The sequence below is a fragment of the Hordeum vulgare genome, chromosome 2H (genome assembly GCF_904849725.1).
Source record: "Hordeum vulgare subsp. vulgare chromosome 2H, MorexV3_pseudomolecules_assembly, whole genome shotgun sequence".
Lineage (NCBI taxonomy): Eukaryota > Viridiplantae > Streptophyta > Magnoliopsida > Poales > Poaceae > Hordeum > Hordeum vulgare.
In genome coordinates, this window is record NC_058519.1 from 510,947,382 (window position 1) to 511,019,470 (window position 72,089).

General features: G+C 45.4%; 2 protein-coding genes across 2 annotated transcripts; both read left to right on the forward strand.

The window, feature by feature from the left end:
• The first annotated feature begins 22,711 nt into the window (after window positions 1-22,711).
• Window positions 22,712-30,058, forward strand: LOC123426909 (protease Do-like 8, chloroplastic). The gene is made up of 13 exons (XM_045110817.1): window positions 22,712-22,900; window positions 23,132-23,253; window positions 23,396-23,478; window positions 23,574-23,672; window positions 23,929-23,995; window positions 24,186-24,261; window positions 24,382-24,448; window positions 25,179-25,396; window positions 26,237-26,304; window positions 28,792-28,871; window positions 29,433-29,519; window positions 29,610-29,717; window positions 29,833-30,058. Exons 1-13 carry the CDS (start codon window positions 22,767-22,769, stop codon window positions 29,959-29,961), a joined length of 1,338 nt encoding a protein of 445 aa, XP_044966752.1. The 5' UTR covers window positions 22,712-22,766; the 3' UTR covers window positions 29,962-30,058.
• Window positions 30,059-31,045: 987 nt separating this feature from the next.
• LOC123426910 lies at window positions 31,046-31,785 on the forward strand. Its single transcript, XM_045110818.1, has one exon. It carries the CDS (start codon window positions 31,227-31,229, stop codon window positions 31,539-31,541), a length of 315 nt encoding a protein of 104 aa, XP_044966753.1. The 5' UTR covers window positions 31,046-31,226; the 3' UTR covers window positions 31,542-31,785.
• Window positions 31,786-72,089: the final 40,304 nt, after the last annotated feature.

Genomic DNA, 72,089 nt, shown 5'->3' on the forward strand with positions numbered 1-72,089 from the left:
CATCAGTTGCTGGGCACTGAGTCTTACTCAATCTCGTACCTTATAAAACTGGCAAGAACCCTTTCTTGGACTGTTCCATTTTGAACCTCTTCAAAACTTTATCAAGGTATGTGCTTTGTGAAAGTCCTATCAGGCGTTTTGATCTATCCCTGTAGATCTTCATGCCTAGAATGTAAGCAGCTTCTCCTAGGTCCTTCATAGAGAAACTTTTATTCAAGTAATCCTTTATGCTCTCCAAAAATTCTACGTTGTTTCCAATCAGCAATATGTCATCCACATATAATATTAGAAACGCCACAGAGCTCCCACTCACTTTCTTGTAAATACAAGATTCTCCAACCACTTGTATAAACCCAAATGCTTTGATCACCTCATCAAAGCGTTTGTTCCAACTCCGAGATGCTTGCACCAGTCCATAAATGGATCGCTGGAGCTTGCACACCTTGTTAGCATTCTTAGGATCGACAAAACCTTCGGGTTGCATCATATACAACTCTTCCTTAAGGAAACCGTTAAGGAACGCCGTTTTGAGATCCATCTGCCAGATTTCATAATCGAAAAATGCAGCTATTGCTAACATGATTCTGATGGACTTAAGCATCGCTTCGGGTGAGAATGTCTCATTGTAGTCAACTCCTTGAACTTGTGAAAAACCCTTTGCCACAAGTCGAGCTTTATAAACGGTCACATTGCCGTCAGCGTCCGTCTTCCTCTTAAAGATCCATTTGTTCTGAATAGCCTTGCGGCCCTCAGGCAGTACTTCCAAAGTCCACACTTTGTTCTCATACATGGATCATATCTCGGACTTCATGGCTTCTAGCCATTTGTTGGAATCTGGGCCCACCATTGCTTCTTCATAATTTGCAGGTTCATTGTTGTCTAACAACATGATTGATAAGACGGGATTACCGTACCACTCTAGAGCAGCACGTGGTCTCGTCGACCTACGTGGTTCGACAGAAACTTGAACCGGAGTTTCATGATCATCATCATTAACTTCCTCCTCAACCGGCGTCGCAACGACAGAGGTTTCCCCTTGCCGTGCGCCACCATCCAGAGGGATGAGAGGTTCGACAACCTCGTCAAGTTCTATCTTCCTCCCACTCAATTCTCTCGAGAGAAACTCCTTCTCGAGAAAAGCTCCATTTTTAGCAACAAACACTTTGCCCTCGGATTTGAGATAGAAGGTGTACCCAACTGTCTCTTTTGGGTAACCTATGAAGATGCACTTCTTCGCTTTGGGTTCCAGCTTTTCAGGCTGAAGCTTTTTGACATAAGCATCACATCCCCAAACTTTAAAAAACGACAACTTTGGCCTTTTGCCAAACCACAGTTCGTATGGTGTCGTCTCAACGGATTTTGATGGTGCCCTATTTAAAGTGAATGCAGCCGTTTCTAATGCACAACCCCAAAATGATAATGGAAAATCAGTAAGAGACATCATAGATCACACCATCTCTAATAAAGTACGATTACGACATTCGGACACACCATTACGCTGTGGTGTTCCACGCGGTGTCAACTGTGAAACAATTCCACATTGTCTTAAGTGAGCACCAAACACGAAACTCAGATATTCACCCCCACGATCAGACCGTAGGAACTTGATTTTCTTGTTACGATGATTTTCAACTTCACTCTGAAATTGCTTGAACTTTTCAAATGTTTCAGACTTGTGCTTCATTAAGTAGACATAACCATATCTACTCAAATCGTCAGTTAAGGTGAGAAAATAACGATATCCGCTGCGTGCCTCTACGCTCATTGGACCACACACATCGGTATGTATAATTTCCAACAAGTCACTTGCACGCTCCATTGTTCCGGAGAACGGAGTTTTAGTCATCTTGCCCATGAGGCATGGTTCGCATGTGTCAAGTGAATCAAAGTCAAGTGACTCCAAAAGTCCATCGGCATGGAGTTTCTTCATGTGCTTTACACCAATATTACCTAAGCGGCAGTGCCACAAAAATATGGCACTATCATTGTTAACTCTAACTCTTTTGGTCTCAATGTTATGTATGTGTGTATCACTATCAAGATTCAATATGTACAATCCTCTCACATTGGGTGCATGACCATAAAAGATGTTACTCATAGAAATAGAAGAACCATTATTCTCTGACTTAAAAGAGTAACCGTCTCGCAATAAACAAGATCCAGATATAATGTTCATGCTCAACGCAGGCACTAAATAACAATGATTCAAGTTCATAACTAATCCTGATGGTAACTGAAGTGAAATTGTGCCGACGGCGATTGCATCAACCTTGGAACCATTTCCTACGTGCATCGTCACTTCATCTTTCGCCAGCCTTCGTCTATTCCGCAGTTCCTGTTTCAAGTTGCAAATATGAGCAACAGAACCGGTATCGAATACCTAGGCACTACTACGGAGAGCCGGTTAAGTACACATCAATACCATGTATATCAAATATACCTGATTTTTCTTTGGCCGCCTTCTTATCAGCCAGATACTTGGGGCAGTTGCGCTTCCAGTGACCCATACCCTTGCAATAGTAACACTCTGTTTCTGGCTTAGGTCCAGCTTTGGGTTTCTTCGTCGGATTGGCAACAGGCTTGCCGCTCTTCTTTGAATTACCCTTCTTGCCTTTGCCGTTTCTCTTGAAACTAGTGGTCTTATTCACCATCAACACTTGATGCTCTTTACGGAGTTCAGACTCTGCGAATTTCAGCATCGCAAACAACTCGCCGGGAGACTTGTTCATCCCTTGCATGTTGTAGTTCAACACAAAGCTTTTATAGCTTGGCGGCAGTGATTGAAGGATTCTGTCAGTGATAGCTTCTTGCGGGAGATCAATCCTCAGGTCAGCCAGACAGTTTGAGTACCCAGACATTTTGAGCACATGTTCACTGACAGACGAGTTCTCCTCCATCTTGCAAGCATAGAATTTATCGGAGGTCTCATACCTCTCGATCCGGGCGTTCTTCTGAAAGATAAACTTCAACTCCTGGAACATCTCAAATGCTCCATGACGCTCAAAGCGACGTTGAAGTCCCGGTTCTAAGCCATACAAGACTGCACATTGAACTACTGAGTAGTCCTCCTTACATGCTAACCAAGCGTTCTTAACATCCTGATAAGCCGTAGCGGGTGGTTCATCTCCTAGCGCAGCATTAAGGACATAATCCTTCTTCCCAGCTTGTAAGATTAGCTTAAGATTACGAGCCCAGTCTACAAAGTTGCTTCCATCATCTTTCAACTTAGCTTTCTCCAGGAACGTATTAAAATTCAGGGTGACTGTCGCGTGAGCCATGATCTACAACACAAATATATTCAAAATGGACTTAGACTATTTTCAAGATAATTAGAGTTTAACTTAATCAAATTACTCGCTAAACTCCCACTCAAAAAGTACATCTCTCTAGTCATTTGAGTGGTTCATGATCCACTTACACTAGCTCAAGTCCGATCATCACGTGAGTTGAGCATAGTTTCAGTGGTAAGCATCCCCATGCTAATCATATCATCTATATGATTCATGATCGACCTTTCGGTCTCATGTGTTCCGAGGCCATGTCTGCACATGCTAGGCTCGTCAAGCTTAACCCGAGTGTTCCGCGTGCGCAACTGTTTTGCACCCGTTGTATGTGAACGTTGAGTCTATCACACCCGATCATCACGTGGTGTCTCGAAACGACGAACTGTAGCAACAGTGCACAGTCGGTGAGAACACAATTTCGTCTTGAAATTTTAGTGAGAGATCACCTCATAATGCTACCGTCGTTCTAAGCAAAATAAGGTGCATAAAAGGATTAACATCACATGCAATTCATAAGTGACATGATATGGCCATCATCACGTGCTCCTTGATCTCCATCACCAAAGCACCGGCACGATCTTCTTGTCACCAGCGCCGCACCATGATCTCCATCAACGTGTCGCCATCGGGGTTGTCGTGCTACTCATGCTATTACTACTAAAGCTACATCCCAGCAAAATAGTAAACGCATCTGCAAGCACAAACGTTAGTTATAAAGACAACCCTATGGCTCCTGCCGGTTGCCGTACCATCGACGTGCAAGTCGATATTATCTATTACAACATGATCATCTCATACATCCAATATATCACATCACATCGTTGGCCATATCACATCACAAGCATACCCTACAAAAACAAGTTAGACGTCCTCTAATTTTGTTGTTGCATGTTTTACGTGGTGAGCATGGGTATCTAGTAGGATCGCATCTTACTTACGCAAACACCACAACGGATATATATGAGTTGCTATTTAACCTCATCCAAGGACCTCCTCGGTCAAATCCGATTCAACTAAAGTTGGAGAAACTGACACCCGCCAGTCATCTTTGAGCAACGGAGTTACTCGTAGCGATGAAACCAGTCTCTCGTAAGCGTACGAGTAATGTCGGTCCGAGCCGCTTCGATCCAACAATATCGCGGAATCAAGAAAAGACTAAGGAGGCAGCAAAACGCACATCACCGCCCACAAAAACTTTTGTGTTGTACTCAAGAAGACATCTACGCATGAACCTAGCTCATGATGCCACTGTTGGGGAACGTCGCATGGGAAACAAAAAATTTCCTACGCGCACGAAGACATATCATGGTGATGTCCATCTACGAGAGGGGATGTGTGATCTATGTACCCTTGTAGACCGTACAGCAGAAGCGTTAGTGAACGCGGTTGATGTAGTGGAACGTCCTCACGTCCCTCGATCCGCCCCGCGAACCGTCCCGCCATCAGTCCCACGATCTAGTGTCGAACGGACGGCACCTCCGCGTTCAGCACACGTACAGCTCGACGATTATCTTGGCCTTCTTGATCCAGCAAGAGAGACGGAGAGGTAGAAGAGTTCTCCGGCAGCGTGACGGCGCTCCGGAGGTTGGTGATGATCTTGTCTCAGGAAGGCTCCGCCCGAGCTCCGCAGAAACGCGATCTAGAGGTAAAACCGTGGAGATATGTGGTCGGGCTGCCGTGGCAAAGTTGTGTCAAATCAGCCCAAAAACCTCCGTATATATAGGGGGAAGAGGGGGAGCCTTGCCTTGGGGTCCAAGGACCCCTAAGGACTTCGGCTGAGCCAAGGGGGGAGATCTCCCCTTCCAAACCGAGTCCATCTAGGTTTGGAAGGAGGAGTCCTTCCCCCTTTTCCCACCTCCTCTTTTTTTTCTCTTTGATTTTTCTTCCTATGGCGCATAGGGATCTTTTGGGCTGTCCCACCAGCCCACTAAGGGCTGGTGCGCCACCCCCAATGCCTATGGGCTTCCCCGGGGTGGGTTGCCCCCCCCCCCGGTGAACTCCCGGAACCCATTCGTCATTCCCGGTACATTCCCGGTAACTACGAAAACCTTCCGGTAATCAAATGAGGTCATCATATATATCAATCTTCGTTTCCGGACCATTCCGGAAACCCTCGTGATGTCCGTGATCTCATGCGAGACTCCGAACAACATTCGGTAACCAACCATATAACTCAAATACGCATAAAACAACGTCGAACCTTAAGTGTGCAGACCCTGCGGGTTCGAGAACTATGTAGACATGACCCGAGAGACTCCTCGGTCAATATCCAATAGCGGGACCTGGATGCCCATATTGGATCCTACATATTCTACGAAGATCTTATAGTTTGAACCTCAGTGCCAAGGATTCATATAATCCCGTATGTCATTCCCTTTGTCCTTCGGTATGTTACTTGCCCTAGATTCGATCGTCAGTATCCGTATACCTATTTCAATCTCGTTTACCGGCAAGTCTCTTTACTCATTCCGTAATACAAGATCCTGCAACTTACACTAAGTCACATTGCTTGCAAGGCTTGTGTGTGATGTTGTATTACCGAGTGGGCCACGAGATACCTCTCCGTCACACGGAGTGACAAATCCTAGTCTCGATCCATACTAACTTAACGAACACCTTCGGAGATACCTGTAGAGCATCTTTATAGTCACCCAGTTACGTTGCGACGTTTGATACACACAAAGTATTCCTTCGGTGTTAGTAAGTCATATGATCTCATGGTCATAGGAACAAATACTTGACACGCAGAAAACAGTAGCAATAATATGACATGATCAACATGCTACGTCTATTAGTTTGGGTCTAGTCCATCACGTGATTCTCCTAATGACGTGATCCAGTTATCAAGCAACAACACCTTGTTCATAATCAGAAGACACTGACTATCTTTGATCAACTGTCTAGCCAACTAGAGGCTTGCTAGGGACAGTGTTTTGTCTATGTATCCACACATGTATATAAGTCTTTATACAATACAATTATAGCATGGATAATAAACGATTATCTTGATACAGGAATTATAATAATAACTATATTTATTATTGCCTCTAGGGCATAATTCCAACAGTTAATAGGTCAGGCAGGGTCCCACCTAGCTAATAGGAAATTAACATGATGGATTGGGCACGCCGATGATGGACTAAGCACGCGCATCGACGGAGCTCCGACGTGGTTACGGCCGGTAGCGAGATGGGGGGCTCACACGCGCATCCATGGTGGACGATGGTGTGAGCATGCATCCATGGCAGCTGGCGGCACGGGGAATGCATCCATGGTGGCCGGCAACACAGTCTCGAGCTCCTCGTGGCGGGAGGCACGCGCGACGAGTGTGGGGCTGCCAAATTGGGGCGGGAGTAGCTGAAATCCATCGGATCTGGTTATTCTTGGGGAACGTAGCATGGGGAACAAAAAATTTCCTACGCACATGCAATACCTATCCATGGTGATGATTATCTACGAGAGGGGAGAGTGAATCTACATACCCTTGTAGATCGCTAAGCGGAAGCGTATATAACATGGTTGATGTAGTGGAACATCTTCGCGATTCAAATCGTAGCCCGTCTCGTGATCACATCATGATCCATCCCGCGATCCCATCACGATCCATCCCGATCTAGCGTCGAACGGATGGCACCTCCGCGTTCAGCACATGTACAGCTCGATGACGACCCCCGCCTTCTTGATCCAGCAAGAAAGATGGGGAAGTAGATAAGTTCTCCGGTAGCGTGACAGCACGATGGTGATGGTGGTGATCTATTCCTGCACGGCTTCGCCTAAGCACCGTAGGAATCCGATCTAGAGGAAGAACTACAAACTAGAGGAGAGGGTAGCACGTGGCTGAAATTGTGTGTCTCAAAAACCCTCAATACCTCTAGCATATATAGGAGGTAGGGAGGGGAGGAGGCAGCCTCAAACCCTCAAGTTTTGTCCGAAATTGGAGGTGGAGGAGTCCTACTCCAATCCTAGTAGGAGTAGGATTCCTCCTTTCCACTTGGAAACCCTTTCCACCTTTTCCAGCTTTGGATTTTTGCCTCTCAAACCTCATGGGCCTTAGTGGGAGCTTATGTCAGCTCACTAGGGGATGGTTTGTATCCTCCCAGAGCCCATAAGGCCCCTCGGGGCGTGACCCCCCTCCCGATGGTCCCCAGTACCCTCCCGGCACTCCCGGTACACTACCGATGAGCCCGAAACTCTTCCGGTGACCAAAACAGGACTTCCCATATATAAATCTTTACCATCGGACCATTCCGGAGCTCCTCGTGACGTCTGAGATCTCATCCGGGACTCTGAACAACTTTCGGTTACCAACACATATAAGTCAACTATACCGAAACATCACCGAACCTTAAGTGTGCAGACCCTGCGGGTTCGAGAACTATGTAGACATGACCTGAGACATTCTCCGGTCAAAAACCAATAGCGGGACCTAGATGTCCATATTGGATCCTACATATTCTACGAAGATCTCTATCGATTGAACCTCTATGTCAAGGATTCAGTTAATCCCGTATGTTGTTCCCTTTGTCCTTCGGTATGTTACTTGCCCGAGATTCGATCGTCGGTATCTCCATACCTAGTTCAATCTTGTTACCGGCAATTCTCTTTACTCGTTCCGTAATACAAGATCCCGTAACTAATTCCTTAGTCACATTGCTTGCAAGGCTTGTTGTGATGTTGTATTACCGAGTAGGCCCCGAAATACCTCTCCATCGCACAGAGTGACAAATCCCAGTCTTGATCCATGTCAACCCAACAGACACCTTTGGAGATACGTGTAGAGCACCTTTATAGTTACCCAGTAACATTGCGGCATTTGATACACACAAGGTATTCCTCCGGTGTCCGGGAGTTGCATGATCTCATGGTCATAGGAACAGATACATTGAGAAGCAGAAAATAGTACCAATGAACTGGCACGATCATATGCTACATTTATAGTTTGGGTCTTGTCCATCACATCATTCTTCTAATGATGTGATCATGTTATCAAGTGACAACACTTGCCTATGGCCAGGAAACATTGACCATCTTTGATCAGCGAGCTAGTCAACTAGAGGCTCACTAGGGACAGTGTGTTGTCTATGTATACACACATGTATTTGAGTTTCCAATCAATACAACTCTAGCATGGATAATGAACGATTATCATGAACAAGGAAATATAATAATAACCAATTTATTATTGCCTCTAGGGCATATTTCCAACAGTCTCCCACATGCACTAGAGTCAATAATCCAGTTCACATCATTGTGTGATTGTAATGAATCTAACACCCATACAGTTCGGGGGTTCGATCATGTCTTGCTTGTGAGAGAGGTTTTTAGTCAGCGGATCTGAACCTTTCAGATCCGTGTGTGCTTTACAAATCTCTATGTCATCTTCGGGATTTATGGAATGGCTGCCTCCCCTGTGTCGCTGATGAGAACGAGGGTTGTGAACTGACCGATGCGTATTCGCATTTACAGAACTATTGTGGATCCTGTTATGCGACTGGGAGACCACCGAATTTTGCTGCTGCGCCGTGTGCAGCAGGGCGCGGATTTGCTCGATCCCCCTGCCAGCCTCTGAATCAGTCGGCTGAAGGGAATCGGCTATCTTGGCAGCCGCAGCCAAGTTGAGGATGGGTGTGCGGAACAACTCCACGTTGCTCCGCCGAGTGTGCCGACTGGCAGAACGGCGAGGCGGACGACGCGCGCCGGACGTTTCGCCGATCTCGTGCTCGTTCCGGCCAGCTTGACGGGGATCTTCATGGGAGTTGGCCATGTGTACTTCTGCTGCAGGCCCGCGACCCGCGTACTCGGAAGGAAACTCGGTCGGAACCGAGTCCGAGTGCTGGGACGGTGGGGCCACCACAACTGATTCTAGGACCGCCACTTGTGAAGACGCGTTCTGGCGCGCCTGGGCGTGTTGCACCCAACGCTGGAGCCGCAGACGGCGGGACCGCTTGTTGCGGCGCGTGATGGTGGTGTAGGTCGACACCGGAGCCGGCTGCTGGAGAAGAAGAATGCTGCGGGCGCCGGCACGGAAGTGCGTAGCCCCGCGGCGGGGAAGCGCCTCGATGTCGGGAGGAGCGTCCCGAAGCCATGCCGAATCGTCGATGATGAAGGAGAGAGCGCCGAAGAGGATCTCGTGACCCATGCTCGAACTCCACCAGACGACATGACGAAATGATGTAGTCGCAAACTCGCCCGAAGTCGCTTAGACGCCTGCCCCACGGTGGGCGCCAACTGTCGTGGGTATAAGTCTGACAATAGATGTGTAGGGTACGAAAGGATGGGCAAAGCCTTAGCTACGGTGAGGTTGTATGAGTTCAGGCCCCTCTGCGGTGGAGGTAATAGCCCTACGTCTCAGTGCTCAGGGAGCTTGTTGTCGAGTGGAATATAGAATACAGTGAATTGCTAACCCCTGCACCAGTGGGGGAGGGTGGCTTATATAGAGTGCGCTGCCCTCCAAAACAGTTCGGTGCACAGGGGTGGAGTAGTGGTGAATAAATGCCTACGTTACAGGTAACGTACGTCTTAAATGCCAATAAAGGCACATGGAAACGTATGACCGTTTCCCTCGAGGGGGGTTATGATGCACAGAGTGGAATCCAGTCGGTTAGTTTGATATACTCCGAATGCTAGTCTCCGACTGGATGGTCGAGGATCTGTTACCGACTAGATGAAGGGAATTCCTTAGTTCAGTCGAAACTGACTAAGGGCCTTGTCCCTTATGGGGGGTAGTCCTTGGGTAGGACCCACAGGGCAGGCCTATGACCCTACCCTAGGACTATAACCCCATCAAGCATTGTTTGTTAAAAACACTTACTTTACCCATGTTAACCGGGGGCTCTCAAATTTATATGAGCCATTTTATATTTCTTCTTGGTCGTTGCAAAGTCTTTTTCTACTATTACTTTTTCTGACACGAGTGTTTGGTCAATAGCCGGGTAGCCTAGTTTCTCTCTAAATCCGCTTGAGTTTAATTCGCTAAACAAGCCTCGGAGAAACACTCCGCCCTCGGGATATGGAGGTTGAAGCCAAAGGCTGACCCGCTTGAAGTCTGAGAGATCAGATGTATCATGTTAAAGCATGACGGAAGCACATATTAATTTTAAGACCAATTTTCAGATTGGCACCAAGAAACTTGATTTAGTTCGGAACATAATGTTTTTGCTAAAGTTTTTTGGGTTTCCGTGCTTTAGACACCATTAACCTATTTTTATGTTTTTCTTTCACGAGGCGGGACATCCTCTTGTTCGAGGTGTTCTGCGTGGTGATTCTTTTTGGATTTTTCCTGGCCTATAGTTCAGCATCTTCCCTTCCGAGCTCCACCTCGGTATTGTCAAAACACATTTAATGGATGCATTAGTTCCCGAGGAGATACGGTCCTAGGGTCGGCCATGTTGCCCAACCCAAGTCTTGGGGGCTACTGGTTTAATAGCTCGTTAGAGAATAAATTACACCAACCGAAAAATCTTTTCCGACCTGCACCTTGGCGTTGTTAAAACGTACATGACAAGTGCAATATGGTCTTCGAGGTGATTTGATCCTCAGGTTGGTCGGCCGCATCCAACCTGAGTCTCGAGGGCTACCGCACATCGCACTTTAAATCCTAAAGTTTGCTGCCGAGCAAGGAATTGATCCTTGGGCCGATTTCGCGAATCGACTTGAGTCTCGGGGGCTACTAGGATCGGCGGTTTTTTTATCCTTCGGGTGCATCTCGGGTTATAGACCGACACACACCTTGAGGGCTACTGGCTATACATCTTGATAGTAAATAAATTATGCCAATCGGAAATAAATTCCGCAAAGATCAGCCCATGGCTCAGGTGATGCACCACCTCAGAAGCAGTTCGGCATAAAGCTCGGGCGCAAGTTGCTGGCTCCACAGAGAGCATTTTCGGCATTGAGTTCAGCTGAATTCCTTCAAAATTTTCACAAACCGGGGTAATCTAAGACACCTCGTATGCCGACTAGCGTTGGAGCTCGGCTGCAAAAAAGACACCTCGAATGCAGTCCGACATTGGAGATCGGACGCAAGAGGACACCTCGGATGTAGTTCAACGTTGGAGCTCGGATGCAAGAGGATATCGCCACATGGGAAACACTTCAAACCCGAGTTGTGGTGTAAAAATAATGAGGCATTAATAAAGGACGATAACTAATAGGGGCTCCTCGGATGCCCGACGTGTGAACTCTTTGGATTTAGCTCGGCGATCCTCACGCTCCAAGATGGAAAAATTTGTTGAACCGGTTTTCAAGACCGACGACCAAAGACAATCTCGTGGTAGATACCTGTACTATGTACTATCCTCATACGAATACGCTTGTATATTCCAATGATGGGCTTCCTCAAAATTACCCTAGGTCTTCGTGAGCCAGCAAGTTGGATGCACACCCACTAGTTCTCCTTTTGAGCTTTCACACACTTATAGCTCTAAGTGCATCCATTGCATGGTAATCCCTCCTCTTTCACATTGTTATCTATTGATGGGCATCTCCATAGCCCTTTGATACGCCGAGTCAATGTGACCATCTCCTCTATTTGCCTCACAACCTCCACACACTCTATTCCACCTATAGTGCTATATCCATGGCTCACGCTCATGTATTGGGTGAGAGTTGAAAAAGGTTTAGAAAGTAAGAGTGCGAAAACAATTACTTGGCCAATACCGGGGTTGTGCATGATTTAAATTCATTGTGTGGGGATGATGGAGCATAGCCAGACTATATGATTTTGTAGGGATAACTTTCTTTAGCCTTGTTATTTCGAAAGTTCATGATTACCTTGCTAGTTTGCTTGAAGTATTATTGTTTTCATGTCAATAGCAAACTATTGTTTTGAATCATACGGATATGAACATTCATGTCACATGAAAGAAGTTACAAAGGAAAAATATGCTAGGTAGCATTCCACATCAAAAATTCAGTCTTTATCACTTCCCTACTCGAGGACGAGCAGGAGTTAAGCTTGGGGATGCTTGATACGTCTCCAACGTATCTATAATTTTTGATGGTTCCATGCTATTATCTTGTCGAACTTTGGATGTTTTGTATGCATTTTATATATTTTTTGGGACTAACTTATTAACTCAGTGCCAAGTGACAGTTCCTGTTTTTTCCGTGTTTTTGACATTTTTCAGAGGAGAATATCAAACGGAGTCCAAATGGAATGAAACCTCCGAAAAGATTTTTTCTGGAACAGAAGATACGTAGGAAGCTTGAGAACCAAGGCAAAGGGTCCCGGGGGAGGCCACAAGCGCCCTAGACGCAGCCTGGGGGGTCGCGCCTATCACGTTTGTGGGCCTCCCGTGGCTCCTTTGCCCTACTTCTTCCGCCTATAAATCCCCGAAAAATCTGAAACTACGGGAGAGAGCCACGAAAATACTTTTCCGCTGCCGCAAGCTTCTGTCTCCGCAAGATCCCATCTGGGGCATGTTCTGGTGCCCTGCCGGAGGGGGGATTCTGACACGGAGGGCTTCTTCATCAACACCATTGCCTCTCTGATGATGCGCGAGTAGTTCACCATAGACCTTCGGGTCCATAGCTAGTAGCTAGATGGCTTCTTCTCTCTCTTGGATCTTCAATACAAAGTTCTCCATGATCTTCATGGAGGTCTATCTGATGTAATCTTCCTTTGCGGTGTGTTTGTCGAGATCCGATGAATTGTGGATTTATGATCAGATTATCTATGAATCTTATTTGAGTTTCTTCTGATCTCTTATATGCATGATTTCATATCCTTGTAATTCTCTTCGAGTTGTGGGTTTTGTTTGGCCAACTTGATCTATGATTCTTGCATTGGGAGAAGTGCTTGGTTTTGGGTTCACACCGTGCGGTGACCTCACCCAGTGACAGAAGGGGTAGCGAGGCACGCATCGTGTTGTTGCCATCAAGGGTAAAAATATGGGGTTTATATCTATTGCATGAATTTATCCCTCTACATCATGTCATCTTGCTTAAGGCGTTACTCTGTTTGTTACGAAATCAATACACTAGATGCATGCTGGACAGCGGTCGATGTGTGGAGTAATAGTAGTAGATGCAGAAAGTATCGTTCTACTTGTATCGGACGTGATGCCTATATGTTTGATCATTGCCTTAGATATCGTCATGATTTTGCGCAGTTCAATCAATTGCTCGACAGTAATTCGTTCACCCACCATAATATTTGCTATCATGACAGAAGCCTCTAGAGAACACTATGTCCCCCGGGTCTACTTCACATCATATTTTCAGCCCTACACTTTTACTTTGTTGCACTTTCCGCCTTCAGATCTCACCTTGCAATCAACCGTGAAGGGATTGACAACCCCTTTGTAGCGTTGGGTGCAAGTTTGCTGTTTTTGCGCAGGTACTTTGGAGACTTGGCTTGATACTCCTACTGGATTGATACCTTGGTTCTCAAACTGAGGGAAATACTTACTGCTACTGTGCTGCATCACCCTTTCCTCTTCAAGGGAAAAACCAACGCAAGCTCAAGAGGTAGCAAGAAGAATTTCTGGCACCGTTGCCGGGGAGCATCAAGTCAAGAATAGTCTTCCTCCAACATGTCAATCTCTGGCACCGGGGATTATTCTAAGTGAAGCTTATCCAAGTAACCGTCACAAAATCATTCTTGCATTTACTGTTTTGCCTCTCGTTTTCCTCTCCCCTACTTGTGAAAAACAAAAATTTACAAAAAAATATTTGCATTTTTCGTTCGCCCTTTTCTTTCGCTTGCTTTCTGTTCGCTTGTGTGCTTGTCTGCTTGCTGAAGTCACCATGACTGAAAACACCAAACTTTGTGACTTCTCGAATACTAATAATAATGATTTTATTAGTACTCCTATTGCTCCCATCACTAGTGCGGAATCATATGAAATCAATGTTGCTTTGTTGAATCTTGTTATGAAAGAGCAATTCTTCGGCCTTCCTAGTGAAGATGCCGCATCACATCTTAATACCTTCATTGAGTTATGCGATATGCAAAAGAAGAAAGATGTGGATAATGATGTGATTAAATTGAAGCTATTTCCGTTCTCATTGCGAGATCGAGCAAAAACTTGGTTTTCATATTTGCCCAAAAATAGTATTGATTCTTGGAACAAGTGCAAAGATGCTTATATATCCAAGTATTTTCCACCAGCTAAGATTATCTCTCTCTGTAATGATATCATGAATTTTAAGCAACTAGATCATGAACATGTTGCACAATCTTGGGAGAGAATGAAATTGATGATTAGAAATTGTCCCGCTCATGGCTTGAGTCTTTGGATGATTATACAAGTCTTCTATGTTGGTTTGAATTTTGCTTCTAGAAATATCTTGGACTCTGCCTCTGGTGGAACTTTCATGGAAATCACATTAGGAGAAGCCACGAAACTCCTAGACAATATCATGACAAACTATTCTCAGTGGCACACTGAAAGGTCACCTACTAGTAAAAAAGTGCATGCTATAGAAGAAATTAACTCTTTGAGTGCTAAGATGGATGAGTTAATGAAATTATTTGCTAGTAAAGGTGCTCCTTTAGATCCAAATGATATGCCCTTGTCTTCCTTGATAGAGAGTAGCAATGAGAGCTTGGACGTTAATTTTGGTTGTAGGAATAATTTTGGCCACAACAATGCTTTTAGAGGTAACTATATTCCTAGGCCTTTTCCTAGTAATCCCTCTAATAACTTTGGCAATTCCTACAACAATGCTCATGGAAATTACAATAAATTACCCTCTGATCTAGAGAGTAATATTAAAGAGTTTATCAACTCGCAAAAGATTTTCAATGCGTCCATAGAAGAAAAACTACTCAAAATTGATGATTTGGCTAGGAGCGTTGGTAGAATGTCTCTTGATATTGATGCTTTGAAATTGAGATGTGCTCCTCCCAAGATCAATGTGGATGAAACTTTTAAAGCTATGCGTGTTTCCATGAATGAGAGTAAAGAAAGAACCGCCCAAATTCGTGCTAGACATGAATGGCTTAAAAAGGCGTGTTCTCGTGATGAGAATCACGAAGATCTTAAAGTGTTTGGTGTGACTCCCATTGAATCCTTGTTTTCTAGTGTCAAACCTAATGATGATAGGGCTGGATATGAATCCACTTTGGTTGAAAAACGCCCCAATGATTCGGAGTCTATCTATCTTGATGCTAAAAGCATTGAAAGTGGAGTAGATGATATCAAAACTTTGAGTAGTAATGAAACTACTACTTTGGATTTCAAGGAATTCAATTATGATAGTTGCTCTTTGATTGAATGTATTTCCTTGATGCAATCCATGCTAAACTCTCCACACGCTTATAGCCAAAACAAAGCCTTTACCGATCATATCGTCGATGCTATGATGAAATATCTTGAGGAAAAACTTGAATTGGAAGTTTCTATTCCTAGAAAAATTCATGATGAGTGGGAACCTACTATCAAAATCAAGATAAAAAACTATGAATGCAATGCTTTGTGTGATTTGGTTGCTAGTGTTTCCGCGGTTCCAAAGTCTTTATGTGATGTTCTAGGCTTCAATGAGATTGATGAGTGCTCTCTTAATTTGCATCTTGCAGATTCTACTGTTAAGAAACCCATGGGAAGTATCAATGATGTTCTTATTATTGCAAATAGGAACTATGTACCTGTGGATTTCATTGTGTTTGATACTGATTGCAATCCAACATGTCATATCATTCTTGGTAGACCTTTCCTAAGGACTATTGGTGTTGTCATCGATATGAAGGATGGGAATATTAGATTTCAATTTCCATTAAAAAAGTGCATGAAACATTTTCCTAGAAAGAAAATAAGATTGCCTTATGAATCCATGATGAGGGCTACTTATGGTTTGAGCACCAAAGACGACGATACGTGATTCTATCGCCTTATGCCTAGTTAAGGGCGTTAAACAATATCGCTTGTTGGGAGGCAACCCAATGAATTTATCTTTGCTTTTTTGCTTTCTGTTTTGTTGCGTCCACACCATCATAATTCTGTTATGATTGTTTTTTTGTGTTTCTTTTTGTTTTTGAGCCAAGTAAAACCTTTATGACTAGTTTTGGTGGTGGTTGTTTGATCATGCTGGAAAAAGACAGGAACATTTTGCTCACGAAATTATTTTCCATTTTTATCCAGAAAGAGCTTTTGAGTTTATTCTTTTTGCTGCTGGTTTATATGCCAATTTCCCAATTTGTCGTAATTTTTCAGAATTTTTTAGATACCAGAAGTATAGGAAGTATACAGACTGGTCTGTTTTTGACATATTCTGTTTTTGTTGTGTTGATTGCTTATTTTGATGAAACTATGGATAGTATCGGGGGGGGGGGGTACTAGCCATGGAAAAGTGAGAATACAGTAATCTAACACCAATATAAATAGAAATCAAGTTTGCTACAGTACCTACAGAGGTGGTAGTTTGTTTTCTTGTGCTAATGATATCACGAGTTTCTGTTTAACTTTTGTGTTGTGAAGTTTTCAAGTTTTGGGTGATGTTCTCATGTACAATGGGATAAAGAGTGGAAAGAGCTCAAGCTTGGGTATGCCCAATGCATCCCAAGCCAAATTCAAGGACACCAAAAAGCCTAAGCTTGGGGATGCCCCGGGAAGGCATCCCCTCTTTCGTCTTCAGTCCATCGGTAACATTACTTGGAGCTATATTTTTATTCACCACATGATATGTGTTTTGCTTGGAGAGTCGTGTATTATAGGAGTCTTTTCTTTTTGTTGTGTCAAAGTCATCCTTGCTTTACACCTTTTGAGAGAGACATGCACTCATCGTGAATTTGCTAGAATACTCATTGAGCTTCGCTTATATCTTTTGAGTTAGGCAATTTAGCTCGCATGTGCTTCACTTATATCTTTTGAGCTAGATAACTTTGCTCTAGTGGTTCACTTAGATCTTTATAGAGCACGACGGTGTCATATTTTGGAGAAATAAGAACTCTCGATCTTCACTTATATCTTTTTGAGAGTGCTCTCTTTGAGTAGCTGGGTAGTTGGCATGTGCTATGAAAGTAGTCCTAAAGATGATAGGCATCCAAAGAGGATACAATAAAACTTTCATATTCATGTGCATTGATTAGTAAAAGAGAAGTTTGATTCCTCTCAATTAGTTTTGAGACATGGATTTGGTAATATTAAGAGTCATGTTAGTAAGGTGTTGTGAATCAAGAAATACTTGTGTTGAAGTTAGTGATTCCCGTAACATGCACGTATGGTGAACCGCTATGTTAGGAAGTCAGAGCATAATTGATTTATTGATTATCATCCTTTGTGTTGCGGTCGGGATCACGCGATGGTTAATGCTGCTGGCTACGCCTATAGGGATTTCCTTGGCAAATATGCAAAGGATTCCCCCGCGGCCTTGGAGCCTTGCGTTGGTGTTCCCTTGAAGAGGAAAGGGTGATGTAGCACAACGGCGGTAAGTATTTCCCTTAGTTTGAGAACCAAGGTATCAATCCAGTAGGAGGACCGCGTCAAGTCACAAGTACCTGCACAAACACAAAGAGCTTGCACCCAACACTATGAAGGGGTTGTCAATCCCTTATAGATTGTTTGCAAAGTGAGAACTGAAAGCAAAAAAGTAAACAAAGCAAAGTAAAAGTAAAAGCGGAGATGATAATTGTGAATAGACCCGGGGGCCGTAGTGTTCACTAGTGGCTTCTCTCATGAAAGCAAGTAGACGGTGGGTGAACGAATTACTGTCGAGCAATTGATAGAACCGCGCAAAGTCATGACGTTATCTATGGCAATGATCATATATATAGGCATCACGTCCAAAACAAGTAGACCGATACTTTCTGCATCTACTACTATTACTCCACATGTCGACCGCTATCCAGCATGCATCTAGTGTATTGAGTTCATAAGAACAGAGTAACGCCTTAAGCAAGATGACATGATGTAGATGGACAATCTCAAATCTATGATGAAAGCCCATCTTATTACCCTTGATGGCAACAACACGATGCGTGCCTTGCTGCTCCTTCTGTCATTGGGAAAGGTCACTGCACGGTATGAACCCAAAACCAAGCACTTCTCCCGTTGCAAGAATCATAGATCTAGTTGGCCAAACAAAACCCAAGACTCGGAGAGACTTACAAGGATATCAAATCATGCATATAAGAAATCAGCAAAGACTCAAATATAATTCATAGATAATCTGATCACAAAAATCTACAATTCATCGGATCTCGACAAACACACCGCCAAAGAGGATTACATCGGATAGATCTCCATGAAGATCATGGAGAACTTTGTATTGAAGATCCAAGAGAGAGAAGAAGCCATCTAGCTACTAACTACGGACCCGTAGGTCTGAAGTAGACTACTCATGAGTCATTGGAGAGGCAATGATGTTGATGTAGAAGCCCTCCAGCTCCAAAGTCCCCTCTGGCAGGGCACCGGGAAGGGTCTCCAGATGAGATCTCGCGGAAACGGAAGCTTGCGGCGGCGGAAAAGTGGTTTCGTGGACGCCCTGATTTTTTTTGGGATTTTAGGGAATATATAGGCCAAAGAGCTAGGGCAGGGGAGCTTCCGGGAGGCCACAAGCCTGGTGGCCGCGGGCCCCCTGGCCGCGGCCACAGGGCTTGTGGGCTCTCTGTGGGCCTCCTGCCTTGGCCCTCAAGTCCCTCGATCTTCTTCTGTTCTGGAAAATTTTATTTCGGGGATTTTATTCCGTTTGGACTCCGTTCCAAAATCAGATCTGAAAAGAGTCAAAAACACAGAAAAAACAGGAATTGGCACTTGGCACTGAATTAATAGGTTAGTCCCAAAAAAGATAACAAAGGTATATAAAACATCCAAAGTTGACAAGATAACAGCATGAAACCATCAAAAATTATAGATACGTTTGAGACGTATCAGTTAACACCTACCAACCATTCCCCTAGGAGTATGCGTTTAGCACTTTGTTTCGATTGCTAATAAAAACTTTCGCAATAAGTATGTGAGTTCTTCATCACTAATGTGAGTCCATGGTATAGATGCACTTTCACCTTCCACCATTGCTAGCCTCTCTAGTGACGCACAACTTTCTCCGGTACAAAAAATCACCATAGACCTTCCTCAAAACAGCCACCATACCTACCTATCATGGCCTTTTCATAGCCATTCCGAGATATATTGCCATGCAACTCCCACCGTTCCGTCTCATGACATGTGTCGTCACTTTCATATTGCCATTGCATAATCGTAAGATAGCTAGCGAGTCATACGCTAAGCTAGATCGTTGCACATCCCGGTACACTGCCGGAGGCATTTCCTATAGAGTCATCATTGTCCTAAGCATTGAGCTGTGAGTAAATAAAAGTGTGATGATCATCATTATTAGAGCATTGTCCCATGTGAGGAAATAAAAAAGAGAGGCCAAAGTTGCCCACAAAAAAATATATGGAAAGAGGCAGAAGAGCCCACACACAAAAAAAAGAGAGAGAAAAAGAGAGAAGGTACAATGCTACTATCATTTTCCACACTTGTGCTTCATAATAGCACCATGTTCTTCATGATTGAGAGTCTCTTGTTTTGTCACTACCATATACTAGTGAGAATTTTCATTATATAACTTGGCTTGTATATTCCAATGATGGGCTTCCTCAAAATTGCCCTAGGTCTTCGTGAGCAAGCAAGTTGGATGCACACCCACTACATCTCCTTTTGAGATTTCACACACTAATAGCTCTAAGTGCATCCATTGCATGGTAATCCCTACTCTTTCACATTGATATCTATTGATGGGCATCTCCATAGCCCTTTGATATGCCGAGTCAATGTGACCATCTCCTCCTTTTTGCCTCACAACCTCCACCACACTCTATTCCATGTATAGTGCTATATCCATGGCTCACGCTCATGTATTGCGTGAGAGTTGAAAAATGTTTGAGAAAGTAAGAGTGCGAAAACAATTACTTGGCCAATACCGGGATTGTGCATGATTTAAATTCGTTGTGTGGGGATGATGGAGCATAGCCAGACTATATGATTTTGTAGGAATAACTTTCTTTGGCCTTGTTATTTCGAAAGTTCATGATTACCTTGCTAGTTTGCTTGAAGTATTATTGTTTTCATGTCAATAGCAAACTATTGTTTTGAATCGTACGGATCTGAACATTCATGTCACATGAAAGAAGTTACAAAGGACAAATATGCTAGGTAGCATTCCACATCAAAAATTCAGTCTTTATCACTTTCCTACTCGAGGATGAGCAGGAGTTAAGCTTGGGGATGCTTGATACGTCTCCAAGGTATCTATAATTTTTGATGGTTCCATGCTATTATCTTGTCGAACTTTGGATGTTTTGTATGCATTTTATATCTTTTTTGGGACTAACTTATTAACTCAGTGCCAAGTGCCAGTTCCTGTTTTTTCCGTGTTTTGACCTTTTTCAGAGGAGAATATCAAACGGAGTCCAAACGAATAAAACCTCTGGAAAGATTTTTTTTCGGAACAGAAGATACGCCGGAAGCTTGAGAACCAAGGCAAAGGGTCCCGGGGTAGGCCACAAGCCCCCTAGCCGCGGCCTGGGGGGGCACCTAGCAGGCTTGTGGGCCTCCCGTGGCTCCTTTGCCATACTTCTTCCGCCTATAAATCCCCGGAAAATTTGAAACTATGGGAGAGAGCCACGAAAATACTTTTCTGCCGCCACAAGCTTCTGTCTCCGCAAGATCCCATTTGGGGCACGTTCTGGTGCCCTGCCGGAGGGGGGATTCGGACACGGAGGGCTTCTTCGTCAACACCATTGCCTCTCCGATGATGCGTGAGTAGTTCACCATAGACCTTCGGGTCCATAGCTAGTAGCTAGATGACTTCTTCTCTCTCTTGGATCTTCAAAACAAAGTTCTCCATGATCTTCATGGAGATCTATCTGATGTAATCTTCTTTTGCGGTGTGTTTGTCGAGATCCGATGAATTGTGGATTTATGATCAGATTATCTATGAATCTTATTTGAGTTTCTTCTGATCTCTTATATGCATGATTTCATATCCTTGTAATTCTCTTCGAGTTGTGGGTTTTGTTTGGCCAACTTGATCTATGATTCTTACAATGGAAGAAGTGCTTGGTTTTGGGTTCATACCGTGCGGTGACCTCACCCAGTGACAGAAGGGGTAGCGAGGCACGCATCATGTTGTTGCCATCAAGGGTAAAAAGATGGGGTTTATATCTATTGCATGAATTTATCCCTCTACATCATGTCATCTTGCTTAAGGCATTACTCTGTTTGTTATGAACTCAATACACTAGATGTATGCTGGATAGCGGTCGATGTGTGGAGTAATAGTAGTAGATGCAGAAAGTATCGGTCTACTTGTCTCGGACGTGATGCCTATATATATGATCATTGACTTAGATATCGTCATGACTTTGCGCGGTTCTATCAATTGCTTGACAGTAATTCGTTCACCCACTGTAATATTTGCTATCATGACAGAAGCCTCTAGAGAACACTATGGCCCCCTGGTCTACTTCACATCATATTTTCAGTCCTACACTTTTACTTTGTTGCACTTTCGGCCTTCAGATCTCACCTTGCAATCAATCGTGAAGGGATTGATAACCCCTTTGTAGCATTGGGTGCAAGTTTGCTGTTTTTGCGCACGTACTTTGGAGACTTGGCTTGATACTCCTACTGGATTGATACATTGGTTCTCAAACTGAGGGATATACTTACTGCTATTGTGCTGCATCACCCTTTCCTCTTCAAGGGGAAAACCAACGCAAGCTTAAGAGGTAGCAGGGTGTAGCGTGACGGGTCCGCTGGAGGTAAGACTATAAGAGAGATGAGGGCGCGACAGCATCAACGTCCTTTTAAGGCATGGTAGGGACACGACCATGGTCCCCGGCGACCTGCGGAGCTTGGCGCCGGAGGTGGCCGACGGGCGCCATGGATCGGGGGCGGCGTTCTTTTTCGTTCTAGAGGGAGAGGGGGTGAAGGAGTGAGGGGAGAGAAAGAGTGGTCACAGAGAGTTTTATTTTCATTTTTATTTACATGAAGGTGGGTCCTACGTGTAAGTTAGATATCTAGACATAGGCAAAATTGTCCAGAAAACGTCTCGAACATAGTCAAATTCCTTTGACCGGACGAAAACAACACGAAAGGGCAGGATAAAATTGAGCACTGTTTTTATTTTATGATAAGAATGAGGTCGGGCCGAAGTTAGAGGAGAAAATGTAAATGTCTTTTTTTATATGTCCGCTTACTTGAGATGTTACTGGTACTTTGTTACCATAATCGATCAAATAAATGCTTGTGTGCATTGCGGAAGTCAGATATTCCTCCATTTTTTTGAATGAAAGATATTCTTCCTTTTTGAAAGAAAAATAATATTCCTCCACAAGTATGAAACCGAGATAAACAAATAATTTAGCTGACCTTGTGGGTGATGCATCCAGATATGCAATAACAACATACGTCGTGGACTTAATGTGAAACATCGTCCTCTCTCCAAGTCCAACCGCAAGTTTCCCATATCATCGTAGTGAACTCTACTGCGCCACACGCTTGGCTCGGACTACAGACTCCCCCCGTTTCTCGGATGCACTGCCTCGCCTGCGCCGCGCCCGCTACAGCGGCCGCCGCTCGTGCTCCCGGAAGGCACTTCGGCCGCCGGAGGGTGGTCGTCGACTGCGCCGCCTCCGCAGACCGCAACGTCCAAGAAACGCCTTCGAGGTCAGCTCACCTCTCGCCGCATTTCTGCAAATTTTCGGACGATGCGGTCGTCAGGAGCACAGTCAATCAGTCATGAGTCAGATTAGATAGTCCCATATATATTCCGTATCATAACTCAGAGCCTTTTTCCGGACAAATTACCACTGCCTGTAGCTTCAAATAAACAGTATACTTAAGCTGATCTTCTAATAAACAACACAACTGCTGATATGTGTGTGAATTTTGGTCCAGGTTAAGGGAAGCATGTGAACTTTCTGAAATCTCAACCAAAACACTGCTGTTTGCGTCAAAGAGGAAGATTCTTGCATTTTCGGCCTTTTGCCTTTGCTTACATTCTTCAAGGTACTTATCAGGTTCGGACTAGGTGACATGGTAATTAGGTGTTAATAGAAATTAATCCCATGTCTTTCATATACCAGATTATTTTATTCCTGTAACAGTGTTACTTTATTTGTGTCTGTGAGCTTTCTGTAACTTGGTATGTTCTTATTACAGCACTTGCGTTGGGTGATCCATCTGTCAAAATTGAGGATGTAACTCCAAAGATATTTCCATCTGGTCCATTGTTCCCAACTGAGGTCGCTACTCGATGCTCTGTTGAATCAACCTTGTCCTGTTTACTTAATCTCAAAACATATTTACATTTCTGTGAATTTTGCTGCCTGTGCGACAGAAACGGATCGCAGAGCTTTTCGAAACAAATACTTACTCGGTGGTCAACATTTTTGATGCGACACTGCGCCCCCAGCTCAATGTAACAGGTGTTGTTGAGGTAAACTAAACACATGCTTGAATATTGTAAGTTTAGACCAAGGGTGTCCGAGTATGCTCCTAGAAGCACTAGAATATGATGCGCTAGGCGCCCTACACATTTTCTCCATCGAATAGTTTGATCGTGCTGAAGTTAGTCTAATAATTGCTGATTTATTCTGTGATATCTTTTTTGTATCTACTTTTTAAATGACACTGAAATTTCAAAAAATGTGAGAAGCTCTTGGTTGAAAGAAAGTTTTTAACATCCATTGTAGATCCCGGAAGGAAATGGTTCTGGAGTTGTTTGGGATGAGTCTGGACATATCGTTACAAATTATCATGGTATGTCAATCACATAACTGTTTGTATGTATTCTTTTTCGAAAAGACTATATATATATGTCTACCATATGAAGAACACAACCTACTCCTCTCATGCCTACTTTACTGTGCTTGAATCTTTTCCCTTGTACACAATTAACTGAATTTACTTTTGATATGTGCATGTGTTCGCAATGTCGGTATGATTATAGTGGTTGGCAATGCTCTTTCGAAAAATCCAAAGCTTGGTGAAGTTGTTGCACGTGTCAACATTCTTGCTGCCGAAGGGTAAACTCTTATATAACTACACTTGCTAGTACAATTTTCCATGAAATTTGACGGGGCGTTATTATTCCTTGTGTATGCACGCCAATTAACAGTAAATACTCTTCTATATCTGCTTGAAAGGATACAGAAAAATTTCGAAGGAATATTGATTGGCGCAGACCGTGCTAAAGATCTTGCTGTCCTTAAGGTAAAAGTTTCTTCTGACTAATTGTTCTGAACAAGGGTCAGCTTTTCATTAAAAATGCTAATGCTCTTATATAGAGAGCTATTGTTGATTATAGTAATTCTGAAATTAACTATCTAAATGGAATTTATATATACTCATGCCACATAAAGCTAAACAAGAGAGTTAGCAAATTTCAAAATGGGAAGGACTGGGGGTGGTCGATGGAGACTTAATGACTTCTACTTTCACCATGACTCCTTGTGAATTAAATTAGTTTTCTGTTCCTCGATTTCCTGTTGCCCCTTCAAGCTAAATAGATGGCATGCAGTTAGCTTAAATGAGAGTTGAGTCATGAGACCAAAGGATCGCCTAGTCATATTAGAGACTGAGATTACACGCCGTTCTGTATGTCTTGTCGTTTCATCTATATTGGGAATGTCAACATGGTATTTTAGAGCGCCGAGATGATTATGTGAACCTGCTAACATTGTGCTCACCCTATGTCCATCTGGTTCATGGACGCGCATTGCAAGGGCTAGAATGTTTAATTTTGTTAGTACAAAAGAAGGCAGCCACAAACTAGTTCTGGAGCATGTCCATTGTCAGTTTTGTGATATTCACCTGAGTTCATCTTTAGTTAATCATAGTTATGTATGTTGCTTAAATTTTTTCTATAGTTCGCTTTGGAAAACATCTCACTGAGCATTTTCTCTTTGTGAATCTCATAGATTGATATGTACATATGTCATAGGTGGATGCCCCTTCAGATATCTTGAAGCCGATTATTGTGGGACAGTCCTCAGCTCTAAAAGTTGGTCAGCAATGCTTAGCAATTGGAAATCCTTTTGGTTTTGACCATACTCTGACTGTTGGTGTTATCAGTGGTTTAAATCGAGATATATTTAGTCAAGCTGGAGTGACAATTGGTGGCGGGATTCAAACAGATGCAGCTATTAACCCTGGGAACAGGTTTGTGGAGATGGTATAATCACCAAATTTGATATAATTATTTCAGGAGCAATTTATAGCAAATTTTGCATTTCAGATTCCAGAACTTTTTTGAACTGAAAATTGTAGGTGAGGCCCTGACATTTCTGATTTCAGAACTTGTGTAAAAATGGAAACTACTGCTAGTGATACTGCTTTGAGGATTGACAAATCTTTATATTTCATTATCTGTCACTTACAATTAGACATTCCTAGGCCTATGTGTTACAGGTTTCACGTAACTTGAAAATTATGAATTATGGTGTTTATATTTCTTATTCAATACCACATTATTAAATGAAAAATTGCAAAACATGAAAGGTCTATATTGTTACACAGACAAAACTAGTATTAAATGTTGGTCTTTTGTAAGTGATTAGTACGTGAGTTCATAAAGCAGGACACATAAACTTGGAGTTAAATTCCAGCTATGGTAGTTGGCATAGCGATCATATAGCATAATAGTCTGGAACATAGCACATATTATCCAAATTGTTTGCTTAACTAACTTAAATGTATTTAATTGTTTGCGAAACTCACTCATTGAACAATTATTCTATGCTTGACGTTGTATAGTCTATCCTAGCACATTCAAGATATAAGCTCAATTGATTCACTATTACCTGTGGTATGGCCTCTGGGACAGTGAACTCTATGTCTCTTACTCTCGAAATGGATCATTCACTGAAAGTGGTGGCTTATATCTGTAGCACCTTTAGTTGACTTGTTGATCTATTAAATATGAGCCAATCTGATTTCTCTAGTTCAAAATGTATTACAGAGGATTTTACTAACCTTATAGTCTGATGAACCTCGATGCAGTGGCGGTCCTTTGCTAGATTCGAAAGGGCACATGATTGGTATTAACACAGCAATTTTTACACAGACAGGTTAGGCTACTTCCATTTTGACATCCACTATTGAAAAGTGCACTGTGAGATCATGATCGGGTCTATTAATCCATAAACTAGAAGTAATTTGACTTCATTTTGAAACGTTAGCAGATTTTTCTGCTTTTTATGGCTGAGCTATACCTCAGTCGCTATGCTTGTTACCATTTAAAAGAGTATGTCTAAATCTAAAACTAGTAAAAGCACAATAACTGTCAAGTGTCAACTATCATGATCTTAAGTTCTTAACTTTTTTTCGATAAGGGGCGTTTTATTACTTAAAAGGCTTAAGCATTACACCCGGCATTTGCATAACTGGAATGCACACAGCCAAACAAAGTTCACTTGCACAAAATAAAAAAGGCAAAATACAAAGAAACATGTAGAGTCTGTATAACGCCTAAGCCATAGGAGGGCCAATCCTAAGATCATGCTGCCACCCATGTTGGGTAAAAGTATCCCTCGCCGTAACTTCCAATCGTGTACACACCTCCGTAAATAGGTCTCGATTCTCCATACGTTGTAGAGACGACCATAAACGAAGCGTCCCAGTACATCTGTAGATAACCTGCATAAGAGAAGTACTTTTACCATTAAAAACCTTATCATTTCTACATAGCCAAAGCGACCAAATAACGGCAAGCGCTCCCACCCTGAGAAGAGTTCTAAACCTGTGTTCAATCCCATGTAACCAGTTGCCAAATATATTAGCAACACTACAAGGAGGATACAAGCCAGAAGCTATTTGGATGACTGACCATATAGAACGAGCGAATTTGCATTGGAAGAACAAATGTTTTATTTTCTCATCATCTTGACAAAAAACACATTGCGTACTTCCATGCCAATTTCTCTTAATAAGGTTATCTTTAGTAAGAATGACTCCGCGACGAAGATACCATGCAAAGATTTTATTCTTAAGAGGTATCTTCATGTTCCAAATCTTCTTGTTATTATCAACTGGCATATCAGATTGGAGCAAAGCTCTGTACATGGACTCCACCGAGAATTGTCCATTTCCATGTAGATTCCAATGAAACACATCGGACCCTTGTGACAGTTCCACCGTGGACAACCGCTGAAGCAGAGTGTTCCACGATTGTAGTCTGGGTCCAATTAAATTTCTTCTGAACGACACATTTGGCGGAAATGATTCCAAAACCGTGGCGATGGTATCTCCCTTGTGACGCACAATATTGTACAGAGCTGGATATTGTTCCCGTAGTGAAGCATTCCCTAGCCACTCATCCTCCCAGAATCTAATTTTCGAGCCATCCTTAATCGAAAAGGTTCCATAGCGGAAGAAATATTTCTTCGTAGCCATTAAGCCTGCCCAAAAATGAGAGTCCCCAGGCTTCCAGTATACCTGGGATATTGCCTTTGAACCCACATATTTTCTCTTTAGTAGGGTTTGCCATACACCGTCATCTGTCAATAACTTAAACAACCATTTGCCAAGTAGGCCCTATTTTTGACCTCAAGGTCATGAATGCCCAACCCGCCTTGGTCTTTGGGACGGCAAACCACACTCCATTTAGCCCGTCGATAACTAGTGGTTATCTTACCTACTTGCTGTATTTCAGTGTCATTTTCGAAGTTACTCTGCTCACTGTACTGACTGTTATCAGTGATGGCATGTTTTAGATGACTTTTATTTGTGATAAGGTGATCAGTGGGTAATATCATGACTAAAATTCATTTTTGTTTTGTTTTCACATAGCATTCATCTAACTTGTTATATTCTCTCATCCTAGAGGCCAGGAATATATATTAGTAGGTGTTCGCCTAGTAATCGACTGATATATCTGTTGTTGGTTACTTCTTCTCAAGCCCAATACCGGCCAATGGATTGACTTCATTGTGTTGACTTGGCAGTGCATATCTCAGATTGAACTACATCCATTTATCCATTTCTACCGGTTAATGTAGTTTCTAAGTTAGTCTTACAGTATATGTGGATTGCACTAGCCCTTTTCATCAGTTCAGACTTTTGGTTGCGTTGGCTAGTGCATGAAGCTTAACATGGTATCAGAGCTAAGGTCTTGAGTTCAAGTCCTGGCTTTCTTCCGGTTGTACGTGTTGACTTGTCTTCCCCGTCACACGTGAGAGGAGGTGTTACAGTATACTCCCTCCGTCCGGTGAAGAGTGTACGTTTGGCTTTAAACTTTGTCCACAAAAGAGTATACTTTTATCTTTTCAATGCACTTTAAAGTATAAAAATGCTTCTCTCTCATCACACGGTAATCAAGACCAATGACATTCTACACAGTCTTCTTAATTTCTACACGCACTTAGCTCATTGGGGGTTAGGTAATTAAAGAGGAGAGAGATGGTGTGTTGCACCTTTCCAATGCATTTTTTACTCCACTTCATAATTTGTCCTAAAATGTCTATATGTACACTTTTCTCCGGACGGAGGGAGTATGTGGATTGCACTAGCCTTTAGCTTAACAAGTCCGAGATACCACCATTTCTTTAATGTTGCAGGAACGTCCGCGGGTGTTGGTTTCGCTATCCAATCGTCAACTATACTCAAAATAGTTCCTCAGTTAATTCAGTCTGGAAAGGTATGCTGCTTTGACATCTTAAAGTCACATCATGAACTTAATATCATTTTCATAACCATTCCCTTAGAATCAATTGTCATCTTATGGTGATGCATATGTATAGAGAAGTATAACATTCATGCAACGAACATCATCCTGAAGTTGAGAGTTATCCATCAGTAATCTTTTCCCTTGTTTCGATGCATGTATGTACTTGTGTATGTTTCAGTTGTCACGCATGATTGTGAATGGATGCATTAAACAATCCCAGATATTTTATACAAAGTTACTACACTAGGAGGAATATTAGCCTTTTTGGTTCTAAAAATAGTAGAAAAACATTTGTCAGAAATCACTGTACTTGCATCGAAAAAAAACTTGTACCATGTTTTTTTTTTTGAATAAAAAGTACCATGTATTCTTCTATACCTTGCAGGTTTTTACAAATAAAATCTACAGTATGAAATAAGCAAAGTTAGACCACGTTATCGTTCGACCATTTGGTTATTTGGTCACTGCCGACATTCGTATTTGGTTTATGCATCTTATATCGGTCTCAGTTATGCTTACCTTTTGTTTAAGGTTCGCCGTGCTGGCCTGAATGTGGAATTCGCACCAGATCCGATTGCGTATCAGCTTAACGTCCGTGACGGCGCTCTTATACTGAAGGTAGGCTGAATCGTTGGCACCTATCTCTGCTCCGTTGGCCAAACAGAAACAGAAATAACCCCTGATCCCATAACTTGTGCTCCACCGCAGGTTCCCCCGGGCAGCGCCGTAGCTAAAGCAGGCCTGGTTCCTACGGGCAGGGGTTTCGCCGGCAATATTATCCTGGGTGACGTCATTGTTGCGGTGGACGGCAAACCTGTGAGTGCTTGCTGATCAAGCTGCATCTGCTAGATGTTTATGGAGTTTATATGATTTAGAATAGGCTGGCCACGTTTCTTGCCTCCTCTCATTCGCATGGTCGCTTCTGGAGCAGATCAAGGGGAAATCCGACCTCCTGAGGGTTCTAGACGACTACGGCGTCGGCGACACGGTGACCCTGACGATCAGAAGAGGTGCCGAGACCATCCCGGTAGCCTTGTCGCTGGAAGACTCGAGCGTTTGATGTGCCCCTGGATTTTTACTTTTTTTCCGTTCCCAGTTCTACAATGTAATCTTATGACCTCCTAATGGATTTGATCACTTGGAAGTTTTCCTTGAAACCTTGTGTTTTACCGGTGGTACCAAGACCGTCCCATGTAGGAGTACATGTATAGTACTGGTCTGCAACCGAACAAGGATCCACGGGATGGGCGAGGGCACGCCGCATGCGTGGTGAACGGACGAAGGATGTTACCACGGTAACGTGGCGCGCTTTAAATTGAACCAAGGGATTTTAAAAAGAGAAAGCGAAAGTGGGAATGGAATGTCGCTAGCAGCGGCAACAGCGTGAGGCTTTGGCTGTGGCCGGGCCTTTGGATCTTTGAACGCGGGGATGCTTCTTGGCTTTGGGGTCTTGGACTGGCCCCACTCAATCCAAGGCAGCGGCCAAAGAAGGGTGGAGGGAACGTAAAGCGGCCGCCAACGGGAGCTTCGACTAGCTGCACAGCAAGCCAAAGCAGCAGGGGGTGCCTCTCTGGTTCTTGGCACACATGGGGAGCCGTGCTCCTTGCTTCACAGAGAAGCTTCCAAAGTACACAAAGGTGAAAGCACGAGTCTCTGGATTGGATGATCCCTCTGCGATCATCCAAAGGAAAAAACAAACAAAAGACGAGAAGACGGCCTCCGCTCTACAGCTCCGAGGCTCCAAGGCTAGTACTGGTAGAGAGCATTTTTTGTTTTCCACCTGGCAGGACCATATTTAGAAGCGCCCTGAGCACAAAACCTCTGCTTTTTCTTTCCTTCGTGGTCACGGTCATGGTCACGGTCACTTGCCCTTTTTCTTTTCTGTTATGTTGTGTGTGGATTACTGGGAAAAACCCTGCATTACCGAAGATACCTCGGTGCCTGATTCGCCCCCACTAGATTTTTAGCAGGCTATAGAGTATACGGGGTTTACATGCAAGCAGGTGTAAAGCCGTATGTTGCCTTGTTGGGTGTGTGTCCAATGCTCATCGTATCTCCCCATCTCTCTCTCTCTCTTTGAGCTTTATTTATGCCTTTGGACCAAGATCTTACCCGTCGCTGTTTCAGATGTGACCCTACGGGGATACTCTCCTCTCCTCTCCTATATCTACAACAACAAAGACACGCAATAAGATGGTCCAAGCTTCTCCCACTGCCCCCATAAAACTTGTGTGCCGCCAAGCTAAGCTAGCTACCTCGGAGGTGTCTCACAGCTAGCTCACGGCTCATAGGGGAGGAGAGAGCACACCCACTAGACACGACAGGATGGTGAGAGTCCCCAGCCTTGCTCTGGCGATCCTTGTCCTCGTCGCCCTCTCGGCCGCCACCAGCCGTCCGGGGGTCCTCGCGGCCAGAAGCCCGGGCGTCCTTCTCGCCCCAACGGGCAGCCGCGGTGCCGAGCAACCGCGGAGACTCGTCGAGGCTGGCGGCAATGGCGCCCCCGCCGCTAGCCTGGATGCCTCCGGGAAGCCCGCGGCGGCGGCGGCCGGCTCTTCTCCGCCTCCGACGGTGTTCGACGCGGACCGGATGAGCAAGCGGCGAGTCCGGAGAGGCTCCGATCCCATACACAACAAATGCTGAGGGTTTGGCGGACCCGTTGATGGCCGGACCTGAAGGGGCAGCCAGCTCTCCTTGTTTCCCTTTGCCTCCCGTTTTTTCATTCTTCTTCTTCTTCTTCTTCTTCTTTTGGCGCCTTTCCCCCCCTCTCTCTTGAGGTATGAGTCGTTTCATTAATTCCTTCAGGGGTTCAACCGGTTTTGTCATAGAAATACATGTACATAGATGCCGATGAAAGGATGGGCGCATGTGTACCTACTTCTTATTACTTGAGTCTGAAATCGAGCAATGTCCTTCCGGATGCGTACGCAACTCAGTTTTAGTTTACAGCACCACTTTTTAAGATTCGTTCAGAGTATCCGAGATCAGATTTGCACCACGAAATGCCCTGAATCCATCACACTTCTGGTGCTGGACTCCTCTGCTGGGTGCTTCGGTGGGAAATGGCGCGGCAACTTCCCATGCCAACAGGGGATCCCGGCTTGCCTGCGGTGACGAGCGCGCGGTGGCCTAGCTTTGGCGGGGAGCCAGAGGGTGGAAGCACGGACCAAGCCAACATGCAATCATAAGGGGGCAAGTTTGTTCATGAAGGGATAAAGTTCATATAAAGTAAAAAAATTAGCTACAACAATAATTATTATAATAAAAAAATCAATTTGTTAAGGGGGTCTAGCCCCCGTTGTCGCCCCCCTAGAATCGTCCCTGGGTGGAAGCAATGCCAGGCACGGCACCCCAGGGCATGCGGTGGTTACCGAAAAGCGGGAACTGGCTAGTAGCTCCTTGGCGGTGGTGCTACCGGGCTGTGAGTGGCTGGCCGGCATGGGCAAGTGAGAGCAACTCCAAGGGACGATTTAAATTGTCCATGTGTGTTTCATTTACAATCAAGCAGACGAAAATGCCGATTCAACGGATGGACTCAAATCTAAAAGCCATCCATTCGCTCTTTGTTTGAATGCATTTCAGGTCTAAATTTAGATCTGATTTGCATTCATGCAAAAGCGAGACAGACGCATCGGACGTTTTTTCGATATCCATCATGGTCTCGTCTGTCAACCATACAACTATCATGAGCACGGTTGTATTAAACGGGTCCACTTAACTCTGATCCGTTTGACAGTGAATGAAAGGGGGCTCATCCACTTCTCCTCTTCCATCTACATTTGGTCAAGTTGTTGTCAAGCATTTAAAGTATAACTAGCAAAAGGGCCCATGCGTTGCAACGGGAGAAAGAAATACCACACGGCACACGCTCTTAATTTATAAAAAATGTCTATAATTTGAAAATTTATAGTTACGATACAAATAAAGATGGTCTTATCCTACAAAAATGCAGTTCAAAATTTCACAAGTCTTCTATTTTAACACGGCTTGCATGTAGATTTAATACGTACAAAGAATCAATCAAGTGACCTTCAGTTTCATCTCTAATCCTGATTTTGTTGACGTGTTCATCCCCAACCCGGATGAGTACCGGTATGAAAGAAAGACGAATAATGACTTATTTATTAAGATTGCACCCTAGATAGTATTTTTATTAAACGTTTAACAGATAAAATAATATCATATTTAAATTCTACATATTTTTCTAATCAAATTCCATGTATAATATGTTAACTTTTGAGTTACGATTTAAAAGATATGAGTATTTAAAAAAATATTTAATATATACTACGAGTTTAATGTCATAAACAGTAAGGGCTTTTTTTGTAAAATCACCTTGGTGGGTTTTCCGACGGAAGCGATAGCCTCTTTATTAATATATATACTAGCAAAAGGGTCCATGCGTTGCAACGGGAGAAAGAAATACCACACGCTCTTAATTTACAAAAAATGGTCTATAATATGAGAATTTGTAGTTACGACACAAATAAAGATCGTCTTATCCTACAAAAATGCAGTTCAAAATTTTACAGATCTTCTATTTTAACACAGCTTGCATGTAGATTTAATACGTACAAAGAATCAGTCAAGTGACCTTCAGTTTCATCTCTAATCCTGATTTTGTTGACGTGTTCATCCCCAACCCGGATGAGTACCGGTATGAAAGAAAGACGAATAATGACTTATTTATTAATATTGCATCCTAGATAATATTTTTATTAAACGTTTAACAGATAAACTAATATCATATTTAAATTCTACATATTTTTCTAATCAAATTCCATATATAATATGTTAAATTTGGAGTTACGGTTTAAAAGATATGAGTATTTTAAAAAACATTTAATATATACTACGAGTTTAATGTCATAAACAGTAAGTGCTTTTTTTGTAAAATCACCTCGGTGGGTTTTCCGACGGAAGCGATAGCCTCTTTATTATTATAGCAAAAGGGCCCGTGCGTTGCAGCGGGAGAAAAAAAGACCACACGCTTTTAATCTTTTTAGAATCATTTTGATTTATTAAAATAATAAGCTAACTAACTAATGTAGTCAGTCCTATCCTATTTTATTGAAAAATCAACCCGTCCATTGTTAATTCCACCATGATGAGAAATTGAGCGGGACAAGCAAAGCAAAGAAAAGAGGCTACGTGAATTGATCAATGGATTGTTATCTTATTTCACTCATGGGGTAGAGAATGTGGGATCAGATGACAAACTGAAGGTGGTGTTCCATTCTCTGTCTCTACAACAATACAATCTTACATTCAATACATTCATTCATCAGTAAACAAATCCCCACAAAACAAAAATTCTTGTCGGTCCTTGGCACACGGTTGGAGGCATGGGGAGGGGATCTCACCAGATGATGAGTTCGTGTCGGAGGAGGGGATACGATGAGGGGAGCAAGGGTTAGGCGCCTCTATCTGGCCATAAGGAGTCGCCGTTGCCGCGCCATAACCTCTGAGTTCCCCGTGTGAGCCATGGAGGTCCGCCTCCACCTGCAAGTACTTCGCTCCGCCGCGCCTTATCCGCGCGCCGCCGCCGTTCTGCATCGAGCAGACGCATCATCTCCAGTCACTGTAGCTCTCGCATTGATTTGATCCAGAAGCTGTGCTCGAGCGTCGAAACGGGGGCAGCAAGCGGGCAGAGGTACGGCCGCGGAGGCGGGTGGGTTGAGATCCACAACAGTGCTGGTTGAGGTCGACCGCAGCGGCGAGTGGTGTGGCAGCGGCCTGGGCACAGACGAAGGTGGACCAGAGTCGACGTGATGCGCTCGAGCGCCGCAACAGGGGCAGTGAGCGGGGAGAGGTACAGCCGCGGAGGCGGGTGGGTTAAGATCGGCAGCGATGGCGGTTGAGGTCGACCGCGGCGGCGAGTGGTGTGGCGGCGGCCTGGGCATAGGCCAGGGTGGCCCAGGGTCGACAGGAGGAGGCGATGCGTACGGGTATAATTTTTGCAGCGAATCGTTTTTTCCTTTTGCGTTGCAGATAAATGATGGAGCGCGGGTTGAATAACAAAAATTACAGGGTTTTTTTTATAAAACTATTATGGTGGGTTTTCCGACGGAAGCAATAGCCGCTTTATTATTAGGTATAAATTATTATATATATATATATATATAAAGTATAATATAATATAATTGTGTTAAATTTGACCACATGTTTTCAAAGTTTTTTTTATCCACACAAACAACGTGTCGGCCTTAGGTTGAACGATGCGGCCGATACTAACGGAAAAAGCGGACACGCCCGTCCATTTGACCGACCTAAACAAATATTGGCCAAGTAATTAGCAAGGTCCAGCTTCCACCAAAGAAAAGAAAAATAACAACGGTCTAGCCTCGTCAAATCTAGAGATGGGAGGATCCAACAGACCATTAAACCGAATTAATGTCGACGGGTCAGATGTGGGGAGGTTGATATAATTTTTCAGGCTTCGTTACAAATCTGGTGTCATATTTTTGACTATGATAAATCAAACTTGTTCTTGGAGGATGTTAAGTTTAGTTCACGAGTATGACAAATCTATCTCAGTTTATTTTTCATGAGAAAATTGCCATGCTTATAAACTAAATTTGCCATCATCAATATAAGATTTGCCATGACTAAAAAATTGGTGCCACATTTTTAATGTTTCCTTTTTTTTAACAGCCAACGGGGAAACTGGTGATCCCCACCTGAATCTGACCTCATTTGAAAATGATTTGATCTAGTTTATAAGAAAAAATGGATCAAAAACTTTAACACCCAAGGAGCAATATATCTTCAAAAGCAAGAACATATAATAACACCAAACACGTAATTTGACATAACTCAAATAACAACTATGAAAGCTAAAGAAACGATTGATACAACCCAGGTTATGTTAACAAAAATGCTACACCTACGTAATAACCTACGCACTGTTATGTAATTTGACTAACTATTAATCCCTCTGTCCCCTATTTCAACTGGGTGGGACCCGTTCCCTAATTTTCTTCAACTGAAAAGTGCCACTTAGGCTATCACGTTAGTTTATGTAGGATAGCTACGTAGGGGTAGCATTGTTGTTATGTTAAATAGTAATACCAGACAGAGCACTAGCATTTGGTGGGAGCACTCCGAAAGAAATCACATGAGAGATTCACTAAAGACAATTACCAACAATTATCACAAGTAGTCATCATCAAGGAGTTGTGCAATCGCCGACCTTGTAGTCGCACACATCAAAGAGTGGTCGATGCCCAATTCCAAGTACAAATGGATATGAGAGAGACTCTACCTCATTGAACATGTGAGAAGGACACATGGATCCTTAGTCGGAAGGGTGGTCATTGGCCAAGGGAGTCGGAAGAACAAGCGATGAAAAATTACATAATCTTGGAAAGTGTCACTAATGAATAAAATCTCCATAGGAAGGGTGGATGTTGGCCACGACGCAGTGTAAGTGAAAAGCATTGCACAACAACTAAATTGACAACAACATGGAACCAAAAGGGGCAAGATGAAAATTTTGAAGGAAGCTCACAATGATGTCGAAGTGAGGAGGGTTTCGCCGAAAGGGAATGGAGAGTCAAGCATGGATGTCGGGACCACATGACTTATACTTGTCAACTGTGTTGAGATTTTGTCCGAAGAGGAGGGGATGATGTAGCACAGTAGAGGTAAGTATTTCCGTCAGTGAAAATCAATGTTATCAAACAAATAGGAGGACCACACAAACTCTCGTCTTCAGCGCCTACACACAAAAAAACACACTTACATCCAACATAAGCAAGAGGGTTGTCAATCCCCTTGAACTCATTACTTGCAAGCGATAAATTGTGGTAGATAGATATTTTGTTAAATATAAACTGAAAATAAAAAGAAAGTAAATAACGGAAGCAAGGTATTTAGAGTTTTTGAAAGTATATTTGTGAGGAGACCCGGGGACCATTGTTTTCGCTAGAGGCTTCTCTCTCGAAGAGAGCATACGGTGGGTAAACAAATTACTCATGGGCAATTGATAGAAAAACACATAGTTATGTAATATTTATTCACAACAATGATCACATATATAAGCATCATGTCCGTAAACAAGTAGACCGACTCCTGCCTGCATCTAGTACTATTACTCCATCCATCGACCGCTATCCAACATGCATCTAGAGTATTAAGTAAAAACAGAGTAATACTTGAAGGATGATGACATGGTGTAGACAAAGTAAATCCAATTAATAAGAATAAATCCCATCGTTTTACCCTTAATGGCAGCAATACAATACGTGTCATGTCCCTTTCTATCACTAGGATTGAACACCGCAAGATTAAGCCCACTACAACGCACCTCTCCAACGAAAGATAAATCAATCTAGTTGACAAAACCAAACAGATAGATTGGAGAGAATTACGAAGTTATAGCAATCATGCATATAAGAATTCAGAGAAGACTCGAATATTATTCATGAATAATCTGAGCATAAACCCATAATTCATCGGATCCCAACAAACACACCACAAAGATTGATTACATAAGATAGATCACCGCGGGAACCGCGGTGATCTTGGCAATTAAGAACATAGAGAGAGATAGCCATCTAGGTACTAACTACGGACCCATAGGTCTGCGGTGAACTACTCACACGTCATCATGGGAGCAGCAAGCACTACTCGAATCACGGGATTTGCCATCAGCCATTTCTTTGTCATCTGCCAGCGGACGACAAAGAAGGTCTTTGCTGTTGGAATTATGCCCTAGAGGCAATAATAAATATAGTTATTATTATAATTCCTGTATCAAGATAATCGTTTATTATCCACGCTATAATTGTATTGAATGAAGACTCATTTACATGTGTGGATACATAGACAAAACACCGTCCCTAGCAAGCCTCTAGTTGGCTAGCCAGTTGATCAAAGGTAGTCAGTGTCTTCTGATTATGAACAAGGTGTTGTTGCTTGATAACTGGATCACGTCATTAGGAGAATCACGTGATGGACTAGACCCAAACTAATAGACATAGCATGTTGATCGTGTCATTTTGTTGCTACTGTTTTCTGCGTGTCAAGTATTTATTCCTATGACCATGAGATCATATAACTCACTGACACCGGAGGAATGCTTTGTGTGTATCAAACATCGCAACGTAACTGGGTGACTATAAAGATGCTCTACAGGTATCTCCGAAGGTGTTAGTTGAGTTAGTATGGATCAAGACTGGGATTTGTCACTTCGTGTGGACGGAGAGGTATCTCGGGGCCCACTCGGTAATACAACATCACACACAAGCCTTGCAAGCAATGTAACTTAGTGTAAGTTGCGGGATCTTGTATTACGGAACGAGTAAAGAGACTTGCCGGTAAACGAGATTGAAATAGGTATACGGATACTGACGATCGAATCTCGGGCAAGTAACATACCGAAGGACAAAGGGAATGACATACGGGATTATATGAATCCTTGGCACTGAGGTTCAAACGATAAGATCTTCGTAGAATATGTAGGATCCAATATGGGCATCCAGGTCCCGCTATTGGATATTGACCGAGGAGTCTCTCGGGTCATGTCTACATAGTTCTCGAACCCGCAGGGTCTGCACACTTAAGGTTCGACATTGTTTTATGCGTATTTGAGTTATATGGTTGGTTACCGAATGTTGTTCGGAGTCCCGGATGAGATCACGGACGTCACGAGGGTTTCCGAAATAGTCCGGAAACAAAGATTGATATATAGGATGACCTCATTTGATTACCGGAAGGTTTTCGGAGTTACCGGGAATGCACCGGGAATGACGAATGGGTTCCGGGAGTTCACCGGGGGGGCAACCCACCCCGGGGAAGCCCATAGTCCTTGAGGGTGGCACACCAGCCCTTAGTGGGCTGGTGGAACAGCCCAAAAGGGCTCTATGCGCCAAGAAGAGAAAAATCAAGAGAAAAGAAAAAAAGGGAGGAGGTGGGAAGGAAGGGGGACTCCCTCCCACCAAACCAAGTCCAACTCGGTTTGGGGGGGGGGGAGTCCTCCCCCCTTGGACTTGGCCGACCCCCTTGGGGCTCCTTGAGCCCCAAGGCAAGGTCCCCTCCCTCCCACCTATATATACGGAGGTTTTAGGGCTGATTTGAGACGACTTTTCCATGGCAGCCCGACCACATACCTCCACGGTTTTTCCTCTAGATCGCGTTTCTGCGGAGCCCGGGCGGAGCCCTGCTGAGACAAGGTCATCACCAACCTCCGGAGCGCCGTCACGCTGCCGGAGAACTCTTCTACCTCTCCATCTCTCTTGCTGGATCAAGAAGGCCGAGATCATCGTCGAGCTGTACGTGTGCTGAACGCGGAGGTGCCGTCCGTTCGGTACTAGATCGTGGGACTGATCGCGGGATTGTTCGCGGGGCGGATCGAGGGACGTGAGGACGTTGCACTACATCAACCGCGTTCACTAACGCTTCTGCTGTACGATCTACAAGGGTACGTAGATCACTCATCCCCTCTCGTAGATGGACATCACCATGATAGGTCTTCGTGCGCGTAGGAAATTTTTTGTTTCCCATGCGACGTTCCCCAACATTTGCCGTCAGCTTCCAGAAAACAAACGACAAAGAACTGCTTGCGAGCTGATGGCAAAGATTATGTTTGCCATCAACCATTTCTTTGTCGTCTGCCAGCTGATGGCAAAGATTATGACGACACACGGCAAAGAGGACGACATCCTACCTCTAACGGTCGTTCCCCGTGGCCCCACCCCCTCTCTCTCCTCATCTCTCCCCATCTCTCTCTCCACCCACACACGCACGGCTCTCCCTCGATCCCCTTCTCCTTCACCATCATTGTAGATCCCCGTGGCTGGCCACCCCTCACCGGACCTCCTCCGTGCGGCCAACCCTCCCAGCATCGGCCATCCTCCCCGCGGCCACCCCTCCCCACCACCAGCTCCCCTGCCCCGCCCGGCACCACCTCGCCGGCCCCGGCACCCGCGCGGCCCCGATGCCCCCAAGCCCTACCGGCCCGGCGCCCCACTGCCCCGGCGCCTCCGCACCCTACCGCTCCGGCGCCACACCGCCCTCAGATGAGTTTTTGTTTTGTTTTTCTTCTTCTTTTTTTCTATTTAATTATTAGATTAGATTATATATGTAGTTTAGTGCTAGGTTTAGTGCTAGATTATATTATATTAGTGATAGGTTTTGGTTAATTAGTCATGATTAAAAGAAGTAGAAAAAAGATGAAAAAATAGGAAGAAGAAAAGAAGAATAAGTAGAAGGAAGAAGAAGAAGAAGAGGAGGAGGAGGAGGAGGAGGAGGAGGAGAAGAAGAAGAAGAGGAGAAGAGGAGAAGAAAGAAGAGGAAAAAGGAAAATAAGGAGGAAGAAGAAGAAGAAGAAGAAGAAGAAGAAGAAGAAGAATAAGAAGAAGAAGAAGAAGTAGAAGAAGAAGAAGAAGAGGAGGAGGAGAAGGAAGGAAGGAAGAAGAAGAAGAAGAGGAGGAGGAGGAGAAGAGGAGGAGGAGGAGAAGAGGAGATGTAATTAGCAATATGATTTTTTTCATAGTTTGGACTGTCAATGCTTTATGTGATGTGATGTCCTAAAAAATTCACTCGGTAAAATTTACAGGCTTTGTGCTATTTCATCTCCTTGGAGTTATCGTTGTCGAAGTTTTTGGTCCGTGATCCCGCGTTGTTCGACTACTTCCTCTACAACCGAGGGTGAGCTATGAATCCACCTTCACCTCCTATGCATTTTTAATCATGTCAGTAGATTTCATTTTCATGCTAAGCCACGTAACCTAGGCGTCTCCCGTCCGAAAGGGTTGCATCGATACATATGCATTCAGTTGCATATTTATCACGGTAACTCATTTGAATTGTCTAGCGATTTCCATGGACAGCTCGATGATGTGTTGATTGGGTACATTCTCCATGCTCTACCCCATTCCAAGACAAAACTTTGGCAGCGCCTCCCTGTTGTTCTCCGGATGCACATTCTCTCGGCTTTTTGCCGAGACGTGTATTTGAAGAACAGTGGGGAGGTGCTGCCGATTTTTTGTCTCGGAATGGGGTAGAGCATGGAGAACATACTCACTCTACACATACTCGGGTGGAATTAGGACCTATCTTTACCTATTACCGTGTAGGTTGCATGGACGTAATAAAATTGACAAACTAGATTAACTGATGAACATATATGCTGAATTATATATATATATATATGTAGTGTCTTTAGCAGCTAGACAAGATGAGTGAGCAGCTAGACAAGATGAGTGATCATGCATCGATGTACATCGGTCACACTAGTGAGAAAGAGGTGACCAAATAATGGTTTACAAAAACCAAGGAGTTTGTGAAAGCCGCATTTGCAAATGGCCACACAGCAAACTGGTGCTCCTGTCCTAGGTGCGACAACTTTAAAAAGAGACAGAGGCTGAAATGGGTAAACACCTGCAGAGGAGGGGTTTTAAGTCTGATTATATGGTGTGGACATTTCATGGTGAGTCTTCCCAACGCACGAGAGCTGAGGTGGTTCGTCGTTGCACCGACGAGCATGGTATCGGGATCGAAGACATGGTGCAAGACTTTGATGATGCCCGGGATTCGGATGATGAGGTGGAGGAATCTGCAAAGGCCTCCTATGAAATGTTGGAGTCTTCAAAACGTCCTCTCCACGAGCACACTCAACTTTGTGAGTTGGATGCCAGTGCACAAGTAATGGCTCTGAAGGCTCAATTCAACTTGGGAAGAGAATGCTACGATGTGATGATGAAACTATTTGGACACTTTCTACCCAAAGGCCATGTCATGCCTGCAAACCTGTACGAGTCGAACAAAATAATTCGTGTACTTAAGATGTCCTATGAGAAGGTACATGCCTGTGAGAAAGGATGTGCCTTATTTAGGCTTGAGTATGTGACTTGAACTAGTGTCCCATTTGCAAGTCTTCCAGGTATGTTGTGGTAGACAACGCTATGGGTGAGAAGAGCGAGACCCAAATCCCAGTTAATGTTCTTTGGTATATGCCGATCATACCAAGGCTTCGACGTATTTTCATTCTCGAAGAGACAGCTAGACAGATCACGTGGCACAAATTGGGCAAAAGAACCAAACTAGATGCAGATGGGAATGAGATGGCGGTACACACATCAGATGGGGAAGCGTGGAAGCACTTTGATGCATTACATCCGGATAAAGCGACAGATCCAAGGCATCCTCGAGTGTGCATCAGCACGGATGGGTTCAATCCCTTTGGTATGACGGCAACCCAATACAGTTTTTGGCTTGTATTTTTCATTCCACTCAATCCCCCTGATGTCTACTACGCAACCTTCTCCTTGTAGACGTTGTTGGGCCTCCAAGTGCAGAGGTTTGTAAGACAGTAGAAATTTTCCCTCAAGTGGGTGACCTAAGGTTTATCAATCCGCGGGAGGCGTAGGATGAAGATGGTCTCTCTCAAGCAACCCTGCAACCAAATGACAAAGAGTCTCTTGTGTCCCCAACACAGCCAATACAATGGTAAGTTGTATAGGTGCACTACTTCGGCGAAGAGATGGTGAAACAAGTGTAATATGGATGGTAGATATAGGTTTTTGTAATCTGAAATTACAAAAACAGCAAGGTAACTAGTAACAAAAGTGAGCACGAACGGTATTGCAATGCGTGGAAACAAGGCCTAGGGTTCATACTTTCACGAGTGAAGTTCTCTCAACAAAGATAACATAACTGGATCATATAACTAGCCCTCAACATGCAACAAAGAGTCACTCCAAAGTCACTAATAGCGGAGAACAAACGAAGAGATTATTGTCGGGTACGAAACCACCACAAAGTTATTCTTTCGGATCGATCTATTCAAGAGTTCGTACTAGAATAACACCTTAATATACATATCAACCAAGACCCTAATGTCACCTAGATACTCCATTGTCACCTCAAGTATTCGTGGGCATGATTATACGATATGCATCACACAATCTCAGAATCATCTATTCAACCAACACATAGAACTTCAAAGAGTGCCCCAAAGTTTCTACCAGAGAGTCAAAACGTGTGCCAACCCCTATGCATAGGTTCCCAATGTCACGAACCCGCAAGTTGATCACCAAAACATACATCGAGTACTCACATGAATCCACTTGTGCCAACCCATATGCATAGGTTCCCAATTGTCACAAACCCGCAAGTTGATCACAGCAGATAGACACGTGCAAGACATACATCAAGTGTTCTCAAAGACTCAATCCGATAAGATAACTTCAAAGGGGAAACTCAATCCATTACAAGAAGGGAGAGGGGGAAGAACATCATAAGATCCAACTATAGTAGCAAAGCCCACGGTACATCGAGATCAAGACATCTCAAGAACACGAGAGAGATAGATCAAACACATAGCTACTGGTCATGGAGATTGCCGGGATGATGAAGATGGCCACCGGAGATGAATTCCCCCTCCGGCAGGGTGCCGGAACGGGCTCCAGATTGGTTTTTGGTGGCTACAGAGGCTTGCGGCGGCGGAACTCCCGATCTAGGTTTCTTTTTGTTTTTTTTTGAATTTATAGGATTTTATGGCGGTGGAATTGCGTCAGTTGGGCCCACGAGGGGGTCACAAGCCTACACAGTGCAACCTGGGGGGTAGGCCACACTCCATGGGCTTGTGACTCCCTTGTGGCTCTCCTGGCCTTCTTCCAAAGCTTCGGGGGTCTCTTTTGGTCCTAAAAAATCATCGTAAAGTTTCATTCCATTTGGACTCCGTCTGAAAAGGGTCAAAAACACAGAAAAAACAGAAACTGGCACTTGGCACTGAGTTAATAAGTTAGTCCCAAAAAATATATAAAAGGCATGCAAAACATCCAAAGTTTGAGAAGATAATAGCATGGAACCATAAAAAATTATAGATACGTTGGAGACGTATCAAGCATCCCCAAGCTTAACTCCTGCTCGTCCTCGAGTAGGGAAGTGCTAAAGAATGAATTTTTGATGTGGAATGCTACCTAGCATAGTTGTCCTTTGCAACTTCTTTCACGTAGCATGAATGTTCATATCCGTAAGATTCAAAACAATAGTTTGCTATTGACGTGAAAACAATAATACTTCCAGCAAACTAGCAAGGTAATCATGAACTTTCAAAATAACAAGGCCAATGAAAGTTATCCATACAAAATCATATAGTCTAGCTATGCTCCATCATCCTCACACAACTAATGTAAATCACGCACTACCCCGGAATTGGCCAAGTAATTGTTTTCGCACTCTTACTTTCTCAAACTTTTTATAACTATCACGCAATACATGAGCGCGAGCCATGGATATAGCACTATAGGTGGAATAGAGTGTGCTGGTGGTTGTAGACAAAAAGGAGGAGATGGTCACATTGACTCGGTGTATCAAAAGTCTATGGAGATGCCCATTAATAGATATCAATGTGAATGAGTAGGGATTGCCATACAAAGGATGCACTAGAGCTATAAGTATGTGAAAGCTCAAAAGTAAAACTAGTGGGTGTGCATCCAACTTGCTTGCTCACGAAGACCTAGGGCAATTTTGAGGAAGCCCATCATTGGAATATACAAGCCAAGTTATATAATGAAGATTCCCACTAGCATATATGGTGGTGAAAAAACGAGGGGCTCTCAATCATGAAGAACATGGTGCTTATTATGAAGCACAAGTGTGGAAAAAGATAGTAGCATTGTCCCTTCTCTCTTTTTCTCTCCTTTTTTTCATTTGGGCTCTTTGGCCTCTTTTTTTTATTTCCTCACATGGGACAATGCTCTAATAATGATGATCATCACACTTTTATTTACTCACAACTCAAAGCTCAGAACGATGATGACTCTATAGGAAATGCCTCGCGCAATGATCTAGCGTAGCAATGACATCAAAAAACGGACAAGCCATGAAAACATGATGCTAGCTATCTTATGATCATGCAAAGAAATATGGAAATGATGGCACAAATCATGAGACGGAACGGTGAAAGTTTCATGGCAATATATCTCGGAATGGCTATGAAAATGCCATAATAGGTAGGTATGGTGGCTGTTTTGAGGGAGGCATATGGTGGTTTTGTGCACCGGCGAGAGTTGCGCGGTACCAGAGAAGCTAGCAATGGTGGAAGGGTGAAAGTGCATAATATCCATGGACTCAACATTAGTCATAAAGAAATCACATACTTGTTGCGAAAGTTTTTATTAGTAATCGAAAAAAAGTGCTAAACGCATACTCCGAGGGGAAGGGTTGGTAGGTGTTAACCATCGCGCGATCCCGACCTCAACACAAAGGATGACAATCAATAGATAAATTATGCTCCGACTTCCTAACATAGCGGTTCACCATACGTGCATGCTACGGGAATCACTAACTCCAACACAAGTATATCTAGATTCACAACACCCTACTAACATAACTCTCAATATTACCGAATCCACGTCTCAAAACTAATTGAGAGGAATCGAAACTTCTCTTTCTACTCAATGCACGTGAAGATGGAGGTTTTCGCATCCTCTTTGGGTACCTAGCACATTTGGGACTACTTTGATAGCATAAGCCAACTACCAAATCATGCACCGCCGTGCTCTAAAGATATAAGTGAAGCACAAGAGCAAAAGTATCTAGCTCAAAAGATATAAGTGAAGCACTATGAGCATTCTAGCAAAATCACGATGAGTGCATGTCTCTCTCTCTCAAAAAGGTGTGCAGCAAGTATTATTGTGACACAACAAAAAGAAAAGACTCCTAAGATACAAGACGCTCCAAGAAAAACACATATCATGTGGTAAATAAAAATATAGCTCCAAGTAATGTTACCGATGGATTGAAGACGAAAGAGGGGATGCCTTCCCGGGGCATCCCCAAGCTTAGGCTTTTTGGGTGTCCTTGAATTTGGCTTGGGATGCCTTGGGCATCCCCAAGCTTGAGCTCTTTCCACTCCTTATCTCATCGTCCATGAGAACATCACCCAAAACTTGAAAACTTCACAACACAAAACTTAAACAGAAACTCATGATAACATTAGCACAAGAAAACAAACTACCACTTCTCTTGGTACTGTAGCAAACTCGAATTCTACCTATATTGTTGTTGGGCTACTGTATTCTCACTTTTCCATGGCTAGTACCCCCTGATACTAACCATAGTTTCATCAAAACAAGCAACCAACTCAACAAAAACAGAATCTGTTAAAAACAGACCAGTCTGTAGCAATATGTATACTTCGTATACTTCTGCTACCTCAAAAAATATGAAAAATTACGAAGGCCTCGGAAAAACGCATATCTACCAGCAGCAAAAACAATCAACTCAAAATCTCTTTCTTAATAAAAATGAAAAATCATCTCGTGAGCAGAAAGTTTCTGTCTTTTTCCAGCATGATCAAACAACTATCACCCAAGCTATCATAAAGGCTTTACTTGGCACAAACGCTAAAAGAAACACAAAAAACAATCATAACAGAATTATGATGGTGTGGAAAAAGCAAAATAGAAAGCAAAAAGCAAAAATAAATTCATTGGGTTGCCTCCCAACAAGCGCTATCGTTTAACGCCCTTAGCTAGGCATTGATTTCAATGATGCTCACATAAAAGGTAAGGATTGAAACACAACGAGAGCATCATGGAACATATGGCTAGCACATTTAAGTCTAACCCACTTCCTATGCATAGGGATTTTGTGAACAAACAACTTGTTGGAGCAAGAATCAACTAGCATAGGAAGGCAAAAACAAGCATAGCTTCAAAAATTTCAACACATGTAGAGGAAGCTTGATACTATTGCAATAAGTAGAAGCATATGATCCTCTCTCATAGTAATTTTCAGTAGCATCATGAATGAATTCAACAATATAACCAGCACCTAAGGCTTTCTTTTCATGATCTACAAGCATAGAAATTTTACTACTCTCTACATAAGTAAATCTATTCTCAAGAATAATAGTGGGAGTATCGTAAAAGACTTGAGCACTACAAATTGTGTCCACAATGAAAAAGCAAGGTTTAGCAAAGGGGTTTCCGAAAGTATGACAAGTTTTAACATCCATCTTCTTCAAAGCATAAGTATCCTCACAATAATTGATGGGGTTATAGTCCTAGGGTAGGGTCATAGGCCTGCCCTATAGGTCCTACCCAAGGACTACCCCCCACAGAGGACAATACCCTTAGTCAACTCCGACTGAATCAAGGAATCCATGTCTTCCAGTCGGTAACATACCTTCGGTCCTCCAGTCGGCGACTAGCATTCGGAGGACATCGAGTCAACCGACTGTATACCACTCGGTACATCGTAACCCCCGTGGAGGGAAACGGTCGTACGTTTCTGGGTGTATTTATTAGCATTAAGGGCATACGTTACCTGTAACGTATGCATTCAATCGCCACTACTCCACCCCTGTACCAGAGACATTGTGGAGGGCAGCGCACTCCATATAAGCCGCCCTCCCCCACTGGTAAAGGGGTTAGCAAATCATTGTATTCCATATTACACTCGACAACAAGCTCCGAGAGCACTGAGACGTAGGGCTGTTAGCTCCACCGCAGAGGGGCCCGAACTCATACAACCTCGCCGTAGCTAGGACTCTGCCCATCTCATTCGTACCCTACACATCTACTGTCAGGCTTATACCCACGACAGTTGGCGCCCACCGTGGGGCAGGCGTCTAAGCGACTTCCGGCGAGTTTGCGACTACTTCCTTTCGTCATGTCGACCGGTGGAGATTCGAGCATGGGTCACCAGATCTTCTTCGGCGCTCTCTCCTTCACCGTCGACAATTCGGCGTGGCTTCGGGGGGGCACCTCTCGACGTTGAGGCGCTTCCCCGTCGTGGGGCCACGCACTTCCGGGCCGGCGCCCGCGGCGTTCTTCTTCTCCAACAATCGGCTCTGTTGTCGACCTGCACCTCCGTCATGCGCCGCAACAAGTGGTCCCGCCGTCCGCGTCTCCAACATTGGGTGCAGCATGCCCGAGCGCGTCAGATCGCGTCTTCTCAAGTGGCAGTTCTGGAGTCTGTTGTGGTTGCCCCACGTTCCCAGCGCTCGGGCTCAGTTCCGACTGAGTTTCCTTCCGAGTACGCGGGTCACGGGCCTGCAGCAGAAGTACACATGGCCAACTCCCATGAAGATCCCCGTCAAGCTGGTCGAAGCGAGCGCGAGGTCGGTGAAGCATCCGGTGCGCGCCGTCCACCTCGCCGTTCTGCCAGTCGACACACTCGGCGGAGCAACGTGGAGTTGTTCCGCACGCCCCTCCTCAACTTGGCTGCGGCTGCCAAGATAGCCGATTCCCTCCAGCCGACTGATTCGGAGGCAGGAAGAGGGATTGAGCAGATCCAAGCCCTGTTGCACACGGCACAACAGCAGAATTCGGCAGTCTCCCAGTCACACAACCGGATCTACCATAGTTCCGTCCACGCAAACACGCATCGGTCGGTTCACAACCCTGGATCCCATCAGCGCCACGGAGGAGGCAGCCGTTCCATGATTCATGAAGACCGCCGCCGCTCACGCACCCCTCCGCGGGGTGGGCCCTATGGGTCCCGACATCATGATGATCGGCGTTCGGTCGGTGACACTTACGACCCAAGACCCGACGCAAGAGGACGTATCGCCCAGTGAAGAGTTGACAGGGGTCGAGCCCACCGTGATGGTCACGATATGGACCGTCCGAGTGGAAGCAGGGCCATCGTGTCCGGTCCCGAGTGTTTTAGTCGAGCCATCCGCTCGGCTGACATCCCGCCCAACTTCCGTTTGGCAGCGGGAATCAGTAAGTTTACAGGAGAGTCCAAGCCAGAAACATGGTTGGATGACTACCGAGTGGCAGTCCAGATCGGAGGAGGGGACGACCATGTCGCTATGAAGCACCTCCCTCTGATGCTCGATGGCTCGGCGCGAGCGTGGCCGAACCAGTTGGCCCCCTCGAGCATTTACAGTTGGGCGGATCTGGCCCGAGTGTTCATCAGGACCTTCGAAGGGACGTGCAAACGCCCTGCAGGCCTTGTGGAGCTCCAGCACTGTGTCCAGAAGCCGAATGAGCCCCTGCGCGACTTCATCCAACGTTGGACAACTCTCTACCACACGGTGGAGAACATCACCGAGCATCAAGCAGTCTGCGCCTTCAAGGCCGGCATGCGATACAGAGAGCTGTACCTAAAGTTCGGTCGAACAAGCGACATCTCCATGAGCAAGATGATGGAGATAGCGGCTCGCTATGCAAATGGCGAGGAAGAGGACCGCATCCGGAGCGTCAAGCACAAGACAGTCGGCGATGTTGACGGAGGTAACACTCGGAAGCAGAAACAAAAAGCTCCGCCCACAACGCAAGCAGAAGCTGCAGCCGTGACCAGTGCCAAGTTCAAGGGCAAAGGGAAGGCGCAGTTTACCCCCAAGAAGAAGCCGTACAACAATCCGATCCTGGACCAGCCTTGTCCGGTTCACACGAAGATGGACGAAGAAGGCAACCCCATATACGCGAAGCATACCACTCGACAGTGTCGTCTTCTGATCCAGGGGTTCAGCGAGGGACAACCGAGTGAGAAGGTCAGCGAACAGAATGAGGAGGATAAGGAGGATCCGTTCCCCCAAGTCCATGCGACACTCATGATTTTTGCTGACGTCGAAAGCAAGAGTCGACTGAAGCTGGTGAACAGGGAGGTCAACATGGCCGTTCCGACCAACCCCAAGTTCCTTAAATGGTCTCAGACTGCGATCACCTTTGACCAGTCGGATCATCCAGCGCATGTCCCCACCCCAGGAGGACAGGCTCTGGTCGTCGACCCGGTGGTGGAAGGAGTCCGACTGCGCAAAGTCCTCATGGACGGCAGTAGCGGGCTGAACATCATGTACGCCGACACTCTCAAGGGAATGGGCAGTCCGATGTCCAGACTCAGCGAGAGCAGTATGCAGTTCTACGGAGTCGTCCCTGGACGGAAGGCCAAGTCACTCGGCCAGATCGCGTTGGACGTCGTTTTCGGCTCCGACAAGAACTTTCGCAAGGAGAAGCTCACATTTGAGGTGGTGGATTTCGAGAGCGCTTACCACGCAATTCTGGGTCGCCCAACATATATGAACTTCATGGCACGTCCATGCTATGTATACTTGAAGTTGAAGATGCCAGGCCCGAAAGGCGTGATCACCATCACGGGCAACCGTCAGCAAGCCGAAGAGTGTCTGCAGTAGGGATCAAGAATCGCCGACCAGCAGATGGCTGTACTCGAGCTTGACAAGTACAAGAAGACAGTCAACCCTGCCGACCTAATGCGCTCAAAGAAACTAGCTTCTGAGTCCGCGTTCCAGTCGGTGGGGGAGACGAAGAAGGTCAGCATCCACCCGATGGACGACTCTGCCGCCGTGACAAACATCTCCACCACCCTCGATCCTAAATAGGAAGCCGAGCTCACCCAATTCCTCCGTGAGAACTGGGACATCTTCGCATGGAAACCCTCTGACATGCCAGGTGTACCCAGGGAGTTGGCTGAGCACCGACTGCATGTGGATCCCGTCGCTCGGCCCGTCTGAGAGCGCCTGCGCCGGTCCGCCGTGCACAAGAGGAAGGCAATCGGAGAAGAGGTGGCCAAGCTTTTGGCCGCCAACTTCATTCGCGAGGTTCACCACTCCGAGTGGCTTGCAATGTTGTCATGGTGCCCAAGAAGGACAAGTCACTCCGAATGTGCATTGACTTCAAGCATCTCAATAAGGTCTGCTCGAAAGACCATTTTCCGCTCCCCCGCATAGATCAAATTGTCGATTCGACTGCGGGATGCGAGCGTTTGTCATTTCTTGATGCCTATTCGGGCTATCATCAGATCCGTCTGTATGGTCCCGATGAGTTAAAAACAGCCTTCATCACCCCATTCGGGTGCTTCTGCTACATCACTATGCCTTTCGGTCTGAAGAATGCAGGAGCTACCTTTATGCGCATGATCCAAAAATGTCTCCTCGACCAGATCGGTCGCAATGTGGAGGCATATATGGATGATATCGTAGTCAAGTCACGCAAAGGTTCCGACCTGCTGACTGACTTGGCAGAAACATTCGCCAACCTTCATAGGTACGATATCAAGCTCAACCCAGCCAAATGTTCATTCGGTGTTCCCAGCGGAAAGTTACTCGGTTTCTTCGTTTCCGAACGAGGGATCGACATCAACCCCGAAAAGATCGGGACCATCGTCCGAATGGAGAGGCCAGTCAGAATACACGATGTTCAACGGCTCACAGGTTGCCTAGTGGCTTTGAGCAGGTTCATCAGTCGACTTGGTGAAAAAGCACTTCCTCTGTACCGACTCATGAAGAAATCAGATACCTTCGAGTGGACAGATGAAGCCCAAGTCGCATTCGACGACCTCAAAGTCCTACTTTCCACCCAGCCGGTTCTTACTGCTCCGCTCAGTAAAGAGCCCCTTCTTCTATATATCGCGGCTACAAATCAAGTCGTCAGTACTGTTCTTACAGTCGAGCGAGAAGAAGAAGGCAAAGCATACAAAGTTCAGCGGCCAGTGTACTACGTCTCCGAAGTCCTGACTCCTTCCAAGCAGAGGTATCCCCATTATCAAAAACTTATCTATGGGATCTATATGACTGCGAAGAAGGTGGCTCATTATTTCCAAGACCACTCGGTATCTGTCGTTTCTGATGCTCCGTTGTCGGAAATTCTCCACAATCGAGACGCACCAGGCCGAGTGGCGAAGTGGGCAATGGAGATGCTGTACTGTGACATCAAGTTTGAGGCCAAGAAAGCTATTAAGTCTCAAGCCCTGGCTGACTTTATAGCAGAATGGGTAGAACAACAGCAACCAACCCACATCTACTCGGCTCATTGGACAATGTTCTTCGATGGGTCTAAGATGTTGAATGGCTCCGGCGCTAGTGTTGTGATCATATCACCAAAGGGCGATAAGCTCAAGTACGTGCTGCAGATATACTTTGATTCCTCCAACAACGAGGCAGAGTATGAAGCTCTCCTCTACGGATTGCGCATGGCCGTCTCACTCGGCGTCCGTCGCTTGATGGTCTACGGTGATTCGGATTTGGTGGTCAATCAAGTGATGAAAGAGTGGGACGTCAGGAACCCCACCATGACCACATACTGCAATGCAGTGAGGAAGCTGGAGAAGAAGTTTGAAGGTCTAGAGCTCCACCATGTTCCGAGACTGAAGAACCAAGCAGCTGATGAGTTGGCAAAACTCGGATCCACTCGGAGACCAGTCCCGGGTGATGTCTGCCTCGAGCACCTCCACCTTCCCTCAGTCAAAGAAGATCCCTTCATAGAGGAACCGGTACAACCCAAGAGCACAACAGATCCGACTGAAGTCGATGTACCTACTGTGGTTGATCTGGTCATGGAGATTCTGGCTGTCATTCCCGATTGGACTGTGCCGATCATTGCATATATCCCGAGGCAAGAACTTCCAGAAGACGAAGTCCAAGCCAGACAAATAGTCCGCAGGTCGAACGCATTCACTGTCATTGATGGCCAATTGTACAAGGAGAGTGTTTCAGGCGTTCTTCAACGTTGCATTTCCCCAGAGGAAGGGCAGTTGATCCTAGAGGATATTCATTCGGGAACCTGTGGTCATCACGCTTCTTCAAAAGCAATTGTCGCCAAGGCGTTCGGAGCCGGTTTCTTTTGGCTGCAGGCAAACGAGATGGCTAAAGATATGGTCGACCGATGTGAAGGCTATCAGTTCTACTCCAACAAGTCCCACAAGCCAACGTCTGCATTGAAGACAATCCCTCTTGTGTGGCCATTTGCAGTTTGGGGATTAGATACAGTCGGACCATTCAAGACAGGCCAAGGAGGCTACACACATCTGTTGGTGGCAGTCGACAAGTTCACAAAATGGATAGAAGCCAAGCCCATCAAGAAACTCGACGCCTCAACAGCTGTCAAGTTTGTCAGGGACATCATTTCCAGATTCGGGGTACCACACAGCATAATCACGGACAACGGGACAAACTTCGACTCGGACAGATTCAAAGGTTTCTGTGCGAGTTAGGGAATCCGAGTGGATTTTGCTTCCGTAGCACATCCTCAATCCAACGGACAAGCCGAGCGGGCGAATGGGCTTATTCTTCAAGGTTTGAAGCCCCGACTCCTGTGAGAAGTGGGACACGCTGCTCGCGCATGGGTCACCAAGTTACCTTCAGTGCTTTGGGGCCTCCGCACCACTCCGAACAGATCAACGGGGCGATCACCGTTCTTCCTCGTTTATGGAGCAGAAGCGGTCCTTCCTAGTGACCTCTTCATAATGCTCCACGAGTCGAACTCTTCTCCGAAGCCGAAGCAGAACAAGCAAGGCAAGATGGAGTTGATCTTCTAGAGGAGGAACGCGAGATGGCACTAACTCGCTCAACAATTTACCAGCAAGATCTGCGACGCTTTCATGCGCGTCACGTCAGGAGTCGCACATTCCAAGCAGGCGACTTAGTGCTCCGAGTGGATCAGCAAAGACCCCACAAGTTGGCTCCGGCCTAGGAAGGGCCTTTCATCATCTCCAAGGTGCTGAACAACGGAGCATACAGACTCTACAACATTCAGAGGGAGACAGACGAGCCGCGCGCATGGAACGGAGACCTCCTCAAGCGCTTCTATACGTGATCGTCGACTGAAGCAGTGTAACGAACAAGTATTGATGAAACAATATACAACAGATTCAGTTTTTTGCAGATTCAGAGTTTTTCCACGGCCGCAGGCTCCGGTCACACACACACAAAAAAAACTTAGTTGCGATCCTGAATCGCCTAAGTTCCAACTTCCTCCGAGTGTGCTCTAAACGTGGCACTCGGGGACTTAGCTGCGATCCTGAATCGCCTAAGTTCTAACTTCCTCCGAGTGTGCTCTAAACGTCGCACTCGGAGACTTAGCTGCGATCCTGAATCGCCTAAGTACTAACTTCCTCCGAGTGTGCACCAAAACGTCGCACTCGGGGACTTAGCTGCGATCCTGAATCGCCTAAGTAATAACTTCCTCCGAGTGTGCACCAAAACGTCGCACTCGGGGACTTAGCTGCGATCCTGAATCGCCTAAGTAATAACTTCCTCCGAGTGTGCACTACACGTCGCACTCGGGGACTTAGCTGTGATCAAGAATCACATAAGTTCTACCTTTCTCCGAGTGTGCACTAAACGTCGCACTTGGGGACTTAGCTGTGATCAAGAATCACCTAAGTAATAACTTCCTCCGAGTGTGCACTACACGTCGCACTCGGGGACTTAGCTGTGATCACGAATCACCTAAGTAATAACTTTCTCCGAGTGTGCACTAAACGTCGCACTCGGGGACTTAGCTGTGATCAAGAATCACCTAAGTACTAATCTTCTCCGAGTGTGCACTACACGTCGCACTCGGGGACTTAGCTGTGATCAAGAATCACCTAAGCGATAACTTACTCCGACTGTGCACTAAACGTCGCACTCGGGGACTTAGCTGTGATCAAGAATCACCTAAGTTCTAACCTCCTCCGAGTGTGCACTAAGCGTCGCACTCGAGGACTTAGCTGTGATCAAGAATCACCTAAGTTCTAACTGACTCCGAGTGTGCTCTAAACGTCGCACTCGGGGACTTAGCTGTGATCAAGAATCACCTAAGTACTAATCTTCTCCGAGTATGCACTAAACGTTGCACTCCAAACAACATTCAAACACAAGAGTAAACGCTTTCATTCGGATTCCAGAATTCTCGAAAAGATGGCTAACTCGGTGCGGATCAAGCTTACCCGCATAGATTTAAGAATGTGACGGCCAACAGCAGTGGCCAAAGTACCTTACAGATAAACACTCGGCATACCGAGGATAAAGTTTTATTACGCGCCAGCTGGGCCGGCGCCAGGACTGGAGGGCTCCACGAAGGTGTCCAAGACGATTCCGTCGGCGATGCGGGTAGCACTCTCAAGGAACGTCTCCATGAAGTCTTCGAACCGAAGCTTCTTCGTGTTGGCGACCTTCAGTGTCTTCAGCTTATCTTCCCACACCTCCTTGCAATGGACTCGGACCAAGGACAGGGCAACATCAGCACCGCAACGCGCTGCCGATTTCTTCCACGATTGCACTCGGTTCGGAATATCCTCCAATCGCGCCATCAGGCTCTCCATCTCCTGCCGCGACTCATCTTCTGGCCAAAGTTCCTTGTCAATTCGGCCGACGACCTCTCTCAGTCGACCGATGAAAGGACCCACTTTGCCTACGCGGATATGCGCCCGGAGAAGATCCCGATTGGCGTCCTCGCCGAGTGGCATGTTCTCACGCATGGACCGCTCCACATCCGCTGCTTCAGCTTCAGCATCAACGCAAAAGTCTGCAACAAAAGGGCAAGCATACACTAAACGTCGAGTGTCACGCACAAAGTACAAGCACTCGGCAAAACAGAAGACTTACCAGCCAGACGAGTCGTCATCTGCCCAGCCCAGTCGTTGACATACTTCTCCCGAGCTAGGCACTGTTTGTTCAGGACGGCCATCTGATTGTGCAGAGCAGTCCTCTGTTTCTTCATTCTTTCCACCTCCTCCGTCAACACCTTGTTCGCCTCCCGAGCCTCCTCCAAGGACTTCTCTCGTCCCTCCAGAGCATCCTTCATGCCGGCCATGGCGAGCATAGCCGCATCAAGTTCACCAGCGAACTGGTTCCTCTCCGCTCTCAGAGCCTCATAGGCCATCCCCATTTCACAAGTTTTCTGCCACCAAGAAACAAGGGACAATCAGAAAGTTCAACAGTTAACAGTCTAAGTTCTTCAGACCCCTGCCGACGCAAGCAGTCGACAGCGGTCTCGGGGACTACACCCAGTGGGTTCACTAAGAGTGACCCCACTGGCATGCACCTCAAGCAGGCCTGCCCTATTGAGATGCATGTTATCACCTACGCCTCCGAGGCCAATACTACCTGACCTGAGTACAATTTACTCTCGGGGACTCTTACCGTAAGTGCACTCCGACTGCAACAACTACTCGCACTCGGTAATCCTATCTACAGACACAACCAAACTCAAGGCAAAATGTATAAAGACAACTGTCGGTGCAAGCACTCGACAGAAGTCTCGGGGACTACACCCACTGGGTTCACTCAGGGTGAACCCATTGCAAACAACAGCTGCTATTCAAGAACACCCAGTGGGTTACAAGAGAAAAGTAATTACTTACTAGACCACTTACTCGGATGTCGTCTCGCAGCTCCAAGCTCCGCTGGTACAAGGCTGCAATGGAGTCGTAGGCCCTCTTGGCTTCTCCAGCCATCAGCTCCGCCTGCACCATAGCCCCCTTGGCCGCACCCACCTGCTCCTCCGGAAGACGCTGGATGCTGAATTCAGCATTCGACGAGCCTGGAATCGTCGGAAGCTCCTAAGGCATCCCAAGGTCCGCCCCAGTCGGCTCCTCCTCCACCAGCACTGGTTCAGTCTGCGGCGGCGCCTCAGTCGGCAGGACGTCGGCGGCGGGAGCGGCAGCAGGAGGAGCAGCCTCAAGAACAGGCTGTTGGAAATATGCCCTAGAGGCAATAATAAATTAGTTATTATTATATTTCTTAGTTCATGATAATCATTTATTATCCATGCTATAATTGTATTGATTGGAAACACAATACTTGTGTGGATACATAGACAAAACACTATCCCTAGTAAGCCTCTAGTTGACTAGCTCGTTGATCAAAGATGGTCAAGGTTTCCTGGCTATAGGCAAGTGTTGTCACTTGATAACGGGATCACATCATTAGGAGAATCATGTGATGGACTAGAACCAAACTAATAGACGTAGCATGTTGATCGTGTCATTTTATTGCTACTGTTTTCTGCGTGTCCAGTATTTGTTCCTATGACCATGAGATCATATAACTCACGGACACCGGAGGAATGCTTTGTGTGTATCAAACGTCGCAACGTAACTGGGTGACTATAAAGATGCTCTACAGGTATCTCCGAAGGTGTTCGTTGAGTTAGTATGGATCGAGACTGGGATTTGTCACTCCGTGAGACGGAGAGGTATCTCGGGGCCCACTCGGTAATACAACATCACACACAAGCCTTCCAAGCAATGTGACTTAGTGTAAGTTGCGGGATCTTGTATTACGGAACGAGTAAAGAGACTTGCCGGTAAACGAGATTGAAATAGGTATGCGGATACTGACGATCAAATCTCGGGCAAGTAACATACCGAAGGACAAAGGGAATGACATACGGGATTATATGAATCCTTGGCACTGAGGTTCAAACGATAAGATCTTCGTAGAATATGTAGGATCCAATATGGGCATCCAGGTCCTGCTATTGGATATTGACCGAGGAGTCTCTCGGGTTATCTCTACATAGTTCTCGAACCCGCAGGGTCTGCACACTTAAGGTTCGACGTTGTTTTATGCGTATTTGAGTTATATGGTTGGTTACCGAATGTTGTTTGGAGTCCTGGATGAGATCACGGACGTCATGAGGGTTTCCAGAATGGTTCGGAAACAAAGATTGATATATAGGATGACCTCATTTGGTTACCGGAAGGTTTTCGTGCATTACCGGAAAAGTTTCGGGCTCATCGGTAGTGTACCGGGAGTGCCGAGAGGGGTGCCGGGGACCATCGGGAGGGGTGTCACGCCCCAAGGGGTCTCATGGGCTATGGGAAAAGATAAACCAGCCCCTAGTGGGCTGGAATAAGTTCCCACTAAGGCCCATAAGGTTTGAGAAGGAAAAAACACAAGGTGGAAAGAGTTTCCAAGTGGGAAGGTGGAATCCTACTCCAAGTAGGATTGGAGTAGGACTCCTCCACCTCCAATTTTGGCCAAACCTTTAGGTTTTGAGGCTGCCTCCTCCCCTCCCTCCCTCCTATATATAGTGGGGTTTTAGGGCTGATTTGAGACAACTTTGCCACGGCAGCCCGACGACATATCTCCACGGTTTTACCTCTAGATCACGTTTCTGCGGAGCTCGGGCGGAGCCCTGCTGAGACGAGATCATCACCAACCTCTGGAGCGCCGTCACGCTGCCGGAGAACTCTTCTACCTCTCCGTCTCTCTTGCTGGATCAAGAAGCCCGAGATCATCGTCGAGCTGTACGTGTGCTGAACGCGGAGGTGCCGTCCGTTCGGCACTCGATCGTGGGACTGATCGCGGGATAGTTCGCGGGGCGGATCGAGGGACGTGAGGACGTTCCACTACATCAACCGCGTTCACTAACGCTTCTGCTGTACGGTCTAGAATGGTACGTAGATCTGACATCCCCTCTCGTAGATGGACATCACCATGATAGGTCTTCGTGCGCGTAGGAAATTTTTTGTTTCCCATGCGACGTTCACCAAAAGTGGCATCTTGAGCTAGGTTCATGCGTAGATGTCTTCTTGAGTAGAACACAAAAGTTTTTGTGGGCGGTGATGTGCGTTTTGCTGCCCTCCTTAGTCTTTTCTTGATTCCGCGGTATTGTTGTATCGAAGCGGCTCGGACCGACATTACTCGTACGCTTACGAGAGACTGGTTTCATCGCTACGAGTAACTCCGTTGCTCAAAGATGATTGGCGGGTGTCAGTTTCTCCAACTTTAGTTGAATCGGAATTGACCGAGGAGGTCCTTGGATGAGGTTAAATAGCAACTCATATATCTCCGTTGTGGTGTTTGCGTAAGTAAGATGCGATCCTACTAGATACCCATGGTCACCACGTAAAACATGCAACAACAAAATTAGAGGACGTCTAACTTGTTTCTGCAGGGTATGCTTGTGATGTGATATGGCCAACGATGTGATGTGATATATTGGATGTATGAGATGATCATGTTGTAATAGATTATATCGACTTGCACGTCGATGGTACGGCAACCGGCAGGAGCCATAGGGTTGTCTTTATACTAAAGTTTGTGCTTGCAGATGCGTTTACTATTTTGCTAGGATGTAGCTTTAGTAGTAATAGCATGAGTAGCACGACAACCCCGATGGCGACACGTTGATGGAGATCATGATGATGGAGATCATGGTGTGACGCCGGTGACAAGAATATCGTGCCGGTGCTTTGGTGATGGAGATCAAGAAGCACATGATGATGGCCATATCATGTCACTTATGAATTGCATGTGATGTTAATCCTTTTATGCACCTTATTTTGCGTAGAACGACGGTAGCATTATGAGGTGATCTCTCACTAAAATTTCAAGATGAAATTGTGTTCTCCCCGACTGTGCACCGTTGCTACAGTTCGTCGTTTCGAGACACCACGTGATGATCGGATGTGATAGACTCAACGTTCACATACAACGGGTGCAAAACAGTTGCGCACGCGGAACACTCGGGTTAAGCTTTACGAGCCTAGCATGTGCAGACATGGCCTCGGAACACATGAGACCGAAAGGTCGAGCATGAATCGTATAGTTGATATGATTAGCATAGAGATGCTTACCACTGAAACTATTCTCGACTCACGTGATGATCGGACTTGAGATAGTGGATTTGGATCATGTACCACTCAAATGACTAGAGAGATGTACTTTTTGAGTGGGAGTTCTTAAGTAATATGATTAATTGAACTAATTGTATTAATTGAACTAATTGTCATGAACATAGTCTAATGGTATTTGCGAATTACGATGTAGCTTGCGCTATAGCTCTACTGTTTTTATATGTTCCTAGAGAAAATTTAGTTGAAAGTTGATAGTAGCAAACTTTGCAGACTAAGTCTGTAAAACTGAGGATTGTCCTCGTTGCTGCGCAGAAGGTTTATGTCCTTAATGCACCACTCGGTGTGCTGCACCTCGAGCGTCGTCTGTGGATGCTGTGAACATCCGACATACACGTTTCTGATGACTACACGATATTCAGTGCAAAGTACTTAATGGCTTAGAAGCAAGGCGCCGAAAACGTTTTAAAACGTCACGGAACATAAGTGATGTTCTAAGGAGATGAAATTGTGATTTCATGCTTGTGCCCTTGTTAAGAGGTACGAGACCTCCAACAAGATTCTTTGTCCACAAAGTAAAGGAGAAAAGCTCAATCGTTGAGCGTGTGCTCAGATTGTCTGAGTACGACAATCACTTGAATCAAGTGGGAGTTAATCTTCCAGATGAGATAGTAATGGTTCTCCAAAGTCACTGCCACCAAGCTGTGAGAGCTTCGTGATGAACTATAACATATCAAGGATAGATACAATGATCCTTGAGCGATTCGCGATGTTTGACACTGCGAAAGTAGAAATCAAGAAGGAGCATCAATAGTTGATGGTTTGTAAAACCACTAAGTTTCAAGAAAGGCAAGGGCTAGAAGGGATACTTCGTGAAACGGCAAAACAGTTGCTGCACTAATGAAGAGACCCAAGTTTAAACCCAAACCCGAGACCAAGTGCTTCTGTAATGAGGGGAACAGTCACTGAGGCGGAGCTACTCTAGATACTTGGTAGATAAGAAGGCTGGCAAAAGTCGAAAGAAGTATATTTGATATACATGATGTTGATGTGTACTTTACTAGTGCTCCTAGTAGCATGAGGGTATTGGATACCGGTTCGGTTGCTAAGTGATTAGTAACACGAAATGAAAGCTACGACATAAATGGAGACTAGCTAAAAGCGAGGTGACGATACGTGTTGGAAGTGTTTCCAAGGTTGATATGATAAAATGTCGCACGCTCCCTCTACCATCGGGATTAGTGTTAAACATAAATAATTGTTATTTGGTGCTTGCGTTAAGCATGAACATGATTGGATCGTGTTTATTGCAATACGATTATTCATTTAAAGAGAATAATGGTTACTCTATTTTCTTGAATAATCACCTTCAATGGTTTATTGAATCTCGATCGTAGTGTTACACATGTTCATGATATTGGTGCCAAAAGATACGAGTTAATGATGATAGTACCACTTACTTGTGGCACTGCCGCTTGAGTCATGTTGGTATAAATTGCATGAAGAGGCTCCATGCTGATGGATCTTTGTACTCACCTGATTTCGAATCACTAGTGACATGCAAATCATACCGCATGAGCAAGGCCTTGTTTTCATTGAGATCAAATAAGATAGTAACTTGTTGGAAGTGATACATTTTGATGTATGCAGTCCAATGGGTGCTGAGGCACGCGGTGGATATCATTATGTTCCTACTTCACTGACAATTTGAGTAGATACAAGAGTATTTACTTAATGAATCACAAAGTCTGAAATATTGAAAAGTTCAATTCTGTTTCAGAGTGAAGTTTGTCGTAACAAGAGGATAAACTGTCTACGATATGATCATAGAAATGAGTATCTGAGTTACGAGTTTTGGTACGCAGTTAAGACAATGTGGAAATTGTTTCGCAGTTCATGCCACCTGGAACATCATAGTGTGATGATGTGTGTGAACGTCATAGCCACGCACTATTTGGTATGGTGCATACTATGATGTCTCTTATCGAATTGCCACTATCGTTTATGGGTTATGCATTAAAGACAACTGCATTCACTTTAAATAGGGCACCGCGTATTTCCGTTGAGATGACACAGTATAGACTGAGGTTTAGAGAAATCTAAACTGTCGTTTCTTGAAAGTTTGGGGCTTCGACACTTATGTGAAAAAGTTTCAGTCTGATAAGCTCGAACCCAAAGCGGATAAATGCATCTTCATAGGATATCCAAAACAGTTGGGTACATCTCCTATCTCAGATCCGAAAGCAAAGTGTTTGTTTCTAGAAACGGATCCTTTCCGAGGAATGGTTTCTCTCGAAAGAATTGAGTGGGAGGGTAGTAGAACTTGATGAGGTTATTGAACCATCACTTCAACCAGTGTGTAGCAGGGCGCAGGAAGTTGTTCCTGTGGCGCCTACACCAATTGAAGTGAAAGCTGATGATGGTGATCATCAAGCATCGGATCAAGTTACTACAAGCCTCGTAGGTTGACAAGGTCACGTACTACTACATAGTGGTACGGTAACCCTGTCTTGGAGGTCATGTTGTTGAGCAACAGTGAACCTACGAGTTATGGAGAAAGCAATGGTGGGCCCGGATTCCGACAAATGGCTGGAAGCCATGAAATCCGAGATAGGATCCATGTATGAAAACAAAGTGTAGACTTTGGAAGGACTACTTGATGGTCATAAGACTATTGAGTAAAGATGGATCTTTGAAAGGAAGACAGACGATGATGGTGATAAGTCACTATTAAGAAAAGCTCAACTTGTCGCAAAGATGTTTCCGACAAGATCAAACTGTTAACTATGATGAGTCTTTCTCACTCGTAGCGATGCTAAAGGTCTGTTAGAATTATGTTAGTTGTTGATGCATTATTTATGAAATATTGCACGTAGGATGTCAAAACATTGTTTCCTCGATGGTTTCCTTGAGCAAACATTGTATGTGATACAACCAGAAGGTTTTGTCGATCCTAAAGATACTAGCAAGTATGCAAGCTCCAGTGATCCTTCAATGGACTGGTGCAAGCATCCCGGAGTTGGAATATACACTTTGATCAGGTGATCAAAGATTTTGGGTTTGTACAAGGTTTAGGAGAAACTTGTATTTCCAAAGAAGTGAGTGGGAGCACTATAGAATTTCTGATAAGTATATGTGGTTGACATATTGTGGATCAGAAGTAATGTAGAATTTCTGTAAAGCATACAAGGTTGTTTGAAAGGAGTTTTCAAAGGAATACCTGGATTGAGCTACTTGAACGTTGAGCATCAAAGATCTATGGAGATAGATCGAAAGCGCTTAATGGAAGTTTCAACAAGATGCATGCCTTGACAAGTTTTTGAAGGAGTTCAAAATAGATCAACAAAGAAGGAGTTCTTGGTTGCGTTGTAAGGTGTGAATTTGAGTAAGACTCAAAACCCGACCACGGCAGAATAAAGAGAATAGACGAAGGTCGTCTTCTATGCCTTAGCCGTAGACTCTAAAGTATGCCATGCTGAGTACCGCACCTGATGTGTGCCTTGCAGCAAGTCTGTACACAGAGTGATCCAGGATTGAATCACTGATCAGCGGTCAAAGTTATCCTTACTAACTAAAAAGACTAAGGAATTTTTCTCGATTATGGAGGTGGTTAAAGAGTTCGTCGTAAAGGGTTACGTCGATGCAAGCTTTGACACTAATCCGAATGACTATGAGTAGTGAAACGGATTCGTATAGTAGAGTAGATATTTGGAGCATTTCCGAATAGCACATAGTAGCAGCATCTATAAGATGACATAAAGATTTGTAAAGAACACACGGATCTGAAAATTTCAGAACCGTTGACTAAAACCTCTCTCACGAGCAAGACGTGATCACACCCCATAACTATATGGGTGTTGGATTCGTTGGAATCACATGGTGATGTGAACTAGATTATTGACTCTAGTGCAAGTGGGAGACTGTTGGAAATATGCCCTAAAGGCAATAATAAATTAGTTATTATTATATTTCTTAGTTCTTGATAATCGTTTATTATCCATGCTATAATTGTATTGATTGGAAACACAATACTTGTGTGGATACATAGACAAAACACGGTCCCTAGTAAGCCTCTAGTTGACTAGCTCATTGATCAAAGATGGTCAAGGTTTCCTGGCTATAGGCAAGTGTTGTCACTTGATAACGGGATCACATCATTAGGAGAATCACGTGATGGACTAGACCCAAACTAATAGACGTAGCATGTTGATCGTGTCATTTTATTGCTACTGTTTTCTGCGTGTCAAGTATTTGTTCCTATGACCATGAGATCATATAACTCACGGACACCGGAGGAATGCTTTGTGTGTATCAAACGTCGCAACGTAACTGGGTGACTATAAAGATGCTCTACAGGTATCTCCGAAGGTGTTCGTTGAGTTAGTATGGATCGAGACTGGGATTTGTCACTCCGTGTGACGGAGAGGTATCTCGGGGCCCACTCGGTAATACAACATCACACACAAGCCTTGCAAGCAATGTGACTTAGTGTAAGTTGCGGGATCTTGTATTAGGGAACGAGTAAAGAGACTTGCCGGTAAACGAGATTGAAATAGGTATGCGGATACTGACGATCGAATCTCGGGCAAGTAACATACCGAAGGACAAAGGGAATGACATACGGGATTATATGAATCCTTGGCACTGAGGTTCAAACGATAAGATCTTCATAGAATATGTAGGATCCAATATGGGCATCCAGGTCCCGCTATTGGATATTGACCGAGGAGTCTCTCGGTCATGTCTACATAGTTCTCGAACCCGCAGGGTCTGCACACTTAAGGTTCGACGTTGTTTTATGCGTATTTGAGTTATATGGTTGGTTACCGAATGTTGTTTGGAGTCCCGGATGAGATCGCGGACGTCACGAGGGTTTCCAGAATGGTCCGGAAATAAAGATTGATATATAGGATGACCTCATTTGGTTACCGGAAGGTTTTCGTGCATTACCGGAAAAGTTTCGGGCTCATCGGTAGTGTACCGGGAGTGCCGGGAGGGGTGCCGGGGACCATCGGGAGGGGTTTCACGCCCCAAGGGGTCTCATGGGCTATGGGAAGAGATAAACCAGCCCCTAGTGGGCTGGAATAAGTTCCCACTAATGCCCATAAGGTTTGAGAAGGAAAAAACACAAGGTGGAAAGAGTTTCCAAGTGGGAAGGTGGAATCCTACTCCAAGTAGGATTGGAGTAGGACTCCTCCACCTCCAATTTCGGCCAAACCTTTAGGTTTTGAGGCTGCCTCCTCCCCTCCCTCCCTCCTATATATAGTGGGGTTTTAGGGCTGATTTGAGACAACTTTGCTACGGCAGCCCGACCACATATCTCCACGGTTTTACCTCTAGATCGCGTTTCTGCGGAGCTCGGGCGAAGCCCTGCTGAGACGAGATCATCACCAACCTCCGGAGCGCCGTCACGCTTCTTGAGAACTCTTCTACCTCTTCGTCTATCTTGCTGGATCAAGAAGGCCGAGATCATCGTCGAGCTGTACGTGTGCTGAACGCGGAGGTGCCGTCCGTTCGGCACTAGATCGTGGGACTGATCGTGGGATAGTTCGCGGGGCGGATCAAGGGACGTGAGGACGTTCCACTACATCAACCGCGTTCACTAACGCTTCTGCTGTACGGTCTACAATTGTACGTAGATCACACATCCCCTCTCGTAGATGGACATCACCATGATAGGTCTTCGTGCGCGTAGGAAAATTTTTGTTTCCCATGCGACGTTCACGAACACAGGCTCCACAGCGGGGTCGGCTCTCCCGTGGTCGTCCTCGTCCAGGAAAATCGCCCCTGATAGGCCGAATGAGATGACATCTCAGAAAAAGAAGGAAGCGAGCCCTATGATAGAATTTGAGACGCGATGGGATAAAACACTCGACGCTCCTACGACGCACCTGGCTGAGACGAAACGACGTTGTCTGTGTCCATGGGGTCGTCCCCTTGGTGCGCCGGAGAGGTGGCAGAGGTAGCGACCCTGTCGAGTGAAATCCATTCGGCCAGTAAACAGAAGTTCACTCGGATAAACAGAAAGCACCGAAAGCTGGATACACTTACGTGGAGGTGACGGGGATAGCAACCCTCATTCGCGGCAGAGCCTTCCGAGGCTTAGGCCCACTCGGCTTGGGCGCCTTAGAAGATTGGCCCGCGGGCTCGGCGGCGGCGTCCCTGGCCCTCTTGGTGCTTCGAACACTCGGGACCACCGGAGCAGTAGGTGGAGCACTCGACGACGCAGGAGGAGCCGAAGGGACGGCGGGCTCGTGTCGGCGCTTGGTCCGATGCTCTGGTCGTGGAGGTGGCGAGTCTTGCTCCTCGTCTTCCTCCTCTTCCTCACTTCTCTCCTCCTCCGATTCCCCGCTATCGTAGACGTACTCGGCGCTCTCCACGCTGCCCTCCTGGCTGCCTTCCTCCTCTTCCTCCTCCGGATTCCCATTCGAGACGGGGGAGAACCAGTTGGTCCACGCCTGCATAAAGTTCAGTCGGAAACATTAGACATCACACGGAGATATAGACAAACGACTGGAATTAAGACAGTTCAATGCACTCGACAAGTGCCACTCACCTGATTCGGTGGAGGATGATCCGCGCTGTAAGGCTTCACTCGCCGAGCTCCTTTGGGGTTCTCGCAAGGACCCGTGATTTGGAGCACCCACGAGGTCACCCTCTCCTCAGTCACGCCCACCACGTTGGTCCGAGTGGAGTCTTCGGGCCCCGTGTAATGCCACATGGCATGGTCGCGAGCCTGCAGAGGCTGGATCCGCCGACCAAGGAAGACTTCCAGCAGGTCTATACCGGTGACCCCCCTCCTAACGACATCCACGAGTGCCTCAACCAAGGGCTGGATTTCGTTCTTCTCGGCCTTCGAGAGCGCGAGCTGCTTAGGCGGGGCGGGCCGATCTAGACTAAAAGGAGGCAGCCCAGTCGACGCATTCGGACAGGCGATATCCTGGCAGTAGAACCACGTCGACTGCCAGTTCCTAACCGACTCACTTAACTGGAGAGCAGGATAGCTACTCCGACTCTTCTTCTGGAATCCTAAACCTCTGCAGAGCTGGAGGAGGTGCGTCTTATCATCCGACTGGCTAAGTCGTTTGATAGTTTGGGATCGGGCGGAGAAGATGTGTTTGAACAAACCCCAATGGGGAGGGCAACCGATGAAACACTCACATAAAACTATGAAGGCAGAAAGATGGGCAATGGCATTCGGAGGAAAATGGTGAAGTTGGGCTCCGAAGTGATTCATGATGCCCTTGAAGAAAGGATGCGGGGGCAAAGAAAAACCTTGGTGGACGTTGCTGAGCAGCAGGACGCACTCCCCCTCCCGAGGCGCTGGCTCGACCTCGTCCTCCGCCGGCAACCTCCAGGACTTGTGCACGATCATCCCGTGCTCCACCAGCTGCAGTAGATCCCCCTCCGTCACCGTGGAGGGGAGGAAGTCTCCTTGGATCCATCCCGCCGGCAGCGGCCGCTACCGCCGCTGAGAAGGCGCCGGCGTCTTCCCCTTCTTCTTCCTCGCCTCCATCTTTCTGGTCTGGCCCTTGGTCATGGCGGCGGCTGCGAGCCCTGCGGGAGGAAGGAGAAGGGAGGAGTGTAGGAGCGCTGGAGGTGGCGAGAAGGGCGGAGCAGGCGAGAGCAAAGGATTCGGCGAGCGTATCGTAGAAGCCTCGTCGCCGAGATTTAAATAGGGTTCCAACTGGGTCACTGGCAGGTGGCCCCGAAACCTTATCCCCCCGACCCACCACGGCGATATTAGTGGAGAGGTTGAAGGCGCGAGAATCGAGGCGTCAGGCGCTACTCGAGTGCGCTGGCGTCATCCCCGCTGGGCGTGCGGAAACCGAAATTTGAGTATCCCGGAAAATCCGTCGCTGTCAGTTGACCGGTCGCGTCAGAAGATGCCGCCAAAACACTCGGCTCCCGACCGTCCGTTCCACGAGTACTTCCACTCGGATCGACGATCAGAAGAGTCAAAATGGACTAAGGCAAGCAACGGCCAAGCCGAATTTGTTCCAGTCGGATTCAACTTCAAACATCGCTTCATCGTTCCAACCTCAATCCATTCGGGGACTAATGATGGGGTTATAGTCCTAGGGTAGGGTCATAGGTCTGCCCTATAGGTCCTACCCAAGGACTACCCCCCACAGAGGACAATACCCTTAGTCAACTCCGACTGAATCAAGGAATCCATGTCTTCCAGTCGGTAACATACCTTCGGTCCTCCAGTCGACGACTAGCATTTGGAGGACATCGAGTCAACCGACTGTATACCACTCGGTACATCGTAACCCCCTTGGAGGGAAACGGTCGTACGTTTCCGGGTGTATTTATTAGCATTAAGGGCATACGTTACCTGTAACGTATGCATTCAATCGCCACTACTCCACCCCTGTACCAGAGACGTTGTGGAGGGCAGCGCACTCCATATAGGCCGCCCTCCCCCACTGGTAAAGGTGTTGCAAATCATTGTATTCCATATTACACTCGACAACAAGCTCCGAGAGCACTGAGACGTAGGGCTGTTACCTCCACCGCAGAGGGGCCCGAACTCATACAACCTCGCCTTAGCTAGGACTCTGCCCATCTCATTCGTACCCTACACATCTATTGTCAGGTTTATACCCACGACAATAATCATCATAGATAGGGGGCATGCTTTCATCAAAATGGTTTTGATCATTCAAAGTGGAAGAACTAGAAAGATCATCTTCATCAAATATAGCATCTCCAAGCTTGTGGCTTTGCATATCATTAGCATCATGGGTATTCAAAGAGTTCATGCTAAGAACATTGCAATCTTGCTTATCATGCACATATTCTATGCCAAGCATTCTATGTAATTCTTCTTTCAGCACTTGAGCACAATTTTCCTTCCCATCATGCTCACGAAAGACATTGAAAAGATGGAGCATAGGAGGCATTCTCAATTCCATTTTTTTGTAGTTTTCTAGCGAAAGAACAAGACACAAAAAGATTCGATTGCAAGATCTGAAGATATACCTTCAAGCGCTAACCTCCCCGGCAATGGCGCCAGAAAAATGCTTCGTTGACGGGATGTTAGTGCCGCTTACCTAGCCTCCCCGGCAACGGCGCCAGTAAAATGCTTGATGTCTACTACGCAACCTTCTCCTTGTAGACGTTGTTGGGCCTCCAAGTGCAGAGGTTTGTAGGACAGTAGCAATTTTCCCTCAAGTGGGTGACCTAAGGTTTATCAATCCGCGGGAGGCGTAGGATGAAGATGGTCTCTCTCAAGCAACCCTGGAACCAAATGACAAAGAGTCTCTTGTGTCCCCAACACACCCAATACAATGGTAAGTTGTATAGGTGCACTAGTTCGGTGAAGAGATGGTGAAACAAGTGCAATATGGATGGTAGATATAGGTTTTTGTAATCTGAAATTACAAAAACAGCAAGGTAACTAGTAACAAAAGTGAGCAGGAACGGTATTGTAATGCGTGGAAACAAGGCCTAGGGTTCATACTTTCACTGGTGAAGTTCTCTCAACAAAGATAACATAATTGGATCATATAACTAGCCCTCAACATGCAACAAAGAGTAACTCCAAAGTCACTAATAGTGGAGAACAAACAAACAGATTATTGTCGGGTACGAAACCACCACAAAGTTATTCTTTCTGATCGACCTATTCAAGAGTTCGTACTAGAATAACACCTTAAGATACATATCAACCAAGACCCTAATGTCACCTAGATACTCCATTGTCACCTCAAGTATCCGTGGGCATGATTATACGAGATGCATCACACAATCTCAGAATCATCTATTCAACCAACACATAGAACTTCAAAGAGTGCCCCAAAGTTTCTACCGGAGAGTCAAAACGTGTGCCAACCCCTATGCATAGGTTCCCAATGTCACGAACCCGCAAGTTGATCACCAAAACATACATCGAGTACTCACATGAATCCACGTGTGCCAACCCATATGCATAGGTTCCCAATTGTCACAAACCCGCAAGTTGATCACATCAGATAGACATGTGCAAGACATACATCAAGTGTTCTCAAAGACTCAATCCGATAAGATAACTTCAAAGGGGAAACTCAATCCATTACAAGAAGGGAGAGGGGGAAGAACATCATAAGATCCAACTATAGTAGCAAAGCCCACGGTACATCAAGATCAAGACATCTCAAGAACATGAGAGAGAGAGAGAGATCAAACACATAGCTACTGGTACATACCCTCAGCCTCGAGGGAGAACTACTCCCTCCTCGTCATGGAGATCGTCGGGATGATGAAGATGGCCATCGGAGATGAATTCCCCCTCCAGCAGGGTGCCGTAACGGGCTCCATATTGGTTTTTGGTGGCTACAGAGGCTTGCGGCGGCGGAACTCCCGATCTAGGTTTCTTTTTGGGGGTTTCTGAATTCATAGGATTTTATGGCGGTGGAATTGCGTCAGTTGGGCCCACGAGGGGGTCACAAGCCTGCACGGTGCGACCTGGGGGGGTAGGCCGCGCCCCATGGGCTTGTGACTCCTTCATGGCTCTTCTGGCCTTCTTCCAAAGCTTCGAGGGTCTCTTTTGGTCCAAAAAAATCATCGTAAAGTTTCATTCCATTTGGACTCCGTCTGAAAAAGGGTAAAAAACACGGAAAAAACAGAAACTGGCACTTGGCACTAAGTTAATAAGTTAGTCCCAAAAATATATAAAAGGCATGCAAAACATCCAAAGTTTGACAAGATAATAGCATGGAACCACCAAAAATTATAGATACGTTGGAGACGTATCACCCCCCTAGACAGATTATGCAAAGAAAGAACATATTCCCGACGTTGATAATTCGAGGGCCCAACTATCCGGGGAAGAAATATGAATGTGTCCATGCAACCGCTTAAGAATGAATTGCAAGAAGCTTGGGATAATGGGTTCAAGACATACGACGCCGCTAGAAAAGAAAACTTCAAAATGCATGTATGGTACATGTACTCGATTCATGACTTGCCGACGTATGCGCTATTTTCTGGCTAGTGTGTGCATGGAAGGTTCTCGTGGCCCACATGCAAGGCAACTCTTTAGTTTCATTGATTGTAGGTGGGTCGGAAGTATTCTTTCTTTGACTTGCATAGACAGTTTCTGGATCCTCATCATTAGTTCAGAAAAGATAAGAAGAACTTTACCAAAGGTGAAGTTGTCAAAAACTTGGCACCACCTGCATTGACAGGCCAACACATCTCGGATTAGTTAAACGCTCTCGAGCCTGATCCAGAGCGTCCAGGGTATTTCAAGGGGTATAATTTAGAACACGCCTGGACTCACAAGACATGCTTGTGGGATCTGCCTTACTTCAAAGACCTCCTTCTTCCACACAACAATCGACATGATGCACACTGAAAAGAATATCGAAGAGGCCATTTTTGGTACATTGTTCGACACTGAGGGGAAGTCAAGGGATAATTCTAAGTCTATAGTCCATCAAGAGACTCTATGCCATAGACCGTTACAAAACATGCAACAATCGAAAGGAAAGCAGAACTAGTCGAAGCCAAAGGCCTGGTTCAATCTTGGAAGGCCAACTATGAGGGAAATTATCTTGTGGGTTAAAATTCACTTGATGGTCCCCGATGGGTTTGCATCGAATCTAAAGAGGGGACCGAGTCTTGAAAAATTGAAAATATTTGGTCTCAAGAGTCATGATTTGCACATATGGTTTGAGGGGGTAATGTCGGTGATGTTACGTGGCTTAATTCGTGAGGATGAATGGCTAGTACTGGCAGAGCTGAGCTATTTCTTCCGTGTTCTTTGTGCAAAAGAATTGTCGCCTATCATGGTAGATGACATGGAGGAGTTGGCGCCGGAGTTGCTCTGCAAGTTAGAGAAGATCTTTCCATCAGGCTTCTTTAATCCAATGCAGCATTTGATTTTACATCTCTCGACCGAGGCAAGATTGGGTGAGCCCATGCAAAATTGTTGGTGCTTTGAAATTGAGAGGATGAAGAAGGCGCTTCAAGCTAAATGTAAAAATAAACGTAGAACTGAAGCATCGATGGCCGAGGCATTCATTACCGAGGAGGTGGCAAACTTCATGATATCACACTATGAAGACAAAAATCATCATTTGCATAATCCAAAGCCTCGGTACAATGATGGCAACCCTAAAAAAAGGTGGATCCAACCTCAAACTATTCAAAGGGAAGCTCGCACCAGCCGGTGCTTCGAAATCAATAATGTTGGATGTCGAAGAATGGTGGACCATTTCGTTGTATATCTTCAAGAGCCTAACATAAGTGCGGTCGTACATCGAGTAAGTTTGTGGTACATTTTTCCGCAACTTCTAATTCCTTTGAAGTGCTCTTATTCCCGGCAGGAAGCAAAGGGGGCTAGGCAGATGGCCAAGCCCCCACAAGGTAGACGACAAAGACCAGCCCGACGGCATACGGAAAAGACCCATCAAGGGCAAATGGCAAATACTCTGTTAGCCACCACAGAGTAGGTTCCTGACGGCTGTCGTCTAACTACTTTGCCATCTGCTTGTCATGTCAGACAGATGGCAAAGCTCTTTGCTGTCCGCTACTTGCCGGCACACGGCAAAGAAGGTCCTTTACCGATGCTAGCAACCGTGGAAATTTTGTCGTCGGCCCGTGGACGACAAATGGCTTTGCGTCCGTGGAGTGGACCTTTGCCGTACGCTATGGAAGATGACAAAGAAGCTGATTCCTGTAGTGAAGGTTGATGCACAGGCCCTCCATGATCGATCCCTCTCTGACACAACACCAAAACTAGGCTCCAGATGGGAACACTGTGGATAGAGACTTGGGGCAATGGAAAAAGTGTTTCGGGAGGCTCTTTAGGGTTTTTAGGATATTAGAGAATTTATAGGCTAGAGAGGAGGGCCAGTGGTCGTGGGAGGTGGCCCCAAGCCATCCGGGCGCGACCACCCCCTAGGCGCGTCCTGTTGGCTTGGCGCCACCCCG

What these genes read in the sequence shown, in the direction of transcription:
- LOC123426909 (XM_045110817.1), top strand. Translation starts at nt 22,767, where the DNA reads ATGCACTGCCTCGCCTGCGCCGCGCCCGCTACAGCGGCCGCCGCTCGT. An exon ending in ATGTAACAGGTGTTGTTGAG is followed by an intron (nt 23,673 to 23,928) that starts GTAAACTAAACA and finishes CATCCATTGTAG; the next exon opens with ATCCCGGAAGGAAATGGTTC. An exon ending in AACATTCTTGCTGCCGAAGG is followed by an intron (nt 24,262 to 24,381) that starts GTAAACTCTTAT and finishes TCTGCTTGAAAG; the next exon opens with GATACAGAAAAATTTCGAAG.
- LOC123426910 (XM_045110818.1), top strand. Translation starts at nt 31,227, where the DNA reads ATGGTGAGAGTCCCCAGCCTTGCTCTGGCGATCCTTGTCCTCGTCGCC.